The 71179-nt window shown below is 38.7% G+C and overlaps 4 protein-coding genes across 7 annotated transcripts in view; 1 reads left to right on the top strand and 3 right to left on the bottom strand.

Moving 5' to 3' along the window:
• Positions 1–10676, bottom strand: part of OTOP1 (otopetrin 1) — a 13231-nt gene extending 2555 nt beyond the window's left edge. The window contains exons 1-4 of the mRNA XM_051617841.1: positions 10391–10676; positions 6474–6610; positions 3647–3705; positions 1920–2050 (exon numbers count right to left, since the gene is read on the bottom strand). Of these exons, the coding sequence (XP_051473801.1) occupies positions 1920–2050; positions 3647–3705; positions 6474–6610; positions 10391–10676 (613 nt within the window). The remainder of the gene's footprint in view (positions 1–1919; positions 2051–3646; positions 3706–6473; positions 6611–10390) is intronic.
• Positions 10677–16109: 5433 nt separating this feature from the next.
• Positions 16110–20532, bottom strand: TMEM128 (transmembrane protein 128). Its single transcript, XM_051619789.1, has 5 exons — positions 20399–20532; positions 18922–19057; positions 17782–17943; positions 16539–16647; positions 16110–16326 (listed from the first exon to the last, which is right to left on the bottom strand). The coding sequence occupies exons 1-4, from the start codon at positions 20520–20522 to the stop codon at positions 16548–16550; spliced, it is 522 nt and encodes a 173-aa protein (XP_051475749.1). The 5' UTR covers positions 20523–20532; the 3' UTR covers positions 16110–16326; positions 16539–16547.
• Positions 20533–31627: 11095 nt separating this feature from the next.
• Positions 31628–40633, bottom strand: LYAR (Ly1 antibody reactive). Of its 3 annotated transcripts, none has more exons than XM_051619270.1 (9): positions 40561–40633; positions 39816–40004; positions 38761–38875; positions 37427–37534; positions 35932–36015; positions 34614–34950; positions 34239–34343; positions 33279–33364; positions 31628–32967 (listed from the first exon to the last, which is right to left on the bottom strand). In XM_051619270.1, exons 2-9 carry the CDS (start codon positions 39935–39937, stop codon positions 32833–32835), a joined length of 1092 nt encoding a protein of 363 aa, XP_051475230.1. In that variant the 5' UTR covers positions 39938–40004; positions 40561–40633; the 3' UTR covers positions 31628–32832. The 3 variants fall into 3 exon arrangements, with proteins under 3 accessions (XP_051475230.1, XP_051475231.1, XP_051475232.1); XM_051619271.1 differs by having other exon boundaries at positions 40565–40610; XM_051619272.1 differs by lacking the exon at positions 40561–40633 and adding an exon at positions 40361–40436.
• A 58-nt stretch (positions 40634–40691) lies between these two features.
• Positions 40692–57714, top strand: ZBTB49 (zinc finger and BTB domain containing 49). Of its 2 annotated transcripts, none has more exons than XM_051618625.1 (8): positions 40692–41018; positions 41952–42125; positions 44214–45313; positions 50654–50700; positions 54375–54448; positions 55199–55281; positions 55368–55529; positions 56353–57714. In XM_051618625.1, exons 2-8 carry the CDS (start codon positions 41974–41976, stop codon positions 57021–57023), a joined length of 2289 nt encoding a protein of 762 aa, XP_051474585.1. In that variant the 5' UTR covers positions 40692–41018; positions 41952–41973; the 3' UTR covers positions 57024–57714. The 2 variants fall into 2 exon arrangements, with proteins under 2 accessions (XP_051474585.1, XP_051474586.1); XM_051618626.1 differs by lacking the exon at positions 40692–41018 and adding an exon at positions 41065–41100.
• The last annotated feature ends 13465 nt before the right edge of the window (positions 57715–71179 follow it).

Consider the following 71179-nt stretch of genomic DNA (forward strand, 5'->3'; position numbering starts at 1 on the left):
TACTCTTTATATTAGTGCATTTTCTAATACCAAAAACAATTTATTATAAAGTTTATGTCTCAGAAAGAGGTGAAATAATCCACAGATATTTTCACTCAATGCCCCAGGTTAAAAAAAATAATTTAAAAATCAGTTTTCTCCTTTTGAAAGGAACCTATGAAAACATTCTCTCCCTGGTGTGCAATTGCCTGCATTTTAAACCCTTAAGGCATCCCAATGAAGAATTGCTCATATTTCTAAAATAAATATATTTTATGTGTATTTATAACCTTAGCAAATAATTTCAGAAACCAGAAATTCTACAGTGGCAGAAAAAAACCCAACCAAAGCAACCTTAATTTTCACGATGTGTTTATTTATAAATATCTAAACATATGTGCCGAAGAGCACATTTTCAGGTCTTAGATTTGCATCTGAGTGTTTTTGTTTTCTATAATTTTAGAAGAGAAGAGGAGAAAGTTGGTATTGTTTTGTCTCAAGCACACACTTTTGAGAGATAAAAAAAATTGCTTTTGCAGTAGATTGTTTGTTAATTACAAACTTGTCTTGTGGATTCTATGATTCTGTGATCACTACTTCACTCTCCCTTGTTTCAGAAGCTATTTCTGTCTATTCACAATTCTGTAACAAGTCTGGTAGCAGAATAATAGGAAATAATATAAGGAAACTGCTCTATTGAACAAATGGAAATATCAAAAAGAGCCAGTAATATAATGTGATTAGCCTGTTCTCTACTAACACTCCATGATTACAAAATCTCTGGACTATCAACTCAGCCACCCGACTATTGAGGGAAACTGGATAGTTTCCATAGATACATCTAGAAGGTAACACTTGCAAATGGATGTCGAATTGTAGGCATAATTTTAGACACAGTTTAGCTGAAAATACTATTTTACAGATTTTAAAATCAAGTTTTCACTTATATGTGAACTTTGGCAGTAATTATTAAAAATGCCTAAATTTTTTTAATTTATACAGATTAAAACAGGCAAAAAAGGAATTAGTTCAGGCTTTGGCTTTGTAGACCCAAAATCAGGAGGTTTTAGGACATGGGAACTATTGAATTCAGTGGGTGAGAAAACATACATTTACCTCTTCAAAAGCTGTCTGTTTTTCCTCTGTGAACATAATCAAAATTTATCAGCTGTACCAATATACTTTTATGGGAAGAAAATTACTTGTAGCTGCTGAGAATTTTTGTTTTCTTGGTAAAGTTAAGCACTCCTAATTTCACTGTGCTTCAGTGGCATTTGAAAGCAGAAGGCATTCCCAGCAGTTACACTCAATGTTTGCTCACTACAACTTGTATCATCTTAACAATGGAGAAAATTATTCATTATAAAAAAGAATCACCCAGAGCAAAATCCTTGCCTTGTAAAGCAGCTCTAATGGATAGATAACCCCTATCCCTCTGAACCATTCCATTGAATCCCATAGGACCACATGGCATGTGTAACCACTCTCCTGGGAAGTATTTGCAAGATTATTCATGCTTGTTTTGCTATGAGTAACTTACAAAATAGTAAACTCAGTTTGTAACACTGCTATATTCAATTTACTTCTATGATTTACTAATAAAGGGGTTCCTCAGTGATTTTATTCCTCAAATACAATGTGTTTTTTTTAAAATCTGCTTGTTTGAAATTTCTGGAATTTTTATTTCTTCTGGACCTCATCCAAATGGGAGGTGGGTAAAAGAAAATTATGGCCTGACTCACATATATTATAATGATAATGATCATATAATATTTTATTTAGGATCTGAACTGACTACGTATCGGACAACTATCATTTTCCAAGGAATGACAATGTTGACATAGACATTAATGACCCAGCTCCATCCTACAGTGACACAGTATTTTGTATGAGAGCTTTTTAGAGCAGGAATTCCAAAATGTACCAACCCTTTTGCTTACCTATTGTTATGTTCCCAAAACCAAGGGTGATTAGTCTCTCCTTATGTTCATTCAGTTGATGCTTTGACTCTGTTAACACTCCATTTGTCCACAGGAGTAAATTTGTGAACACAGAATGGATAACTCCAAACCTACAAAATAAGACACTTATTGAAGCAATCTGCACAGAGTATGCCTGTGTATCAGTTAAATAAAATGGATTAACTTTCTGTGGGCATGCTACATGGAAATATTAAGTTGTCAGTGCAGGGCAAATAAAATCATAGCCAGTCTCTCTAAAGATGTTCTACAGTGGAGCACAATTCATGTTAGACATCCAAAATTTTACAGAATCATAATGGCTTACTGTATTAAACCACGAATAGCATGCTGTTGTTATCTGATACGCTTTTTTATATGATGGTTGTTATTCTTTGGACTAGACAAGCTTCATGTTAATGACAGATGTTGAACAGTCTGAACATGATTCGTTGTTTTGCAAGCCATATTTCACAGCCTTCTGCAGTGCTCCTTCTTACTCACTATGCCTGGTAAGACAGAGATACTACAAACTTCTCTAACATCTTGTCCATGGATTTTTGTTTCCTGGAGGGAGCTGAAGCCGACAGAGGGCTTTATCCCATTCAGACTACTGGCACAGTCAGTGCAGGTCCCTAAGTGGTTTTGAGACTCCTGGTTTCTGTCAAGCCAGGTGTTTTTCCTCCTGCACCTGAGGCTGGTAATGTTCCTTCACCAAGGAACAGTTCTTCATTACTGCACTGCTCTCACTGATATACTTGCAGTTAGGGATTTTAAAAATTCTGTTTATAAACAGAGCTTATTTCACCAGCTGACACTGCAAAACCTTCTGCCATCTCCTCATTGGCACTAGGCTTACACAAGAGAGCAAACGAAAAGGACAGCCTTCTCCACAAATTACATTTCTGAGCAGATTGCTTTTAATTCCTATACAAACTGGTCAGGTCATTGATAATTTGAAATGAGTATTTGAAGTTACCATGCTTGTTTATTTATGTTCTGTGAACAGAGTAATCTACAGTAATCCATCCTCTCACAAAACCAAAAATACATCAGAACTGGTTCTGCTGCATCAAAGACTAGTCCTTAGTTCTACAAGAAATGTATGTATTCAGCTGTTCCAAGGACACACCAGTTGCACCGTGAGAACCAAGTTCTGGTGTCAGGAATGTGCAGAACCCTTACTGATTTGGGTATATGGGATACCCTGAGGGAGGTTGTACTTCCTGGTGAATTTGCACATCTGCATCTAGTTCCAAAAGGTGCCTTCCATAAAGATCAATACAAAATACCTCAGAGATGACTGCAGGTTGCTGATGCAGATTCTGTTTTAGTAGCTAAATAAAGAAAATAAAATACAGTGCATACTCTTAGGACCCACACATGATGCTTCCTTCCTCTGAAAAAAAATCAGGTGACCCTGCAATATCATACATTGCCCATTTCCCTCTCTTATGATAATAACATACTTATTCTGTGACTGTAGTACATTATAAAATAAAAGCACAATTTAAATTAAAAAAAAAAAAATCGGTTCAGACTAGTGATCATCCTCTCACTTGAGTAAACAGAGCTAGTTTTTTATTTATATTAGCTCAATTAAGAGGAGAATCAAACTCCCTAAGTTTTCAGTGTCCCTCATTCAGTAAAATTGTTGGTGTTAAATCATTGTGCAGACCTACACCAGGTAAGGATCAGATCCACTTTACCTTTCAAGTGTTTTGAAGGACTGGATAATATCCTTTGCATGACACCAAAGAAAGTACACCTAAATGAAAGGAATACAGAGAAATTACACTGATGAGCATGTATGGCACTCAAAATGGAAAGTGCATCTGTAGATGGAAACTCTGATAATTTAAACTGAGGTAGGTCCATCTCCACACGTGAAATCATAGAATCACAGAATCATAGAATGGTTTGGGTTGGAAGGGATCTTAAAGATCATCTAGTTCCAACCCGCCTGCATGGGCAAGGATACCTCCCACTAGACCAGGTTGCTCAAAGCCCTGCCCAGCCTGCCCTTGAACAGTTTCAGGGATGGGGCTTCCACAACTTCCCTGGGCAACATGAAAATACTCACAGAAAATACTTTCTTATAGAAATAAATAAATAACTTATGTTTTCCTCTGATGTTCACCCTGAACCTCTCTGGATTGTTGAACCTAAGATTTCTCATATGCAAAGTCAGTAGCTCAACCGCAGAAAGTCTCAGCATGACTCACTAAAATATATAAAGTGTTCCTATCTGGAGAGGCTTTTATTTCAAAGGAAATAAAGCTACCATTTGGTAGTCAACAAAGCCACCATTTCGTAGCCAATACGATTGCATTGGCAATGATGATGCTAAGTTTGAATAATTTATTAAATACATTAAATTCTAGGGATGGAGAGAGGTAAGTGAAAGGATGCCAGACTTGATTAGTGAAACACACAACGGCCACCCAGGAAGCAAGAGAAAGAGTTGTACTATCAGCCTGAGAGACAACCTCATTAGGAACACATGCACTTGGACTCAAGTACGCTGCAGAAAGCTCAAGCTGGAGAATAAAAGAGGGAGACTGAGTTAGCAAGTAAAAGGGAAAGAAGTATTAAAAGCAGGAATCTCTGTGGGAGGATAATGGAAACCTCAGGATACAGATTGTTGCTGATACAAAAACAGTTCCTAGTGTTGGTAAGCACAATAAGAACAATATCAAGATTCCTCAGGGATGTTAAGGTGAATGTGGGAGTCCTGTTGACTCAGAATAGCTCCTATAATACTGAACTTGACAGTTAGGTGAACTATCAGGAGAGAAACCATTCCAAAGGCTTCTCTTAGAAACCTGTCTGGTTGGTGTCCAGAAATGGTCAGAAAGGTACAAAAAACTCTGGGTTCTTCTTCATCAATGACAGTAACTGGAAGTCCATTTTACCACTGTGTCCATTAGTATAGGCACCCTACACCACAGCTGGTGTTGTCAGAGACATGTAGTATCTGATTTCTGAAAAAGTGAGGAAACTACTGTTGTTTGTGGGTTGCCTGCACCACCCAGCAAGAACATGTTCATTTATCCCTCTAATGAAGTATTTAACAGAAGGTGGTGTGGCCACTGTGAAACCCCAGGTGTAGAGACTGCAAGGTATCACGGAGGTTTCAAGTGAAATCAAATTGAAATTAGCGCCTTAGTCTCCTCTAATGCCATATTCAGTTTCCCACTCCAGGATAGATAAGGTAAAACCTAGCAGCAGATACGACAGCATTCTTCAAAACTTAAAAGACATTAAGTTTTGAAGATCTATTCAAACATTATAGTCAAGAAATTGGGGGAAAATAGGAAGAAAAAAGTCAGTATGGTAAAGAAATAGCATAAAATCCAACTGTTGCTCACACAGTACTCTTTGCCTCAAAGGGACGTCTGCCTGGGAAAAAACATAAAGCATGGCCTTTGCTTGGAAGGGCAGATATGTGTTACTTCATTGCTTGCACAGGTGCAGTATCTATATATTTATTAATGTAACTGCACATATCAGGATGCCTCATTAGAATAAAATACAACAGAATCTGACAAATATTCTGTAGAAAACAAATGATTTGGTTTTTAGATGGCACGTAATTAGGAAGGAATGCTGTCTGCTGTAATTTCAACCTGTGTTTCAAGATCATGAGAAGATTCACCTTAGGAAAGAGGCATCTGGTAAATTACTTTTTAAGTTATTTGATTGTTCAGGTTAACATTCTAGATTTTATTATTTTAAGCTAAGTAGATGATAAGTTCAGCAACATTGGGTGATGTGGAATGTAAGTTAGAAGTCTTGTTCCCTTTGTTCAGTGTTGTTATCCACTGTTTCTTCTACATGCCAGTTCACACTAGCTGGAAACCTTGTAAGCTCAGGGTCACTGAATGCAATGAAATATGCTACACACAGCTCAGCAAGGAAAAAAGGCTTAATTTTGTTTTGTTTTGTTTTTCAGGGCTAAAGCAAAGAAGTTGCAAGACATGGAGAGTGGATATTACAAGCATGTGAAATTAGGATTACTTCAACAAAATCAGCATTTTACTCTCAGAGAAAAATATAGTAGACGTCAAAGTTACTGCTTAAATTTCAATGTTTGTGGGTTTTTTTGTTGCAGAAAGCAGAAAAATGTAGGTTGCTTGAATTCTCATTTATATGCAACTGCAACTGCTAGGCAAATTGTTATTTTCTGTATGAATTATTTAACAATCTTGGAAACTGCATTAAATGACCTGGCTATAACTGAGTACCTTAGTTGAGTGGCTTTTTCTTTCCTTCTCTCCTACAAATCTGCTAATAGGGACTTGGATGAATTCAAGTGATAAATAGTTAGCCACGGAGTATCATCATACTGTATAGACCCAAAGTCTTGCAATAAGCAAGCAGCTGGAATATTTTACTAGGGTCTCTGACTATGTTTGCTCAAAAGTATCCATGATATGCTTATGAACTAAATTAGTGTAAAATTCTCTGATGATGAGAAGATAAAATTTATTTTTTGGTAAGCAATACCATAAAACTGTAAGCAGTGACATTTACCTGTAAGATGGTGTGTACAGCATGTGTAACTGGAAAAATGCCTTCAGTTGGTGATAAACACTTTGAAAAATCAATATAATATCCAATTTTGAAAGAGTCCAGAATTAAAGTAATCACTGCAAATAATGTAATCCCACCTACAAATGAAAAAGATATTAGAAAGCATCAATGTACAGTTATAGTGTCAAGAGACAGTTGGTACCAATATGCTAAAATCAGTTTAGGGAAATAAAAGTCTATCAGTATCTGTGTTCTTGTTTAGGGAAACAGATTTAGATCGATGTTCATGAACAGAATTGCTTCAATGTAATAAGTCCCTCTAATTTGTGTGACTTTGCCCAATATATTACAAAAGCACATCCCCAAACACACCTTGCAAGGTGAGTGCAGAGGAGTGAGTCCGGCAATGGCCAGACCTGGAGACACTCAGCACCTTGCAGATAGCTCCCAGCTCCTTGCAAGTTCAGCCTCTCAAGTAACGGTAGCACTGAAGAGGCCATACAGCACATGAATTAATGCTCTACCCAGCCCCACAACAAACTATACAATTCCAGGGAGCTGAACAATCATGTTACAGTCTCCTGGCCCAAGAGCTCGACAGTGGGAAGTAACACAATCGCTTGGTATGCCTTGCCCGTGGTTCAGGAGGTTACACTCTAACACAGGGACCAAAACTACAGCCGTGTGGTTTGTTCTCCTAGAAAGGAACCAAAGGTTTCATTTCAGTATCTGTTATTTTCACACAAACAGCCCTAATATATTTCTCTAATTATGTATTTCATTTTCTAAATAACTTTCAAAATACGTTTCCCCTTGTTTGGTTGTTTTTTTGTCTTTCAAGAATGTAAAAATTTGTTACAAACTTATTCTGGAAAACTATATGGTAATACAATGTATATTGTTAATTATTGGGTTTGTACCTGTATGATTAAGCACAACCAGCAATAAAATTACTGAACCAAATTTTAAGTCTTCATTTGCTTGTTTTTTGTGTTGTTTTTTTGTGTGTGTGTTTTTTCTTAACAAGGGACTAGTTAACAAGGGGCCTGTTAACTAGAAGAAATAGGAAGAGGGAAGAGCAAGGCATTTCGATTTTAAAGAAATACAAAACAATTGCTATTGAGTGTTGAATTATTAAAAAAAACTCACCAAAACAGATTCTTTTCAAATGGGTCATTAAAACCTGCATATCTTAGGAAATCAAGAATAGGATTTTTGGTATTGCTAAGTGCTGGCTTAATTCTTTCTAGCAACCATCAAGAAGAAGAAAGTCTTAAGGGTGCAGTAGTGAAAATGACACTCTAAATTTAAATATTATTTGGTTTTGAATAACAGAATATTTCATGCAAGCAGGAAAAATGCACAGGTTGAAGTATGCCAAGAGGTTTGTAAGTTGGCTAACTGTCTGCTTCAAAGAGAAGCTGTGCTGCTGGAGAACATGATAAAATAAAGCATTTGTGAAGCCAATTGATCTTCTTTTGAGCTCCCTGTCTCACTCAGCCAAACTTCCAAGTAACAGTCAGAGACCTTCCCATAACAGGAATGTGTATTTGGGGGAATCACATTTGGAGTAAGTCAAGGAAAGGACTTCCTGCACTTCCCCATGATTATTTGGGTGAGGATAAATGTACCTCATTCATGCTAAAGCTCTCCCTGAAACTTTTTCCACATTCACACTTTAAGAGCAGTTCTTGGTCTACCACACAAGTAGGAAGACAGCTGTGCTCCAGGGTTCACACAGTTGCAAATATGTTCAAGGAAATAATTCTTGTGATACGTTTGTCTTTCCAGTAATGTTAACTGTGTGCAAGGACTCAGTTATAGGAGGTTTTGTTAAGTCATTCTTTTTCAGATTCGCCACAGAAAAAGGCTCTAAGTAGCCAGCTACCACCACTTTTACTAAAATACATTCAGAGATTGAAGGGAATAATGAACATATACTAATTTTATAGTGCTTAGTACATGCACATTTTCTCTCATGATTAGAGAAAGAAGTCATTCTTGAAAAGCAGGTGATAAAGCTAGGCAAAATTTGCAGAGAGCTTTCTGTGGAAAGACTTGATGTAAGTTTGTCCTCACTCCTCCTTTTCAGACTTTTAGTCCGTCAGATAAAAGATTTCTATGGCAAAACCACTGACGCAGAGGAGGGCAAGGGGGATCTTGGCAGAGCAATTACCACCTGAGTTTCTCCTTAGCTCAAATAAGGTTGGGTTTTTTACCAACAGAGAATAAAGGACTTGTACAGGCTTGTTGTAAACACAAGAAACTCCTAAGAATAGGAAAGTGTAGGTCTTTCCCAAAGGGCGAATTTGTTGAATTGCAGCCTAGACATCCAAGAGAAGCAGTGGAAGCCGCACCACTTGAGAAGCTAGTACAAAGAGCCATCCTGTGCTAGTAAAAGAAATGGATAAGGTAACCTAGTAGTTCATTCCGGTATCTTATTTCTAAGTTTCTGTGACTCCTTATATCCTGCAGGACAAATGAAATGCTGTGAACACTGTGCCAAAAGAAAAAAGGGCAGGGGGTCCTGCTGTACTTACCCATGTTAAACAGTATTTATTCCATACTTAGGAGGAGAAAGCTACCCTCTAAGTAACAAAAGCAGAGCTTTGTCCAAAATGGGATCAAATTAAGCCTTGCATTAATGAATTTCAGGTTGTAAGCCACATAAGCGAATAAATAAAAAATGCCTGAGAGCTGAATATTGTTTTGGAAAACAACAAATAATCAAAGTAAACAATTGTATAGCTAGTACATGAACTCCATACATTTCAGGAAAGTCTACAGACCATGACTGTATGCTAGACATTAAAAAAAAGGGGGCTTTCCCTGAGCAATTAATACAGCACAATTGTGAATAGCTGCAAAGAAAATAAAAGACTCACAAGCACTAAGATTGAGAACAAACTAAACTTCAACAACACAACCTTACTTCTCAAAATAATCAGGTTTTAGGTGTCTTGGGATTTTAATTTAGATATTTCATTAGCTGTTGTGTTAATTAACTCTCATCTCATTGCAAGCAGGAGAGAAATATTTTATGGAGAAGGTGTCTGATAGCACTACACTAAACGTACTTTCCAATCTATCATTCACAGTGCCGAGACTGGAAAAGAAGTTGGTAAAACTGCGCTTGCCTATTACTCTACACGGTGCTGATGTGGCTTCTTTTTCTTGGGACCCAAAAAGTCACTATGACTCTGTGATGTGCTCCCAAGCCACCTTCTATTATTTCAACAAACCTTTATGTCCTTACTGCAGTGCACACTGGACTCTGCAGATGAAGGCCATCATGTCCCATTACTAGCCTGGCAAACTTGTATACATTCCCTACAAGCTATTGCTAGCTCTAGCTTCCATACTTAGACATTTTATGTACTAATCTACAAACTCATCTGGCCAGGGATTTTGTCCTCTTCTGTCTAACTCCAGATGTTTCTAAGGCATCACTGCACACATATAAATTAGAATCTCTTGACATACATTGGTATATAGAGCACTTTAGTGTCTTTCTGACTGGTACTAGCCTAAAGTAAGTTGCATGGTATTGTCTGAAAAAGGCAATAGTTCTTCCAAGAAGAGTTTCATGACATAAACATCATTGCCTCTTCCATTAGCTATTATTTTCCAAGTGTTGCCAAACCAGCCCGGTAAGGGAAAAAAAAGGCATGGGAGCTTTCAGCACTGTAAATGGGAGGCTGGAAAGTGAGGATGTTTAGCAAACAGCTTTCCCATACAATCTCCTAGTATGTTCAGCTTATGCATATATTTACTTTAGCGTGCACTGCATGTGCGCTAACGAATACCAGGATGCCTCCCGGTAGGGATGGAGAGGGTAACAAAGTGATAGCAGAGACGGATGATGCACGGACGTACCGTGCACTGTTCTACCCTGTGTGCCACCAGCCAGTACTTACACTTCAGCCAGCGGGCTCCAGCGTGCGTGTCCTTGTCCCGGATCAGCCTCCTCTGCATGCAGCTCCTGCAGAGGTACCACAGCATCCACAGCAGCTGGATGAGCATCAGCGTGATGAGGTAGGAGAGCAGGTGGCTCTTGCTGATGCCCACGGCATGCACAGCCCAGGCGAAGGTGAGCAGCAGCCCCGCCAGGAAGAGATTGATGCCGTACTGGCTGCTGAGGATCTCGGCGTTTTTCTGCGGGTAGCTGCCGCCCACCGAGGGGCAACCGGCGGCCTTCTCCATCTCCCGCGCCGCCGGCCAGGTGCTGCAAGCCGGCAGCCCCGGTTTCCCCGGGGAGCCCCGAGGCCGTGGGTTGGCCCGTCCCCCAGCGGCGGCCGGGGGCGGAGCGGGGCCGCCGGCCCTTGCCCAGCCTCCCCGCAGCCGCTGCCCACCGGCCGGGGGTGCCCGGGGCTGCCCCAGGGAAGGGAGGCGGCCAGCGCGGTGCAGGCTGCGGAGGCTTGACGGGGCAGGGGGTCTTGCCTTAGACTGAGCCAAGCGCTGGGGTCGAGACTGGGGTCGAGGGAGGATTCATTCAGGTGAGTCAGGAGGCGGCCACGTCCCCTGGCAGCGCGGCGGGCCAGCCTGCGCGGCTGGCGGTGCTGAGGGACGCGGGGTTCACCTCCGTGCGGAGAGCGAGGTGCGAAGCACAAGGCGAGAAGGAGCAGCGGTGAGCAGAGCTGCCCCGGCAGCTCGTGGCTGGCTGGAAAGCCGAGAAGCGGCCGACATGAGGCAGATGTTCCTGAGGAAACGAGGCCGGGACCGGCGGGCAGCGAAAGCTGGTGATGGGCTGCTTTGCACCTGAGTGGCAATGGCATCACCCGCCACGGCTGCGTGCTCTGGGCTCCACGCTCCACTTTTCTGGCAACTGGCACTTCCATTGGCTGTAAATAACACTTCACTTTTCAGGAATTTTCTAGCCCTTATTTTTTTTAGTACCATTCTGACAACAGAGCATTACAGTGCTCGCTAGCTGGAGTAGCAACTACTGCACTCACAGTACCAAAGACTTCTTATTTATTAATTTTCCCAGTTTTTATACACATTTAAAGTATTGACCTTTTTACTTAAAACCACTTATCTTTAACTGTGACCTATGGTCATAAGACATGAACACATTCAAACGTCAAAATCTGAAGCACCAGTTGGTTGCCTACAGGGGCTGAGAGGAATTTAGCCCAGCGTAAAACTGCGTATTTTAAATAGTATTTTGTTTGCACACAATACAAATTCTTTTAATTATAGGTATCCAAGTACCCAGCCATAGCTTGGAGGCCCAACACTAAGATAGACTGGTCCTTGTTATGGCCAGGCAGGTCTTCCATTTTTACCCTCCATGTATTGTACCACATTGAATATCCAAAACTTTGTTTTTTACAGTGAGTTGCGTATGTCTCACATGAAATGAAGCCACTAGTTAGTTCGGCTACATTAAAAAAAAATGGGGGAAATTAAAAGAGCTTATTTTTTTTTACTCTATTTTGACTGGCAAAACTTACAGAAGTGTTAAGGTTTTTTTGCTTCCAATGCCAGAAACTAGTAAAGAGGGTTTTTCCTTGAGTATCAGATTTCTGAACTTGTATGTAAATTTCTGAGGATTCTTAAAGAACAGGAAAGGAGAACAAAATGGCAGAGAGTGGAATGAATTAATTCTGTGCAATACCCTATTTAGGTAAGCATAAGGAAGTAGTAACTTGTGTCCTTTACTCATTTTGGCCTGTTCTCAAGAAAAAGGTATTTTAAGCCATCTACAAATTTTACGTTTGAAAAATGCAGTAAACTGAAAGCTAGCTCTGTGTCTCTGTCTGGCCCATAACAGGAGGATAAGTGAAAAGCATAACTAGTCAAACAGTTAAGAGCTACATCCAAATCTGTCTGAAGTTCATAGAACTATTCAGGTTGGAAAAGACCCTTGGGATCACCGAGTCCAACCATCATCCCTACTCTACAAAGTTCTCCCCTAAACCAAATCCACCAACACCACATCCAAATAACCCTGAAACACATCCAGGGATGGTGACTCAGCCACCTTCCTGGGCAGCCTATTCCAGTGTCTAACCACTCTTCCTGTGGAAAAAAAAAAAAAATAATTTTTTTTTTTCATGAAAATGCCAAGTCCTTCTTTTCTCTCATGTAACATAGCCTTTGAGGAATAACTAAGGAAGATGCTTTCATTTTACAGAGCTTCTATGGATTACTGTGATAAATAATCTTCACTGTCTGCACTACTTTATTTCAAAATTATTCCAGAGCATCTCTTCTCACCTGTGAAGGAAAGATCTTTGGTGCTGGTACACATTTTCCTCAGGTGGAATTAATGGATACAGAAAATACCTATGGTAGTTTGTATATAGCTAATACATTCAGGCTTTGGTAGAGATAGGGATTTTGACTGACTGGTAATTTTTCTTGGGAAACTATTAAGATACCTCTTTCTATTCTCTTGCTGTAAGTTTTTTATTTGGTGGTAAGTAAATTAACAGAAGTGAGGAGTCCACAGAACTGGAAGTGGCAGCAGCCTTTTGCCAGGTCACTAATGACATCAAACACTGGTTTAAGTTCTTAACCAGATTCACAACTACTTCCTTTTGAGCATGTAACTGGATACTCTAAGTACTACTGAAAGACTCTGCACGACTTATGGACACGGAGCGTATCTACCCGGGATCTTCAGAAAAAGACATCTAAGTAGTCAGAGGGCAAATAGCTCTCCAAATGGTTTTACACCTTCAATAAACCCAGCTGAGATGTCATGAAAGACAAACTCCAAGTCAATACACCATTTAAGATCTCTCCGAAGATCCATCTTCTAGCCAAATAATGGGCTGATAGTACTCAAGACTGTTAAACAATTAGTACTGAATTATAATTGATCACTTTTTTACAAAGTTTAAGATATCCAGAAGAATAAATCTGAAAAAAACATGTAGCAAGTAGTAAATTTAATTCAAGAGTACAAGGCAACTTAAAACACCTAGAGCATTTATATAGTTGACAAACAGTTGTAATTACGATCCCTGAGCAACAATGCATTATAAATATCATAATAAAGTTATTCAAATATATCCATGTATGCAGACATAAAATTGTTAAAATTTGTTAAAATATTAAGACCAGAAGGTAAGTAACTTGTCCTTAAAGATGTGAACTACAACTGGTTTTAGAAAACTTTAATGTTACATTTAAACAAATCAAGCTGTTAACTTGTTCTGCAAGCTACTTTACAGTAGTGCAAAATGTATTTTATTTTCATTTGATTGATCCTTTGTATTGCACACCTATAGAACCTTTTTTCCTTAATGAAACACTAACAGCTTAAGACAATGTCTATCTTTTCATTACTAAACATTTAATGTCTTGTGTATTCAGCAATGGTATGAATTTCAAAGTCAGAATTAAGAAGTCTCCTGAAACACTCCAGACTTCAAGCAACAGTCAAAGATGTACATATTAAGAAGTTTCAATACCCAGCTTTTATACAAGAGTGTATATAAAATGGTCTAGCAACTATATAGTGCCCAGATTTCCAAATATGTATCTCAGCCAAGATGAACAGAAGGCAGTGTTATTTTATTTGCCCATTTAAGTTAATAGCAGCCTCTTTATTGCTGAGGAAGAAAAATGGGAACTTCATTAACAGGCACTGCTAAGAATGAAAAGTTAATTTACAAAGGAGAAACATCCTGAATGGTGAAAAATAGTGCATACATCAAAAGAATTTACTTTGTGCTTTTAATTTCTTGTGTAGTATTAAAATTGTTCATTGTATTGCTGGTTATCCAGAGCTTGATTATCCGTCTTTGGCTGTGGACAAACTGTATCAACATAAGTAGAATCTATTTCACTGATGGCACGGCCAAATTAGCAATGATGTATCATCAGCTTTCTAGACCCTTACCCTGATCCGTACCTTTTTTCAAATTCAAGCAGATCTGAAGTTAAGAGATTAGGTAATAAAATATTTCCCACATGGTAACACACACATTAGAAATTTAATAGATAAAAAAATGTCTCCTGTGCTAACAAGCTGCCCAGGGAAGTGGACGAGTCACCATCCCCAGTGGTATTTAGAAGACATGGAGATGTGGTGCTTAGGGACATGGTTTAGTGATGGACTTGGCAGTGTGCTAGGTTAACTGTTGGTCTTGATGATCTTAAAGGTTTTTTCCAACCAAAATGATTCTGTGGTTCTATTTGATGATCTATGAGTAAGTTTACAAGTACAAACACAGATGCCAGAGGCCAACTCAAATGTAAAGAACATAGTATTAAAAACCCACAACACCTGAATCAATTATTTTCAAACCAACCAACCTGTTTGAGAAGGATTATGTGACCTCTGTAGTCTCCAAATAGGATTTCGGACTGCATAGCTGACTTATTACCCATCTGCTTCATAGTGAAATATGAATAAAAGCTTTACAAAGCAGTGATGAAATGTATGTTATTAAGAGAGGTAAAACCGATCCAACTTTTAATTATTCACAAATCAGTTGCTTTATCCCAACCACTGGCTGACTTATGGTTATGTCCATTTGATTTATAAATCAGGTAGTCCAAGTGATGAGTTATCAGTTGGAACAAACAAGCAGTGTTAGAAATAATAAAAGTACTGGAATGTAAGAAAAGTGATACCCACTTTGCAGTGTAACAGTTACTTGAGTCCTTCACATGAAGTTGAAAGAAAAAAGAAATCCAACCAAAATTCTGTAAGATTGTATATACTGCACAAGCTGTATCTTGTACTAACTCAGAATTGATTAGCTAACGATTTGCCATCACCAAGTAATGATTTGGCCCTAATTATTAATAAATTCTGTATAACAGAATTTACTTGGCTGCTCATATCAGAAACCCAAATGGTTTCATGAGATTCAGCTGTTCAGGGTATCTGTAATTCACTTGTACTTCTTACTGTCTACAAATTAATGCAGAATGGTTGTTTTAGTCTATTACTACAATCGCTTTAGCACACAGAAATGTGTTCATTCCCCATAGTAAAAAGGTTCTGAAGTAAGTATTGTATTTTTCAGAAGTCTATAGGTGTTGTCAGAATATGACCTAAATGAATTACCTCCAAAAAAAATCAGCTTTCTTGATATCTAGAAAAAAGTGAAAAAGTCACAACAGTAGTTTCAAGTTGTATAGGCAAACAAAAGCTGTGTTTCACTGTCCCAGACATTAAATATGTTTTGCCTACAACTCTGGCACTACAAGAGGCTACACTCAAAATTCAGCACTGTCTCATTCTTCTTGCTGCACTCAGAAAAACGCTGGGGGACTTCCTCACTGGAAAGGATTTGTGATGACCAAAACACCAAACAGGCTTCCCCACATTCCCTTGAGAAGTACAGCAAACAAGACCTACAGAAGGAGTCACTTCACTGGCCTGTAATACAGGCATCTTACCCTATTTACCGAGCAGTCTTTAGTGTCTTCCTTAAGGTTTTTCCATTTCACAGGATTTATTTTAATAGTATATCCTAAGAAAAGATGTGAGCACCCCTTTTCAACGTGGCAGTTACTGAGAATGAATATTTCAAGTCAACAAAGTATCTGGGTTTGCCTTTCAAAGCTTGTGTTTTAGGAAGAACAAAGAACTCCTAATATCCAGCAGTTTTCCAGACAGCAGGTTGATCTGGACTGTTCATCAGAGGAAATGAAAACATCACACTTGAAGACAATGATAAGGAAAAGAATTTTAATTTAAAAAAAAAAAAATAGAATAGAGAAGACAATTGCATATGGATGTTACTGTCTTCTCCCCTTTACTATCCAGTCAAGCAACTTCACCAAGAAGTCTTCCAGTCTGGGTAAAAGCTGCAGATATTTGGCCTGTACTCCCCAAAGCCATTCATTCCCACTAATGGTTTCTTTTCACTGTCTAGAATGGAATCTTAGAGAGAAGAGAAAAATTATACTCTTTTCCTTAGGATACTTCCATGTTCTGCTGTTACTTTATATGCCACAAAACGTCAGTACTCTAAAAGTGTACACAAAACATAGAGAAGGAATCCTGAAATGGTCTTACAATCCTTAAATGTCTAACAAAGCAGTTCACGCAACAAGATAAATAATTTTATGTGCTTAAATAATACAATTATTTACCTGAAGAACTTATCCCAGAAGTGACACAAGCATCACAACACCCATGAACTGAATGAAGAGCAACAAAGGTGTCAAAAATGACCAAGCAGGCCACAAGGCAATGTTGAAACTGGGGAAAAAAGCAGGAAGTTTTTTCTAAGTTCAATTGTTATCTTATGGAAATACCAGCCACAAAAAGAAAACACGGCACAAAAAGAAATAAAATTTACTCAGATTGGAAAAATACTCTTTTCTTTACACCCTGAAAGAAAATAAAATGAAAAGATCCCAGCATCTAATTAGTAAATTGCTAGTTTACTTCACTCTCTATGTACTGACAACTCATCTTACAACTTCAGCAACTGCTGCAGATTTTACATGGACCAAGTCCACTCAGTCCCATCAAGGGTAAACATAACCTTTACTTTCAAAACCTCAGTATATGAAGCATCTGAAAATTAACTACTCTTGATTTTTCCATGGGCATATATTGTAACCTTAATATGTACTTCTAGCCAAACAGATTTGAGTTAACTGAAGAGACAGGGGGGAAACCAACTTATTTTACAACTGAATTATAAGGAATAGGGATGTGACTAACCCTAAACTATAGGGAACCTTTATCTCCTTTTTTTTTTTTTTCTCAGCATTGCAACCAATACTGACTGACTTTTTCAGATACAACATCTAAACTTAAAGAGAGAAGCAGCTTTAATGCAGACAGCAAATAAATATATTTGCGCACACACAATTTTTTTCATTCACATGCACATTTGCTTGATTCTGATTCTTATAAACTCATAAATAGAGCAGCTCTTCAAGTACCATTTGCTGACAAGATATAAACCCTTAAAGTTCATAGAACAATAGTCAGAAATACAAATTTTGGTGTATGTTTGCTATTTATAGATTGTTTGATAAGGAAGATCTCTGTATTATAAACTAATCAAGCATAATTTCTTCTCAGCTAGAGAATATACCTTTGTCTTAATTTGTAAACCTCACAAGTAATACACTAACAAAGCTAAGGACTTCAGCTTTCCCATGCATTTTCAAGACAGAAAAGATATGGTACATCTACAAATACTCTTAATATGCAGTTTTGACAGTTGCAGCTCTTGCTTTGTGGATGAATGTTGAAAGTGGAAGAAATTATGCTACATAAAAGAATTAAGAGAAATTATATTTTTTAGACAATGAGCCAAATAACACAGATAGACTTGCACAGGTTTAGCAGAAGTTGGTACACAGTGTTCGAACTTACCAAATTGCTCCTGCAATAAAAGTAGCTGTTGTGATAGGTATCAGTGCTGGATACCGTGCATCATAGTCCAGAATTCCACGATACCACTCAAGATACAGTATGCAGAAAAAGGCAACACAGAAACATGCAGCAAATAAACAACAGCCACAGGCAAACCACCAGCTGTTGGGAGAAACCATGTTAAGTACAGTCATTCTGCAGTTTGCACATTCATCTCCATTCTAGTCTAGAGACAGAAAAGACAATACCTGTTTACTGTACATATCGGCCTAGAGATTCTGTAGGTTTTTATCTTAAATTACTTTTACAAAACAATTTTGACCTTCTGAAGTTGTCTAATATGCACTAACTCAACTGCTAACTACTTAAGTTCAATTTTGCAATGCATAATTCCTGTCATTTTTGAAAATGCAATGCAACAGGCCTTGTCAGTCATATACTATAGTGCCACACCGAAAATACTTTGTCAGTAATTAAATAAAATAGGCTCCACTACAACTGTGATTCTCCCTATAGATGAGAATACTGATTTCTGTGCAACAGAAATGTTGTAGAAAGCTTTAATCAGGCATCAAGTTTAGGAACTCTAAAATTTAGCAGACAAGAAGTGTGAGGATGTTTCTTTATAGCAGCTGAAGAAAACCATAGAGAAATACAGGATTTCAAAATCAGAATCAAGAAAACACAGGATATGTGATTATTCAGGAAGATACACTTTTGAGCCTCTTTGAGGACGTACTTCCAAGAGGACAATGGGAAAGACAACTTGGGAATAAGGTGCACTTCAATAAAATCTTAAGCTTTTCTGAATGTGCCAGTGCTTGGTCAGTCTCACAGTGAAAAAAAATGTTTCCTGATGTTTAGAGGGAACCCCCTGTGTTTCAGTTTGTGCCCAATGCTTCTGGTCCTGTCACTGGGCACCACTGAAAAGAGCCTGGCACTACCCTCCCTTCAGGTATTTGTATGCATTGATAAGCTGCCTCTGAGCCTTCCCTTCTTCAGGCTGAACAGTCCCAGCTCTCTTTATTCCTATTGTAGATCTTGTTTGTCCAAGATTTAAAACACAGTGTTCAAATGTAACAAACTGAATATGACTGTAAGATAGAAACAGAACTTTATTGGTAAGAAAAGGTACCTTACCTATCTGCTGTTTCTTTAACAGTTTTAATAAAATCAAAGTAGTATGTCACAGCAATCGATGCCAAAATCCAGAATGCAGAATGAACATTAAGTCTGGCAAGAGGCTTCCTCTTCTTCTCTACAGCTGTAGACTCTTCTGTAAATAAGAACATAATTGTAGCACTTAAACCAGTCATTAAATGGAGTATGATTATAGTTACATGATGCTTTATTATTTTAATTAATTTAACTTTGAAGATTATTATACTCAATATAATACACTTTCTATTGCATTCTAAAAAGCTCCACACATTTCCTGAGATAAATCAAACCAAGCAAGGTGCCCTCTGATAAAACAATAAAGCAGTAAAACAAAACAATCAGTACATATAGTGTCTGTGTACATTTTTAGGAAATAAACAACCAGCTGGATTTTGTCAGAGTTATTTAACTAGTTAAAAAACTCATGGTGTTATTAAAGCATTTTTATTAACCTAGCATATAGAAAGTCAGATTGGTATTTCCAATTACTAATTTATGTGTATCCTTTTATGCTAATTTTAATAACTGCAAACCTATTTCAGGCATTAATAACTTTCTTGCTCTCAACTGCAGTTAATTCACATGAGATTTTCAACTTAAGTACCAGGAGCTGTCTTGATTCACACTGCATACTTTCAGTAGGTAAACAATTGTCATCATATAGAAAAATACATTTTTTCTCTCACCACCATATATTGTTTGAGAGAATGCAAGACAACAGAGAGAGCAAATTAGAAAGCTCATTTGTGTGCATGACAGTAACCAACTAACAAACTCAGCACTTGTACACACTGGTGCCCTTGATGCTTCATACTTTGAAGGCTATCACTGGAAGTTACGGTGGCCTGAGTACCTCCAGCAGTGTAGTGTATGCCAGCTCCTCCGTGTCATGGAATCATAAAATCACAGAATGGTTTGGGTTGGAAGAAACCTTAAAGATCATCTAGATCCAACTCCCCTGCGTGGGCAGAGACATCTCCCACTAGACCACGTTGCTCAGAGTCCAGGTGAGCGCATTAAAACCTCTGATTAGCAGGCATTTTTATTTTTGATTTCCTAGATTTTTCCGGGTCTACAGAATCTTGGGTCCGGACCATTTAAGCACGTACTCTCTACCAAGAAACCCGCGGCTGCAAGTCTTTACACAGCTCACGCCTCCCTTTTCACATCCAGCTCACTGTTAGGACCAGACACCTGAGGGGGAACGTTGCAGGCTGCAGGCCAGCCGTGTCCCACCGGCTGGACAAGGCGCCCGTTCACTGAGGAGCCCCCTCACTCCTGCCGCGGGCAGGACCCGTCGCCTTCCCCCGCTCCCGCGACGGGGCAGCGCTGCGGCAGCAGGTGCTCGTCACCGCTCCGCGCCCGGGCGTTGTGCTCACACACACAGCCCGCCCAGCAGGGCCTGGCTCCAGGCGGCTGCTTCGCGCCCCGGGCCCGCGTCCCCACCGCCACCCACCGGCCGTCCCGCTTTCCCGGAATGGCGGCTGCGGCAGCAGCGGCGGGTCGCGGGGTTCGACCCTGTGCCGCAAAGGGCGCCTGAGCCTGGGGGCCGGGCCGGCCTCGCTGTCGCCGGCCTCCATCTTGGGCCGTTCCGGCAGTGACGCCAGGGCGGGGCGGGGAGCGCGGCGGCCGTTACGGCCGTTGGCGGGAGGGGCGGCGGGGCGGGCGGGCCGAGGGGGAGCGGCGGCGCCTCCGCGGTGTCTCTAGCGGGTGGTGACCCTCTTAATGGCCCAGTAATTAACCAGCAGTATCATCAGTGACACTCAGCCCCACTGAAAAGAATAAACTGTGATACGCAGCCAAGTGCGGCACTGAGGACTCTTAAGAAAAGCAAGAGAGAGCTGGGTACCTATAAATATTGTGCTCATCCCATTTTGCAAACCAGGTGCTCTTGGGGACAGACGTAAGGAAAATCCGTTTTTGTGACAGAGCAGTGGTTTAGGTGGGACAGGAGTCAAATACAAAGCTCTCCGGGGTTTCAGGGATCGTAGCACTGGATACTGCAACTCGTAACTGGAAATAATAACCATATTTACAAGACAAACTTATCTAGATAAGAGTTAAATAATAAAATAGTAAAATCGATTAAGTTCTACTGCTTAATAGATACGAAGTCACAGCAAACAAAACCTCGAAACTTGAAGCTATTGCTTTCTTGCTTCTTCACGTGGACAAATTAAAAACTACTAAATTTTATTGATAGATTAATGTTAGGTCTGGTCATTATAAGCATACTGTGAATGTAGGTACTGTTATCTTTTGGGTTGCCTTCATTAAGTAACATGGCTTTTTCAGTGGGACCTTTTTTTCTCATAGCAATGCTGTATGATGTTAAGTGGATGATCTGTGTGGTACTTAGAAATCCGGTGCTTTCTTAGATCAAATAATATGTGACAATGTTCCTACTAAGACAAAATACCACTGGCTACAGAACGGAAGTGTCATTCTCATAGATACCCGTTATGGATAGCTTTTCTGTATTATGTAATTAAGTGTGGAATTATTCAATAAAAGCTCAAATGATTATAAGGTAGATTGAAGAATAAAATATTTCAGTATGTGGGTTTTACTTAACAAAATCAAACTTATAGTCATTCTAGCTGTATATAAAGTTCGAAAAAACAAATGCTTGGTACCCTGATTATTCTTTTTGTCTTAGAAGGCAAACTATTTTGCATGAAAACAGTGGGCATGAGAAATGTGTACACTGTTCGCTTAGCATGCATTCTTGGCATATTTTGTGGCATCAACATAAAAGCCTTGCAGGTAGACGCTTCCTCTGTAGTTCCATGTTGAGAAAACTGGAAAAGCAAAAACAATGGCATGTCGGCTGTGGATAAATAATTGTATATTTTATCTGTAAACCTTTAAATGTCAGGCCATCCTAAGGTAAAAACTAACTGGTAGAAACTAAGAAGGGTACAAGTTACACTTGTTCTGACCTGCATTATTTTTAAGCAGTTCTAAACCTGTTGGGTAACTAATGACCTTATCAAAGGCCCTTTGAAGCGAATGAGAAAAAAATGAGATAAGTATTAATAAAATAAAAGATCTTCTGCATATGTAGTCTAATTATACTGTTATAGCAGGTTTCACTCAGTCAGTAGACTTACAACAGTTTAACTGATGTAATGATGAACCCTAAAAGTATGTAAGACTCAGTTTTTTCAATGTATTTTATTTTCACAACTTTTTCTTACTTTTGGTTTGAATTGTAGGTGCTGAAGTTACTGAGAATTTTACTTAATCTGTGCATTCTACAGTAAGAATAGAAATAGCACTGGCTCTTCATTTGTCACATAACCTGATATGTAGATACACTGCGTTGTATAATCTACCTGGAGATGTTATTTTTTCAGCAAAGGGGCTGCTAACAGTAATTTATCAGAAAACAAACAAACAAACAAACAAAAAACCCAAAAAAACTATATTAGCCTAAATATCCTATTGTCTGTTTTATAGATGACTGAGGTTCTAGGGTCAGGGGAAGCATGTTTATTACTGTGCATTGAGTTTTGAGTAGATTCAGCCTAAAAGATACAAGAATGAAAAAAAAAATATGAAAACTTCAGAAAGCTGAACCTTCATTTACATCTGAATTTCATGTGAAGCTTGTCACAGTGAGTAGAAATTGCGTTCCCAGCCTTAGAACGTCTCATAGAATGGCCAACCACATCACAGTCTTTAGTGACTAGAGTGATTAATATTTATTTAGTTTGGTTGACTATTTTGAAGTTAACAGCTCATGGGAGCCCCTGAGCTCTGCTTTCTTAGCAATGAAATAGAGGCTTCTTTGTTTTATTTCCTTTGAGTGAAATAATTACCTCACCCTTCACTTTCATGCTAGTGATTCAAGTAAGAAAGAAAGGAAATCTTCATGTTCTTTCCTTGCAAAACCTATTAATAGGAAATATCTTTGATTTAAACATCACAATTAGAGAAATATGTGTGCTTGAAAAGATTAAGATCTGTTAGAGTTGTTATACTGAAGCCTTCTGTTTACCTACAGAGTAGGTATTGTGCAAAGAGCTGAAATTAGAGCTTCCTTTCCCTGACTCATTATTGACCCTAACCAAGGCTGCTCATGTTCAGCGTTTGTAGAGTTGAGATGTTTTCTGTGGTCTTTTCACAGATGTTCTCTGATTCAGAAGTTATTAATGTGTTAAAGAGTAGATAGCGATCGGAGCTGAACTGAAAGTGTTACAAAATTAACAACATAATTAACAAAGCATCTAAACAATGGGCCTGTTATTGATAATTAGTTCTTGCAAGTTAAAAAATCTCTGAATAAATTTTAGGAAGCATTTTAAAATACAGTGCTTCATCTGATAAATGTATTTAACTGTCTATGAGAGGAATTTGTGAATTTGAATATTCTGTGAAGGAAGGGGTAGAGTTTGCAGCAATTTTTTTTTGTTAAGTGAATTCCTGGTCTCTCAATAAAGTGAATTCTTCCCACATTTTCAGAAAACAACTTCAGCACGTTTGTAAGTTACTTGAATGTTTTTAAAAATTCAGGTTTTGCAGTCTAGTTGGATATTTCAAAATGCATGTTCATGTTGCTTCCTGAGTATTTGCTATTTACTGATTAGTTGTTATCACGATTATTTGCAGGTAATTCTTAATAATACATGCAAGTGTAACTGGAACACGTTGCCCAGGGAAGCTGTGGAAGCCCCCTCCCTGGAGGTGTTCAAGGCCAGGTTGGATGGGGCTTTGAGCAACCTGGTCTAGTGGAAGGTGTCCCTGCCCTTGCAAGAGGGTTGGAGCTAGATGTTCTTCTAGGTCCCTTCAAACCCAAACCATTCTAAAACAAAACAAAACAAACAAACAAAAACAAAAAACACGGTAGCTTTTTCTGTTCCTTGACTGGTTACATAAAAATTTTAGAATTAGACTTCCCAATTAAATTCTCACTTTTAGAAAGTCAAATAATTTTTCTAGTATTCTACCAAATATTTGTAACTTTTTCCCCATTACAAAAGTCAATAGCTAAATTAGGCTAAATGTCCGTTCACAAAAGATCTGATTGGAATATTCTTAATTTCTTATCTAAGTAGGACTAGCTCCTCTCTCCATGTGTTCCCTTTTAACTGAAGTAAGTGGGATACAATGTAGGCATATTCTTAATTTTGAGTAATGGTTGTGCATGTACTCTGTGCTTTCTGTTCATGAACTAAATAATAAAGCGTGTAATAATCTGCTGCTTATCTTCCACTGTTAGGGGTAAAAGGGTTGGATGGGTAGATATTTTCAATCCCTTATTAACTTTTTTCTTGGGCAGAAGCTTTGCATATCCTCTTTTACACTGAGTGAAAAAGTAAATACAAAGCCTAACTCATCCAGGTAAGAAAAAAGCTTTCAAATAGTACTACAGTTCACTTGCTTTCATCTACCGTTCTCTTGATTGTTTTAAATTTGGTACAATGGAAAACATCAGCAAAGGACTTAAAAGCACTTGGTATGAATAACTCAATGCGGATCTGAAAAACAACTAAAGGTTAAAATTCAATCGACTCTGAATGTGGTACATATACAAACAATTGAACTCCAGTTCAATTCTCATGGAAGTATTAGATTACAGAGCAGCCCTGAAATGACCCTTTAGGAAGGAAACAATACATATAATAGCGTGTTTGATACCAAGAATGCCCTATATATAAGCATGCAAGCGTTTGAACTTCAGGAAGGAGAAGAAAGCAGAAAAGATAAAGGCAGTTTAAAAGGTGAAGAAGGCATCTAAGAGAACAGGAAAAGAATGTACCCCATAATGTCATCAGATTTATCTAGCTATATTACTCGTCACCTGGAAAGTTGCCTGCAAATTACAAAAACTTAGCTGGTCCAGAACATTAATCTGAAGAATCAATTTGATGGAAGACTATTTCAACACCTTCAGTTGTCCTGATTAGGTAGCTTCAATGTTTGACTCTTGACTTCTACTATAATCAGAATTAAGAGTATAAAATGAGAAGACTGTTCATTCCAGCTTGGATCTTCCAATGTGTGAACAAAACCCTTGAAATAAATCTGGATATTCCATTCTCCTAGAAGTTGCTTCCTGCTTTCTGTCCTAAATAGTTTACTGAGTTCAGTTTCACTAACTATGCCTACTTTCTTAGGGAATACAGTGGCTCTCAAAATGTTTTCCTAAGACTACAGTTTAATGATACAAAGCACTTGGCAGCAATACTCCAGCTCTAATTGTTCTTGACTACTCAGTCCTCAGTAGTGGTATATAATACCTCTCAGTTTGTGGATTTGATCTGGTTTTAAAAGCCTGCAAAAATGCAGATGTGGGAGGGTGGGGAAGGGAACACTTGGGAATTACTGATTTCCTCACTGAGGAAACAGTCTGTGCAACCAGGCATCTGTAACAATATGACAAAAATTGCAAACAGGATATTTAGGAACATCCTAAAGGTTTTTTGGGTTTGTTTTCTTTTTAACAATGAAGATCACAGATCTAATTCACACAGGGAAGACTGTATCAATTGTGTATCAATTATCCAAGTTTATTGTTCATCAAACATTTGCTCTACAAGAGTATTGCTTTTTTTAGGCATGACATTTTATTTCTGTATTGATAGAGGTTAGCATTTTTTTAGGCTGTGGTAGCATTTAACTAGTGTTTTGGAGGTGGTCTAGTGTCCCCACTGCCTGTGATGTGACTGCAGTAATGAAGCAGGGACAGAGCTTCTTGGGCACATGGACCTCACTGTTACAAAACCTCTCAGCAAGATGATCTAGACAAAAAGGTCCCTGTGCACTGCAGGAGGAGCTGTCTCTTCAAACCCCACACATTCTGTGATTCTAAGATTGGAAAATACAGGTAATTTTCAGAATGCGTTCAACATGAAACATGCCACTGATGTATATAGTGTGGAATTCAGCTGCTGCTGTTTGCCTGGATAAAACTTCTGTGGAGCTTTGAAAAAAAAAATTAGCACAAAAGAAAGCTTTTACATGCTTCGTTCAGGTTATAAGCATATTTTCTTTACCATCATCCTTATGTCCATTATGACTTAAGCATCCTGTAGGGTCGATTTTTCATATATTCTGATCTGGTATTGTAATTGGGTAGAGTTAGAGGGAACTCTGACAGAGGGCTGTACTGTCGGAGAGAGAAAGGAGGAAAGAAAGGTGTTGGCTGGTATGGAAGCTAAGTACCTCACTTTGAAATTTTACCTGTAGAATGGTTGTACAATGCCTGTTACTGTTTCAGCTAATCTGCTTAACATGAACAGGTCTTCAGGAACATAGACTGAGTTAATATTTTTTTCTTCTCATAGAAAACTTTCCCAGTTCTAAGCCATGAAACCACTTAAGTTCTGAAAGTTGATGAAAAAAGTTGAACTTTCAAAGGCAGGTGAGACAGAATCGTAGCTTATCTTGCACACACACAAAAAAAATAAAATAAAAAATTTGCTCTCTTATCGCCTTAATAAGGGTGATGTTACAGCTTTGAAAGTTTCTGCATGAGATCATATATTGGGTCTCTGTGTCCTGTGGTCATCAGCTCTAAGCCACTACTCATGTCAGAGCCTGACTACGTTGTACTGATGCAATCAGATTGTAGTGCCAGGTGGGAGGATTGGTTTTCACTGGGAGAAAAAATGAAGTACTCTAATGCACCAGTACAGTGGAGGCCTGAGCACAACAAATAAGTAGCTGTCCTTTGAAGCTTTTTTCTTTCGGTGATAAAAATCCCTGTTAGATGCTATGCTATATTTTAAAGACAGACACTAGCCTTAAACAATTGACTAATTTACAATACTACTTCCTGCCCACCCCCTGCCACCAAGACACTCAATTTCCAAGACACTCTTGTAAAAAGTAAAATTTTAGTTTTAGCAGTGACAAATATTTTATTATGGAAATATGTTACACTGCTTAGAAGATCAACAAAACAAACATCTTCTGGAACATTTTATAATGCTATGATACTATTATCTGATGCTTTCTTAGCAGTTTATTGACTGTTGACATTAACAATGGCTGCTAAACATAAAATTTGTGGGGGAAAAAAATCTGCTGGTTTTTGGGTTTGGGTTTTTTTTTTTCAATTTGTATTAAAAGCGAAGTGAAGCTTTATATAAGTATTATTTTGCACTGATTTTTCAGTGCCCTGACCCATGTTACAACAAAGAAATTTCTGTGATTTACAATACTGAGTGAATACTGGAAACCTCTAAATTGTTAACATTGATTTTACCTGTTTTCACAGATCAATTTGAAACAGAACAAGTGTAAAATATTACAAATTAAATATTTAATATTATGATTTTTTTCATACTCTAACACTTAAATACCCAGCTTTTGCTAGTAAAATCAGGACTGTATTTACATTCTCATTTATTGAGCTTATCTGTACAAACTACATTATAATACTAGCTTTAATGGTATCAATTCATGCAGCTAAACAATTAAATGCACAAAAATAGAGTTGACACCTGTGCTACCTTATCTTCATTTTTAAAATTACATTATTTTACAGTAGCTTTTCTGCCTCTGCAAAAGTTTGGAGGAGCTTCCTCTCTTTTCCTCAGAATCTAGAGTGGTAGCTGCAAGGTAGTAAAGCCCTTTTCTGAATATTAGTGTTGGTTGATTGCAGATGAGAAAAACAACAAAAGGTGCATGTCAAATCATTCTGCCACTGCAGGGTCAATGTCAATAATACCCCTTTGAAAGAACAGAGAAGTAAAATAGTGGGAAAGGTAATGACACTCTAGAAATACCTTGTCTAAAGAACTCGAAGAGGTGCTGCTGACCTTCAGGGTTGCTGCTGAGACCTTAGATGAAAGATTATGAACTTTCTGGTTCATCATGTGCCTGTTGTCACATGTATTTAAAACATCAATCATGGATCATATCTGTGGGCATCAAACTTGGCAGCAATGGCAACGGCACTGGCTTGCAGTAGTCCATTGCCAGGATAAAATATGCCATCAGCAAACCATTTCAAGTACTGCCAGCTAGATCTTCCTTCTTCAAATGCATGCATGCATGGATGGATGTGTCACATTCCAGAAAGCTGGAAAAGCTTGTCAGATCCCAAAGTACAAAAGTACAGGGAGCAAAGCAGCAGGTGCAACAATACAACTTTATTGAACAAACATGGCATTAAATTTTGGTAGGCATGGAAACCATAGCCTGGGTTAAATCTTAGAAGGATCCTTAACTTCAATTAGAGAGACAGAGGGAGAGAGAGAAAAGAAGTGGGAAGGAAAGGATAGTAAAGCTGAGATAGTTAAGTCATCACCCAAGGATCCAGTGGCATCCTGTTGGTCCAGAAACAGAGGGGTGATGGTCCAATTCTAGGAGGCACTGGGGCCAGTACCTCTCCTTCTTTTATAGAATGTGTTTCTTGCTGCACCACAGCTGTCGACCAGTCATAGTGCATTTCTTGCTACGTCACACTGGTTGACCATTTGTTGTTCTAGTCTAGACGTTCTGCTGGGTGTTGTGTTCTCATTGGTAGGCTTGTTGTCTGAACAGGGGTCTTCCAGGGAGAATTCCCAAAAATCCCAGCAAACAAGACTGACCCAGAGGACCTCCAAACAAAAGCAGAGGAAAGCTGCCTCTCCAGCACATGCACAGACATCTACATGCCCAGGTCTCCTCCTCTAGTCCTTCAGATTGTTTCAAGAAGAAACTTAACACGTGCCATCTGTCACAGGATGTCAGTCCTATCATTTGTTCTTGAAGGTGACAACCCCCAAAGTCATTCAGATTATGATTTGAGAGCTTTTAAGTCAAAGTAATCATCTGACCTAGATCAGATAATAATGCTTAATGAAGATATTAATTAAACTGCATGCAGGTGCTTGGCATGTTTGCATATCATCGCTGTTACTTGTGCCTTGCTGTTCTCTTATACTGTCTGGAATTATTTTTAAACATTCCATGCTCTCTGAATGCTGACAATAAATTGATACTGTTATCCTCTCACATTTGGTAAGTTTTAAGGTAAATCACCTTCCCTCCCACTTAAAAAAAGAAAAAAAAAAAGCATCCAAGGTACGTAACTGCATTGCAAGAGATCCATGGGATTTAAAAAAATACTGAGAAATATGCTGATTAGTCAGTGAACAGAAATTACATAGGTTTTTGTTTTATGAAATATTCTGAATGGTCTGCGAAGGATTATGCCTTCCTCTGAAATCATTACCACTAAACTGGCAGCTTTAAAGAAGAGGGTAACTCCAGTCTGATCAAGAAATCATTAGTTGCAAGCAGTAAATTAAAGCTTAAATCTCTTGTAAGTGGAAAAGCCAATTTCAGTCCTCTGAGTAATCTATTAATTCTAAATAACCTATTAATAGCCTAATGACAAAAACACAGAGGTTTTTGTTGTGTTTTTTTACTGGAGAGCTGCATGTCAATAACACTACTATGCATGGGCTTCAGTAGTGCTTGAAGTCACCTGTTAAAGACTTACCTACCGTACTGCAGTACTTCCAGGAACACTCAGAAAGGAAAATATACCTACAAAGCACATTGCTCCCCCAAATCCTGCTTTCTGCAACAGGCTAGGAAAAGGTAATACTCCTATAGCAATGTACGATGAGGTAATACTACTGTAATTATAACAGGACTCCTGCTAGTGACCATCAATAACAAGGCATTAATTTGCTCCATGTCTGCCAAACTATTAGGAAAAAACACTGGTAGCTGGTACTCTTTTGGCCTTTACACAGGGAAGGAAAGAGTAAGATGCAAAAGTCGCATGTACTGCTACCCCATGTGGGCATTACAAGCACAGCCATGGTACTGCAGAGGGGAAGTTGTGATTTTGAACCATTAAGAATCACAAGTTACTGCAGAAAAATATTCCAAGGTCAAATCTTACTCAGATAGCTTGTCTGCACACCAGTGATCTGATATTCCTGATTTTCAGCTTTGAAGGGATGTGTGGCATTTCTAAACATTTGGTCTGTTGCTTCACTTCAGAGATGCCTGTAGTGATCACTGAAGTAAACCCTGAGCATCAGACACTAGAACTCTGCAATGACACAAACCGATTATCTGCTTATCAATTAGTCTGAATAAAAAGAACTTTTGTGTAACTTCAGAAGTTCTTTTACACTGTGCCATCTGATACACATCAGCTTGTCTGTTTTCACGAGCAGAAACTGTCACATTCCCAAGCCATGAATGGTAACTGGTAACATTCCAAAGCAAGAATTTATTTTTAATTTATTTTTAAATCCATAGCATAAACAATCCAAACTGTCCTTACCAGTTTGAAAAAGGGAAGCAGATGCAGCTGTTAAGTTCATGAGCACATCAAGAAAACAATAGGCCTTTATTGAAAAAAATGTGCAGGTAATGCAGACTGGTAACAGTGGTATGGCCAGTGGTGCCATTACAGAACTCCCTGAGCAGAGAACGCTTCTGCCACCCTCCTCAGAAACCAACCTGAGCTGCAGGTACAACACACTCCTGCAACAAGGCAGCTGGAACCAGCTGGCTGGTGAGAGCACAGGCAGAGCAGTAAGACAATCCTGGCCTAGGGACATGGGGCTGGTATTTGGAAGCATAGGATAGAAAGAGATTTTAAATCCTAGTTTGAGAGCAGGGAGAAGAGGATGGAGGTGCCGAGAATTAGCAGCCACAATGGTAGGAGCTGCTGACTGTGCCCACAACTGCTGCTGTAATCACAAGAACTTAGGCTGGCACCAGCAAAAGTTCAGCAAATGCAATTTCTCTCTATGTCAAAATAGAAGGTGAAAAGTATAAGAAAATGGCATAATTTGCAACCAGTTCTAAACAAAACCAAATAAAACCGGTAACAATTAGTGTAAGAAAACTATTTAGGATCTTATTGTAACAGTATTTGTTGTAAAATCAATGCAGTGAAAAGACTAAAAACTGTTTATGTAACTCCATCCTGGGCTGTATCAAAAGAAGTGTGGCCAGCAGATCGAGAGAGGTGATCCTGCCCCTCTACTCTGCCCTGGTGAGACCTCACCTAGAACACTGCATCCAGTTCTGGTGTCCCCAGCACAAGAAAGATGTGGACCTGTTGGAACGTGTCCAGAGAAGGGCCACGAAAATGATGCAAGGGCTAGAGCAGCTCTTATGAGGACAGGCTGAGGGAGTTGGGGTTGTTCAGTCTGAAAAAGAGAAGGCTCTGGGAGGACCTCACAGTGGCCTTCCAGTACCTGAAGGGGGCCTACAGGAAAGCTGGGGAGGGGCTTTTTACAGAGCTTGCAAACAAGGGGTAACAGTTTTAAGCTGAAAGAGGAGAGGTTTAGGTTAGAGATCAGGCATAAATTCTTCAGTGTAAGGGTTGTGAGACACTGGAACAGGCTGCCCAGAGATGGTGTGGGGGCTCCATCCCTGGAGGTGTTCAAGGGCAGGTTGGATGAGGCTCTGAGCAACCTGTTCTAGTGGAGGGTGTCCCTGTCCATGCAGGAGAGTTGGAACTTGATGATCTTTAAGGTCCCTTCCAACTCAAAACATTCTATAATTTGATATTAATTTCCATTAATTGGAAAACCTGGCTCAAACCAGGACACAGGGACAAGGACTTAATCTTTTGTATGTCCTTCCTTAAATTAAAAACAAAGAAATCTAAGCTTTTAAAGTGTTCAAACAAGTTCTTATGTTCCTCCACGTCTGTAAATAAATTTTGCTCTATTTGTCTCCAAAGCCATTGTCATGAATTGACAACAAACGCTTATTGAAGAGATCTTAAATTTATTAGGTATTTTCATTACAAAATTTATAATAAACAAGTATGTACTCAGAAAAACTGGACCCAGCATATTAAAGAGTATTTTTGTTCATATTTATACTTTTAATACATTTAATATTTCTATAATTTCAGATACTTTAATTATGGAGTTTTAGAAAAGTGTGTCTACTTCAAATCACTATGCAGGTTTCCAAAATACCATGCTATCTACTACAAGAAATTTTCACTGGCTTTCTTGTACTGTTTTTAACAGATTACTTCACAGTAGGAAAGTCCCTATCTAGAAGTATTTTACATTTCATTAAAGCCCTATAAACTTCATGTAACTTTGCCCAGGCAACTCTGTGTCTTACATATGTGTAACATTGCTGGCATGCCTAAATTGTTTTGGTGACTGCAATATAACTGCCTCTTCAATTTTTCTATCATTTGTGGGTTTATTATAAAATCAAAGTGGCAAGATTTATCATATTTAAGGTGGTGTTTAAAAGTAATTTATTTAATCAGTCAATTTCTAGTCCCTGTGACCACTGACATTGAAGGCAGTTGCATTACTAATTAAAACATTCAATAGCTATGCATATACAGGTAACTCAAGTCTTCAGATTTTCACCGAATGTGCAATATTATATACACAAATTTGACAGACTATTATGCATTTTACAACACAAAGTTAACAGATTATTAAAGCCTGCATATATTAACTATAGTGCATGCAGGGCATATCAATCATACCATTCTGAATTTTAGCATAAAAGAACACTTACTCCATGATGGGGTTTTGAATATGAAAATTCTACTTGCTCTTACAATAGTTTCTGCAAAAAGTCACACAGCCCAGGCCCTGATAAACATTCATGCCTATAGATTGTATATAATTATATATACAACACTATATATAATTATATAATAGATAATAAAATTATCCCAGAATTTTATTTAAGAATTTTAATACAGTAGGCTTGTACAAAAAATATACATTTTCCATAAAATCAAAAAATAAAATATCTGAAGATGTTCTGTGATAAATCTAGAAAAGGAGGACAAATACAGTCTTAAAAATTAAATTCTCCTTTCACATACACAATTTAAATGGAGACCACTGTATGATATTTGTACAGCTGACAAAAGCATTTGACTCAGTCTGAAAGATTAAAATACAGAGGTTATGAAAAGTATGCAGACTCTTATTTCAGGAGTTTAACTTTGTCCTTTAAAACTTTAAATTTGGGATTGTTGTTCACTTTCTTGTTAAATATGACTAGAATATCCTCTTCTGATCTGTGTTGCTCACCAGCTACTGCGTAATACTGAGCTATAACCTGCACAAAGACAGAGGAACAATTTTGAGTTAGTGAAGATGATTCCACTTTAAGCAATAATACATTCCTGTTAGGGTATTAGAAGTCGCATGGAATCTATTATGCAATTACTCCTTTGCAGAATGAACACTGCATTTCTTCTGTAGTCCAGTAAGCAATAAAGAACATGTCCTTCAGCTGACATTCTGTCAACTGATATTCTGTTAAATAATGTCAAACTTTTTTTGCTTATGAGAGGATTTTATGAGCTTAAGGACTGCACAAAGAAATTTGAAGATCAAAGGAGAATAAAAAACCATGTTGTACAGTACCTTTTTTCTTAGTTTTTTAATTGAAATTTCATTGTCTGGAGCCTGTTTCAGAACAGCTTTGATGGTTCCCTTCCAGTTGAATTTACCTAGAAAATAATTAGGTGTACAACATCATTAGTAAATGTGGGTATTTCCAGGTGGTCTTCTCTAGTAGCAACCAGCCTTCAGGCTCCTAACTTTGGAACCAGTTCAGCTACGACAGTTCATTGTTATCTTACGGACCCTACAACAGCAGGGTGTCTTGAGCATAAGGTCAGGTAGGCTGTTAGTGAAGATTATGACATGAACCAACATAATACTTGGAACAACCGGGGTCAGGATTGCTTCTTCTTAACTGATGTGCATCAGCTATTAAGCAGCAACTCTTACCTAACATAGGAAAAGTGGGGTAGATCCTGTCTCCTCAACTTTACAGCACAGGTAGTGAATTTCACACAGTACCCAACTTCAGAGGTCATTAATTGGTAGTTTCCAAATAAACAATCTCTGTGTTCAAGAGCAGACATTTCCCAACAGTAACAGTGTGTTGGATGGCAGGCCTATGTTGTTTTATCCAAGCATAAACTAAGGTCAAACACAGCTGAAATCTGATTTATAGTTCACTGAATGAAAATGGGGATATGAGAGATACAAGGAAATGTAAGAGAGATAGTGAAGAGACCTGCTGTGGTGAAACAAACATGCCAAAGTCCTCACTGCCCAGTGCAAGCAAGCACAGCCAAAGGTTGCCAGCACAGCAGAAGCAAAAAGAGAGAAGGAATTCAGCATCAGGTGTTTGCTAAAGAGTAGCACAGGCTACTTGCTCTGGAACAGGTATGTATACTGAACATACAGATGTGTATGTATAGTGAGGCATAATTTATTTCATGGCTGGCTGCAAAAACACCCTTTTATATTCTGCACTAGGTCTTTCACAGAATAGTTTTGCAAATATCTAATAAACTTGCCCTTTAAGAATACCTGTATCTGTTCCCATATGTTCTTCACTGCCATTGGTGTTTTCTGTTTCCAAGTCTTCTGAGGTGTTTTCAGTTTTCTTTCTCTTTGTTGTGACATGAGGTTCCTCTAGAGATGGAATTGAATAAACATATACAAAATAAAGCAACTAGAAGAAAAGTTCTGATGTGATCCAAAGTTTCTGTTCTTGTAACACGAGTTTATATTTGCTAAGAAGTTCAGATTATATAAAAGAACTGTGCAGCTACAGTGTTAAAAAATTATCTTTTATGTGTAACTTACTACTTAAAAAACTATATTTAGGTAATTATTGACCTTTGAGGCATTGAGAAAAAGCATCTTGAAAACAAACAGGAATACAAGGTGTAGGATGGATACCTTCTGCATGTTTATGTTTGCGCTTCTTTACATTTGTTTGCTTTTCTATTTCCCTCTGATGGCCATTCCCATTTATTTCAAATTCATTCTCCAAGCTCTCCTTTCTGTTTTTTGACTTTTTGCTCTTTTTTACTTCTGACTGGTTTTCTAATTTCAAGTCTTTTTTCTCCTTTTTTTGGTTCTTTTGTCTCTCTTCTTTTCGTTCTCTCTTATTCTTTTTCTTCTCAGTTTTGTCATCTGCAATTCCATTTTCTTCTGCCATTGTTTCTTCCCCAGTTTCTGCAGACTGCCCCTCTTGTTTCTGTTGTGGTTTGCCTTGTTCTTTTTCACTTGAAATCTTTTGTTGAAAGAGAGATTATTACAATTTTTACAAGTCTTTTTTGACATTGCAACTATTCTCTACTACATCATTCATGAAGAACACTAATATCCTGAATCCGATTACATTTTTTACATGTGGTGACACCAGTTACCTGACAAATAGCACTAGTGTGGATGATTCTTCTTTTAACTTAACAGCCTAAATGCTAATTACTTTCACATTACAGAAGAAATACTGTCTTACAACACATACAATTTCTGTTTGAAATAATCGTCCATGTCTTTTTTTAACGTATTTGCTAAATGTAATTAAGGGAGAGACAACTTTCATTTACGCAGATAAAAACACAGCATATTACAGCAAGATACAGAACCTATTCCCAAATATACAGCCCTTGATTAACAATCTCAGCTTTGCCATCCAGCTCCCTGTCTTCGGATATGTCTGGGACAACAAACTATTGCTGTATAATGTCAACAATGGCACTGCTGGTTGTTGTAATTGTACTTTTCTCACCTTAATGTATCTGGTTTACTTTTAATATTCCTAGGTGTATTTTATTGTAGAAAACTTAATATATCAATGAACATTTTTATATTTAAATTACACTGTAATTTTAATAATTATACATGAAAGACAATTACTGAAATGTTAATGTGGCTATTTTAAAAGTGTGCAGTAAAAGCCTGGAACCAAAGATAAAGGTATTTGTTCCCTTTCCTTGTGTACTACTAGCATAAACTAAAGTTAAATTAGCCTTCCAATTAATACAAAATGTCAGCTGTGTTCAAGTTTTTAATCACAACCAGCCCAGTATGCACAACTACTTCAGCAATAGTATGTTCCACAAATTAGCAATTTAGTCTAGGAATATTACATTATAGCATAATCCATTGTTACAATGGGAAACAGTATTTCTGCTAACATCTACAAAGGGAGCCTGAAAGGTTTTCCTTTTTTTTACTGCATTCCTATTGTGCCTCTAACTTAACTTACATTTCTGCTTGCTTCAGAGAAAATATTCCACACCTGGTCTTGCAAAGTGCTATCAGAAATTCTCAAACTGTTCTTCATCCAATTCTGTGCAGGAAAGAAACCAACAATAACTGAAACACTGTGTATCTTATATTTTTTTCTTGATTACGACATAGTTTGCTCCTATTTTTATTTTTCATTTAAGAATCTAATAACTTCTTCTGGTTAAGAACTGGTTAGACATTTACTCTGCATTAATCTCTTCAGCCTCCATGCTAAACTGTTCAGCGTAACATCAGCGTACAGTTACGGGGCTGTACCATACCTCTCAATTACCTCACCAATAGTAAGCCAGAGGAGCTAAATATATAGAAAAGATAATTCCAAAGGTTTTGAATCCAGCTGGTTATGTTAATGTCCTAACAAACCTCCTGCAAAAATCAAGGAACTGCTCTTATTTATTTGGTTGGTTTTGTACTGGACAGACAGATGATCATGCTCCTAAACTGACACCTTAGTTTATTACAGAAAAGTAATATTTAAGCAAATATCTCAATGCAAATATTTGAAAGCTGTTTGGGATATTGCAGGAGTTCCTGCTGAGAAACAAAACAAAGCAGTAAACTTCTAATATGCTCACATTACCAGCAACAGATCAACTTTCGAGGACGTGGAATAAGTAAAATCTATTTTAAAGATGTTTGCATTGCAATGAAAATCCCTGGAAAGGAACAATGAATTGCAAAAACTTTTAATCTTCCACTGCAACATATCTTGCCAAAATAAAGAGGCTTCTGGACAGTATCACTTTCCCTGCTTAAAACATTACTTTTGTAGAAAAGTATCCTCATCTTCAGCTTGCTAGCACCCATTTCAGTGCAGCTCTATTAGGTTCTATTTGAATGCTCTGGAAGCAATCATCATCTCTCAGACTTATGATCTGAGACACACAGTGTTCTTAAAAAAAAAAAAAAAAAGCCAGCCTGTCAATAATTCTTTAGTGATACCACATAAAACACTTGGATTTTGCTTTGGTTGTGATGCAAAGTTTAGTGAAACATGCAGTGTGGGAGATTCTGTCAGAATGTTGAGCAAAAGGAAAACTCTCAATACAGTATCTTGCCTTTAGCAGGAAAAAACAAAGTCATAGAAATAAGAATCCTTTAAAAGTATTGAAGAGTATTGGTATTGAAGAGTATTGAAAAGTATTAAGAATTTGGACATTCAATAGACATGGCAAACAAGAAAAAAAAAAAGGTATTAAAAAAAAACAACCCTCCAAAAGGAGATAAAAGTTCAAATGGTGAGTCTCTGGCTTAACAGGTCATGAAAATGGCACACAGACAGTCCTTTAGGCAAGGAGACATTGCCTGTTCGAAACTCAGCTATTATATCTATTTGCCAATGCCCAAATAAGCAATTTGTCCCACATTTGTTAAAGAAGAGCAGCATTTCCTAAGTAAGTCTATTTTCAAGCTCAATACATGGATTTCTACAACCCTCTATTAAAACTTACCTGGAACTTTACTTTTTTTCTTGGAATATTATCAAAGACACGCATTTGCTCCAGAACGTTCCGCACTTTAGGGCTTATGTTTGGCTTCTTCATTACTTCATGAATTCTCTGAATGAAGAAAAACAGAACTAACTCAGCAAAGAAGCATAATGATCAAATGATACAAGCGAGATATGCAAGTCAGAAACACATTGGTCAGGAATCACCCAGTACTCTTGACTGTATAGCTTGCCCAAAAAACCTGTTCAATACACATGGGAAAAACACTAACCTTTTATCATAGATCGTAAGATGGCTGAAAGTTCTCTATATAAATATTTACAGAGTAAGCAGAGGAAAGCAGGCCTGCTCTCTAATGCTTTCTGATGTACAATTTACAACCTGTAATACTGTATCACAGAGGGAATACTTGCAGCATGAAAAAGACCTGCACTGGGAAAAGAAACTGTCAACCAATTAGCTTCTGCAGACTTCTGGAGCTAACTGTGAAAAATCGGGCTAACTTTGAGGCCACAGTTTGACATGCATTTCTTGTGGCAGCAGTATCAGCTTCAACAACCATGAATTCCCATAAAACAGCTCAGGCATATTCCTATGCTACAGGTGCCAGCACAAGAGAACAGATGTTAGGCCAGCGCCTTGTGACAACTACCTGAACAGCACTGCTGCTGGTGGGGGAAAAAAGGCTCTGAGCTTCCACTTATTTAAAGAAGTAGTCACTGGAGAGCCTTCCTGTGCTTCTGAAAATCTGTTTAGTGAAAGGTTTTCTGGATATGTTAAGACTACCAGAAAAGGATGCCCTAAATAAATAAATAAATAAATGCAAAGGAGTAAAGGACACAGAAAACATCATTACGACACAGAATAAATCTGGTTCATCCATATCATGAATAGTGTATGTAGCTCTTGTAACCTCATTTCACAAGGATACAGTAGAACTAGGAAGACTTCAGAGGACCAAGGACATAATTTACATATGAAGAACAACCAAGCAGGATGGGACTTTCCAGACCAGAAGAGAGAGAGAGAGATGGGGAGGGACACCTGACAGAGGTCTACAAAAGCATTTGTAGCATCATGAAGGTGAACAATGATCAATGTTTCTTTGTATGCAAGAGCAAGGGAACATGAAATCAAACTAGCAAGAGAGAGATTCAAAACAAACAAAAGGTGTGGTTCCTACCAGGATAAGCAATAGACCTACCAATGAATTGCCAAAATAAGAGATGTGGATATTGGAAAAAATAGATCTCTGGTTTGACCTGATATAACTTCTCTTTTAACAATTATAAGCCACGGCTATTTATCACATCTTTATATAGTATCAACATTACCTGAATCCACTCCTGTTGTTTAGCATCTCCTTTGTTAGTTTTGGCTTCAAAATCCTTTCCACCGTATTTCTGGTCTTCACTTAGGCACTTCACATGTTCCTTATAATCATCACCCCTGAACACACAAAATTTTTAACTATAGCTCACTTAAGTGTTCCAGCCCTTCAAACCATGCAAGACTCACATAAATCAACAAGCTGAAGTAACAAATGGTACCGTCTATCATTTAAACATGAATACTGTCAACATTTACATGAGTAAAGTTTGACATGCCCGAAGTACATGCATATGTGACTGCTGACATTTCTGCCATGCTACAGCCTTGAGTGAAAATTCCTGACTTGCAAATCAGATCTGAGTCTTTAGCATACTGCTTCTTGTATCAATGACTATAACTTCTGCACATTTGTATGTGCAATGTAGGCTCAGCTCTTAACGCACCTCTGTGTTACTACTGCCACTTACGCATTCTAAAATTAGAAAAGCAGGTGAAAAATGCTTGCAAAAACCTAATTCCTAAATATAGATACACTAATGTGGTGGTGTAATTCTGACCAGTGTGTAAGTGCCCCCTAAAAGGAACAAATAACACAGATCTCGGTCTTTTGTCAGTGCAGTGCTGGAAAGCATAATAATTCTCTGAGGACAATCTAACTTCCTTATGCAAATTAATATATTTATATTTTGAAAGCAGACAGCAGCACTGCCTTCTTCTGAGTTCTGACAAGTAACAACCAAACTCAGAATTGTTTTGTGTTATTGCCAATCTTACTCTCTCTGCAGCAGCAGAACAAGTACCAGTTGATCGGAGCTGAAAGCGGTGTCACTCAGCACCCCGAAAAAAGAAACTGCAACTTTGTTTAACGTGTGGTTTAGTTGTCTTTGTCGTTCAAACTGGGATGATTACGCTTCAAAGTACACAAAAACATGTATAATTTTTAAAAAAAAACATATTAATTACTCAGAAATTAGCAAATTTAATTCTAGCACACCATGGGAAAATCTTGTGACAGCCACTGCAGAGCGAGCAAGGCTACTTCCCACTCTTTACCCACCAGAAATCCTTGCCACAATCCATGCAAGAAAGGCACTGACAGTTTCTGCAGATGTTCACGTGTTTCTCCACCTGTGCTTTCTTCACCGATTCTCCACAGGCACTGCACGTGAACACCACCATCCTGGCCAGCACTCAGCAGCTCCTACAAACTGGGCACAATCTTCTTCCTGCCCACACAAGCACAGCCCTAGAAGAACGAGATCACAGAATGGTCTTGGTTGGAACAGACGTTCAAGCCCATCAAGCCCAACCCAGCCCTACAAGTCCACCACTCCAAGTCCCCGAGGGGCCATCAGCACGGCTCTCCAATTCCTCCCGGGACGGACGGCGCACCCGCCGCCCCGGGCAGCCGGTCCCAGCGCCCGGCCGCCCTTCCCGAGGAACGCCGGGGCTCTTCCCTTAACAGCCGCCCCGCACACCCGCAGCCTGCGAGGGGAGCTGCGCTCGGCGCCCACCACCGGGAGGCCCGGCAGCCGCTTTCCCGGGGCGAACCCCGTCCCGCTGCCACCTCGAGCGCAGGAGACACCAGCAACCCCCGCACACCCCGCAACGACGCGGGTCGCGCCTCCCGCAGCAGCCCGCCCGGGGGGCCCGGCCGGAGGGGCGGGAAGGCCGGTCTGTCTGTCTGTCTGTCTGTCTGTCTGTCTGTCGGTCGGTCGGTCGGTCGGTCGGTCGGGCCGCCCCCCCCGCTTCCCTCCTCCCCCCCCCCCCGCTGCACCCCTCCCCGCGCGCGCCCCCGCCACCTGCCCCGCCGCCTCCAACGGTCGCCCCGCGCGGCACGTGCCGCCCCGCCGCCGCCTCTGCGCCTGCGCGGGCCCCGCCCCGCCGCGGAAGCGGAAGGAGCGGCGGCGGAAGTGGCGGGCGGAGGCGGGTGGTGGGGTCGGGGCTGGAGCTGGAGCTGCGGCTGGAGCCGGGGGGTGGCCGGAGCCGGTGAGCGCTGGGCTGAGAAAGGCCGGCTCCTCGGCCGCTCTCCCCGCCTCTGCCTCCCTTCCCCCCGCCGAGGGCCGTGTGCCCGGCCCGCCCTCAGCCGCGTCCCCCTGGGATCGCGGCTGCTCGGATCCCGCTGCCGGCCCCGTTGCCGCCTGCGGCCTCTCCGGGCTTTCCTGTGTCATGGGGTTCCTCTTGTTCGGGAGCAGCTCGACCTGCCTGCCTTTCCGCTGGGAGACGGGCACCTGATGGCCGGGAGAGTCTGGATTCACAGGTGGTTAAAGTGCTCGCAAGATGCAGTGGTGGGAGATGCCCTTATGTGGCAAGTAGATGTGATTTCTTCATTCTAAAACTTGGTAAAATACCTTGATAATAAATTAAAACACAGGAGGCAGGGAATCACAGAGTAACAGCGTACATTAAAATGTGGGGCCTTGGGTGGCCACGAGAGCTGGGAACAGGGGAAGCTCTTCTGCTTAACCCAAGGTGGTTCTTGTGCTTCATTCATTAATTAGGAGACGAGACGTGCCGATTGTCACAGTAGTTGGAATTTTCCTTTCCTATTTACAAATGTGCAGGGGAAGACTTCCAACTTTCTTCCCAAAAAAAGGAAGTAGAGAATTGAATGTAAATGTATTGTGTGGGAACGTTACTTCTCTTCTCTTCAACCTGTTTGAAAAGTGATTTTTAATAGAGACTTTAGATTGTGTTAAATTTATAAATGCTCATACTAACTTGTCTAATGAATTGCATTCACATGGGAAGTGTGCTTGGCTACAACAGCAATAAGTATGACATAAATAATGTTCCTACAGTGTGTTCCCTTTTCAGTTTAGAGCACGAAGAAACAGGTTTTCCTCTACCAATGCTCTTGATTTTGTAGGAGTGATATGGTTTTGCCTTAGAATCTAATTCTAGTCAAAGTTGTCTAAACTACTTTATTTGTGGTTATGGAGTTCAGTTTGTCAGCAGTGCCATTAGCACATTTTTGCAGAAGCTTTTTAGTGTAAGCAAAACTTCATTAAAATCAATATTTCCTGTGTGTTTTGCTGTTTTTCTACCGGTGAGCAACAGGGCTCACACCACACGTGTAAACTGAGGTCTGCTCCCTTTGGGAGCTAAAACAAGTTGTAAAAATGTTTGTTTCATAGTCTGAATTAATGTTGCAGTTTAAAATTAATCTTAGCACTTTTTTTTTGCATTGCAGGTAATTTAAGTGGCTGCCTAGCATGGACACTGTTGCTAGCCATGGTTGTCATCTTCTCCAGCAGCTACATGAACAGCGCATTCAGGGGCTGCTCTGTGACTGCATGCTGGTGGTAAAAGGTGTCTGCTTCAAAGCACACAAAAATGTGTTAGCTGCTTTCAGTCAGTATTTCAGGTAGGTGACAGAAGTTTCTTCTTTTAAAAAGCTGAACTAAATGCTACGGGTTGAGGTTTTCTTTGAGAAGTGTATATTTTTCTGGTAATTGCATACCAAGTATCTGTTGGAGTGTAAGGGGAGAAGTTAAATTTAACTTTTTGACCAGAGAGAAATCTGTATAAAGTATTTAACCTCAGTAAAAACTGTTACCATCCTAAGTGACATTTTAGTGCACCACCACACTGTTTGAGTTTGGCATTTGCTTGATCCTTGTGTGCTTATGATGCCACGTATGGCAGATTCTGGCATGGACCTGCATTCAGTATTTCAGTATGGAAAGTTAACTCTTTGCAAGGAGCCTAGTAGACTGCGTGAACAAAGATAAGACATATTAATTTTTTCATCTATTATATTATCCATTTCCAGATAATGCAAATTGTTTCATCAGTTATATAGTCAAATAAAATTTGACTTTATAGGTTATTATTGAATCTATTTAGAACAGATTCTCAGAGAGACATCATCTGTGTTTTTATACAGGTGACCCATGAAGCCACATCACTGGTTTCTTTCCCCTCTGTGTAGCCCTCATTGATCCTGCAAATTTTGGGGGATGCTGGATCTCCTAGCTTAGTGTTTTACATGTGTTCTCAGTAAGCTATTAGATCTGGCACTTTTTAGACACCTTGTTTCTTGAAACATCGTGAAGCTTGACTACCAGTTCTTATGCAAGAAAATTATTTGTATCGTGTGACCAAAACAAGAGGTTGTTTTTCTCTTCTAGCATTTTAATCCTGATGATGAAGTGAAATTATGCTCAAAGACTGAGGTTTTTAAAGTAGTTAAAAAGTACTAAGCACTCAACTCTTATTAAATTCAGTAAGTTACTAATTAATTTAGACTCTCAAACCAGATCTGTTCGTTATAGTTCTGGTTTTAATTCAGTTAGTGTGGGCTGGATTTATGAAAGAATTTGGATGTGGGCACTGGCTTCAAAGTGGCATGTAAGTAAGAGGACAGGACAACTTAAGTATCTGAAGCTCTGCATTTCTAAAGTTTAAGTCTAGACTCTCATTCACTTAAGATTCAGAACTCACTGGTACTGTGCTCACGTTTAAACAAAACTCAATTCGAGAATTAACCCATGGAGAGGAATCTTCAAACTCAGGGCATTGCCTAGTGCATGAAAATAGCTACACAGGAATGACCTGACCCCACATCATTTCCTGTGAGAGTATCAGGTTAGAGACTGGGGTTTTAATGGAGGGGTGTGAAATTCCTGACTGAAGCAGAGTGTGAACCCTGTTAGTCTAGGGCTGGTTCTGCGTATGAAGAACTACAGCTCTGGTGCTAAGAATACGTTACAAAATAGTAAGAAGTCTTAGAAATTCATACACTTTAAGGATTCAATGGCAACTCAGCGGGCATACTGCTGTTTTAGGTTTATGTACCTGTACTCTTCATTATTCTTTTACTTGGTTCTCATTCAGTACTGGTAAAAAAGATGATTTTTGCATATGAGAGATTATAGATTGAAAATAATGCCATGCTCTTGTTTGCTGTTACCATCCTCTCATCTACTTGCTGAGAAAGAACTAATAAGAAAAAATAAATAAGTTTTATGAACAAGCTCAGTTGCCAGAAGAGAATACTTTGGCTGACTTTGAGGTTGTCTTCTGCTTTTTACTAGAAAATTTCTCATGTGCTGTTTTATTTGCCGTGATGGAAAGAGAAACACTTTTCTGAGTCAACCAACTTTTGCACATAGTCCGTAAATACACTACTGCACCTAATATGTAGGGAGCATTGGATAGGAAACCACAAGCAGAGGATGTTATTTCAAACATTAAAAAATATATAATTTGAGTCATATAGATCATTTGCTTTGATTTATACTTTGAGTGTACTAGTGTAGGACTAATATATAAGACAAGTAGTGTAATAGTTCTGAGACAATTGTCTGCCAAAACACAGCAATCTAGCTGAGACCATATAGTGTAAATTGCCGTTTCATACCAGGCAGTCTGTTTGAGGTGTAGTGTGTTGGGTTTTTTATAAAATAGTCTGTCAATTATTTGTGTTTGAATATCTGCCTTATTTTATCAGGACCCTTTTCCAGAATTCTTCAGGCCAGAAGAATGATGTCTTTCACTTGGACATTAAGAATGTAGGTGGAATAGGACAGATCTTGGATTTCATGTACACCTCTCACCTGGATCTTAGCCAGGACAATGTACAAGCTATGTTGGATATTGCTCAGTGTCTCCAAGTGCAAAATGTGCTGAACATCTGCCACACCTTTTTAAAATCTTCCACAGCAGCAGAGCAGCCAGCCAGCATGCCTTGTAATAGCGTCTTTTCGCTGCAGGATCCCTTGGCTGCAGACACTGGCTGTGCCAGTGACAGCTATGGACCAGGCCTGTTGCAGGAATGCTCTTCTGACACACAAGCTAGTAAGGTCTTGGCAGACCACCATCCTCATGCATCGCAGTCTGTTCATCTTCACGCACCCTCAGGGGATGTACAGAAACAACCACAAGCCTTGGATGGCAGCTGTGCAGAGCTTCCCTTTAAACAGCCAAATTACTATTATAAACTGCGCAACTTTTACAGCAAGCAGTTCTATAAGCAAAATGCTTGCACTCCTCATGAGAGAGTAGCAGAACAACCCTTTTCTTACAGCACGCCTGCAGAAATAAACACGGTAGAGAATAATTCTTGTACTGTCAATCACTCTGAGTGTATTCTGGAAACTTCTGATCATTTACCATCCAACTTTCTTGTTCAGCCCATGAATGAAGCTGCTCCAGAGCAGGATGCAGAAGGCACACTGATGCCCACCAAACAGATGCAGCTGAAAAAGGCAATACACCTCAAAAAGTTAAACTTTCTAAGATCTCAGAAATCTGCAGAGCAGCCACCTGAGCCTAAGAGAGATGACAGTAGAATAACAGGAGTAATTGATTCTGTAAATGAAAGTACTGTGGACATTACAAATGTTAGAGTTACTGAAGAAAAAGAAGCTGAAGATTTAGTGAATTCTGAGAATTTTGATCAAACTCTGGAAACAGAAAGATCTCAAGGTCATTTGGAACAAGAGGGGCAATCACAGACTCTTCAGTCACAGAAGCAATATACTTGTGAATTATGTGGGAAGGCTTTCAAACATCCAAGCAATTTGGAGCTCCACAAAAGGTCTCATACAGGTACAGTTATGAATAACTTGGTCTGCAGACCAAGTATTTCAGTTAAAGACGATTGATTCAGAGATGCTGGTTAAGGGTCTACTTTCAAAAGGTTGTGGTTTCCTTTTTTTAAAAAATGAGAAATCATACTGTAAGACTGAGTTTAGCTATGATTTGTAGTAAAGATTTCTCCTTCATGTTGCTTTTTTAGGGTTCTTTTCCAAAGAACAGTGTGTGATATTTCAATGAAAATTTTATTTTTGTCTGGCATTTACAAGAGGCATTTCTAATCAGTTTGTCAGATTGCACAGAGTCCAAGTCAGGTTAACAATGAAAAGTGCAGATGGATAGAAGACAGTGCAAGTGTTCTAAGTGACCTCAGTTCTCCCTGATCATATATTAATTGTAAGATACAAGTGATAAGGGCTTAGTGGTAATTTTTTTTAACCTGTAGAAATAAGCTTTATAATTAGTTTTACTTTCCTAGTGTGAACAACTTTCATTGCATTTACCTAGACAGTAATATGTTTGCAGACAAGGAGGCTACAAAGTGAATGGGAATTTTGGATTTATTTCCTCTGTTTTAAAAACTCACGGGTAATGCCACTTTCAAATCTAGGATAGATTTATTTCTAAGTTGTTGGGGTTTTTTTATTCCAGTGAAAAACAAGATCTAGTCTAACTTTGAGTTAACTAGTCTGTCTGTTCAATTTAACCAGCATGTTCTATTATATTTTTACAACTTTAGATATGTTTTTAAAAGGGTTTTTAAGAATTGCTTTAGCTAGTTGAGTAATACCATTGATTCCAAGTCCTTGAGGTGGTATAATTCCTGATTAAGCTGTTGAATATTATTTACCTTTCTTTTTTCGGTGTATTAAATATACAACTGCATCTCTCTCAGTCTTGTCAAATAAGCATCACTTTCCAAATGAGCACATGTGTAGCAGACATTAATTTATTTTGTTAACTGATCCTTAGTATTAAGAATTGATTTTTCCATATTATTAGTAGAAAAATCTTTCCAGAACCTGAAAATATGAACATTTTGCTTCCTGAAGTTTTCACTTGTTATCATCATCGAGTACTTCTATATATGTACATTACTAATACTATTTAAGTTTGGTCTCCTGTGGGAGAGTTGTGTTTCTGTTACCCAGATCATGTCTTTGCCTAGTATTTTTTAAAATCTATTACTTGATTTGAGCTGACAGCATAAGGTACATTTTAATGTCTTAGAAATTTCAGGAAAATAGGTGATTGTATGGAAGATAGAGCATGTAGAGAAGTCCCAGCTGAGGGAGAGACTGAAGTTGGTTATGGGAGTTTGTGCTAGAGTATCTGTGTGAAGGCAAGACTCCAACTATGAGAAACCTGTTAGAATTTACCCCTCCTTAGACATCTCAGTCACTGGGAGAAATTTGGATTTTAGGAGCTCTGGTGCCCATTAAACTACTTGTTTTTTTAAGAGTGTGTTGCCCAAGTGATAGACTTAATTATTTTATGTTTCTGAATCTGCTAAATCATTAAAAACATAAGGGTCAAAGTTTAGTATGCCTCTTCTAATGTATTGTAACTTAATGCTCAAGGGAGTATGCTGGGTACTGGGCTTTATAGAAGAAAGATAATATAGATAGCCCCTCATACAAGTGTTTTACAAATTATTTTTTCTTAGACACAGGTAACCAGCAAATGCTTACAAGTGTAAAAAATGGAAAAAGAGGAAAAGGGTTGCAGTATCTTTGCAGGGTTATTATGTGTGTTGCAATTAATTTGTTCTTATTTGAGGTCTGTGTATTTACATTTGCTTCCATTCCACTTAAGCTCTGGCAGATGCTGTTTCACAGTCCACAACACTGCCTGATATGATCTAGCTTGCCACATTGTGTAAGAAAAGTGATCCTAGACTTGGTCTTGTGGTTGTTGCTGTCCTTCTCTACTAGTCTTAGTATACATTGGATTCAGGAATTTCATGCTGATTTTCATGCACTATATTTTTCTGGTAGCTTTAAAAAAAAATCCAGACTTGAATGCCACTTAATGTGGCATTAGTGTTCTTCTATAGATGTGCTAAACTGACAAATTTAACAAATAATAAGCACATCAAAGAAGGCTAGAAAAGCTGAGGCAAGTATATGACTAGGTAGGCCTGTTTCCTTGTCTGTCGTTTTTATTCATGTTCATTTTGTTTTAGAAATCCAGCTAGTGCATAAAGAGTACTTGGAAAATAGCAGTGGATAGTGAGTAGGATGTTATTATAGGAAGGATCTGTAGCTGAAGCTACAGGACACATCTGTATCATAATACTAAGTATACTGATAAGTAATGTAAGTGTATGCTAAAAGCCATTTTCATTCACCTGCCATTTCAGAAAGCATAGCAAATTGCTAGCTAATAAATTCCATTTTAAAGCATTCATTTTCTAGAGCTGATCAGAAGGGTTAGCAAGCATTTAAGTAATACAGTGCTTACTGAAAGTCCCACACATCTGGCTTGACTGAGGAGATGAAGGAAGCAAGTCACTAAAATGAACCTTTCACACTGACAGTTTTAATCCGCAAATGACAGCTCTTTCACCACAAGTCTTTGGTGGCCTGGTTGTCAAGAAAGAGCACGTGAAATTCTCTGTCCCTGAATATTAGGAACTACCAAAGAATGTACAGGTTAACATGGTTGCATTGATGACTTGTCTGTGGTGTGAAGAACAGGTATACTGTGTTCAACACAAGTCATTTTGTTAGGCTGTCTAGCTCTTGTAATTGTATTGCTAGCAGATATTTAAACAAATCTCTAAACAGCTTATTGCACTGATTTTGATTGATTTTGACTTGACTGAATGTTATCATTATTCTTCATTAGATTGGCCTGTCTGAAAAAAAGGAAGCAAGTATACCTCTCTTATACAGGCCTTACTTGTCTAGGAGCATCCAGTATTTTGGTTTGTTGTGGTTTTTTTAATGTTTTAAGGAAACATTGCAAAACAACCCAACCCTGTGGAAAGAACTCTTGGCAGGATACAATGCAACAGGAGCAGTGTTACGCTGTCATGTAATACACCATTGCTCTTCACCCTTTTCATTCTGAGCTTTGCATAAGCAAGTTGCCAACCTTCGTGCCTTAGTGCGTCCTGCTCCTCACCTTTGTGATCTCTACAAGAGCAGTGCTCCTGCCTTCATGCCTTTCTCCTCTGGAGCTGGTACACCACTGTTTTGATCCCACTACTGTGTTCGTCATCTCTTCTTGCAGAATGTTGAACAAGAAGGATGTAACAAAAGATAGAAAATGCAAGACAGTCCAAGAGTGCAAAAGTAAAATCCGCTGGATTTTTGTTTAAGCATTGTCTTAATTGTAGTTCAGTTACTGCTTTTCCCAACATTTTCTCTATTGCTGTTGATCCAGCAGTGGTATTTGAGAATATTAGTATTCTTGGATAACGTTTTTGGTTTGGAATTTAATGACAGTCATAGAATCGTATAATAGTGTAGATTAGAAAGGACCTCTGGAAGTCATCTAGTCCAATTCTCTGATCAAGGCAGGTCAAAATAGATTTAATTGGTTTCCTTGTGACCTTGTGTGGTCCAATTTTGGATATGTCCAAGGACAAAGATTCCACAACCTCCTCAGGCAACCAGCTCCAGTGTTTGACCACCCTCATGGGGTAAAATATTTTCTTAGATCTAATTGGAATTTCTCATTATCTAAGTTTTGTCTCCTTTTGTTCTGTCACTGTACTTTTCAAGAACAACCTGGTTGCATCTGTCTTCCCATGACATGTAGACAGCAGTAAGATTTCCTGTTTGTCCTCTCTTCTTGAGGCACCAGATATAGTCTCACCAGTAATAGGTAGAGAAGAATCATCTTCAGCTTGCTAGTTTCACTCTTAATTACACTCTGGAAGCAATTAGCCTCACTTTACTCATCTCGAGTAATTTAGTATTTCTGCTAGAATTCCTTTTCAGAATAGGCTACTTGATATGCCTGGTGGTTTGGAGTTTTATGCAGGTGCAGAATTCTTCTCCAGAAACTAATTTGCTGTTTCTTTTCAATCAAAGCTTTTTTTTAAAAAAAAATATTTATCATGCAAAAAAAAAAAAATCCTTCTTGTACATCAGTACAGCTGTAATAAGGCTGCGTGTAGCCTGCAACAAAAGTTTTGAGAAATTTGAGCTTTCAATTCCCTCCCTCTCACTATAGTTATTTCAGGGTGGATTTCTGTTCAGGTAATAGTCTTTGTGTCAATAGTGACTTATTTTTTGGTGTAGGTAATTTCTGCAGAAATTGCTACTAGTGGTTTTTATCTTCCATTTCAAATTACCTTGATGCTATTACAGTTGTTGGAAGCCTTCCCAGTTGCCACAGATCCAGCAATCTGTGGAACCCTGTTGGTTTCATTTATATTTGCATTGTGAATACCAGAATTTTTAGTGTTCTGCAAATTTCATGAGTTACTCATGAAAATATCATTAGAAGTCTGACTGTCATGGGATTCAGAGGCATTTAAACTTTATTATTGTTTTAGAAGTTCTGGAAGATTAAGAGATTTTTATCAACAGTGTGAAAACTAGGAAACCAAGAACTATGCAGGGAAAAAAATTACCTTTATGAAATACTGTAGAGGAGAAAAAGTGATTAGGAAAAAGTATTTGTCTCAAATTGACAGCTGGAGAGTTGAAGCATTGTGCAGTTATATTCTATATTGAGAGTCAAGTTATTTTGAAAAGCTGAAGGGGACTGCACTAGGTTTTTACTAAAGCTGCTCATATGTTTTTGGAGAACAATACCTGGTTTATATGTATAAATTGAGAATTTTGGAGCAAAATATTTGGGTTAATTATCAGATACTTCTATATAGGATGACAATTTGAGGGCAAATATCTGTTTGCTGGAATTGAATGGTTGCATGCTGATCAGAGATGGATGGTACACATTGAACAGAGAAAGGAGAATCCTGAATTAGCTACCTTGTATTCCTTATTTTTAAGAGTGGGCCTTTGTGTGTATAAGTGGATAACTGGTGCACTTCCTGCTGTTGTTCAACCCTGTGGTCTAGTTTGTTCTTCCTGGAGGTATGGTACCCCTGTCATTTGAAAAAAAAATAAAAAATTAAAAAAACAAACCTAAACAATCCAATTTATATAAAACCTCTTTTATCTACTTGTTTTGAAAGATAAATAAGTCTGCCTCACAAGCTTAATGGTGAATGCTGTACTTCCCTCTTTTATTTCCCCTTATTTATGTGGGTAAGTGTCCTTTTGGGAATATTTTTACTCTTACATGTTTTAGAAGGAAGCATACAAAATAAAACATTTGTATTTTATTGCACCTATTAGAAGTTCTATGTTCTGTTTCTTCTCCTTTTAGGTGAGAAACCTTTTGAATGTAACATTTGTGGGAAACACTTCTCACAGGTGGGAATATTTTATATTATGGTACTTAAACTTGAAATGCGACTGTGTGTTGATTCTAAAAATGTGTTATATATTTTACCTTAAAATGAATATTTCACTATAAAGAGGCACAACTGTTTGAAACAGGACATTGATTCTCAGGCTGTGCTTTTGCCTTATGCTTAGGGATGAGGTGTGAATAGCATTTTTACAGTGTCTGAAAAAAAAAATACAGGTTAGAATTTTCTACAATGATGCATTCACTATACAGTTTCATCTTCCTAAATGGCATAAATTATTAAGCTTTTTTTTTTGTCTGTTTTCTTTTATGAAGAACAACACAGCCTGTCTGAAGTGACAAAACTCAACTATGATTTAAAAAAAAAAAACAAACTACCCTCTATGTGAAATTCTCTACTTAAATACAGGCCCTAAGCCTCAGGTGTCTTAATTTGCCTACCAATGCTTGCTTACTGATCTGGGTACAACAATACAATAATTCATTCGTATTTCTACAAATCTGATGCCTAGTTGTCTCACATTTCCAAAATGTCTATTTCTTTTCTGTTCTCTTAGTTGGAATATGTACACCTAAGTACAGAAGACAATAGACAGGTGCATAATCATATACTTAGATTAAATAATAATTCTTGTTGAATAACTTTGATCTTTCTTATGGTTTAAGAATGAGAATTATGTGGTCTTTGCCCACCCACCAGTGCTTGCTCTTCTCTTGCTCCAGTTTTGTAGTCCACCAGTGGGACTTCAGTGACCGATGACTGATGCAGTTGCATTCTCCACTCTTACTAGATATGAATATAACACTACATCCAGTGAGCATTACTATTTCGTCATGCATGTCAAGCCATTTGAGCAAAACTGGGTTTGCTTATTAAGCAATCAAAAAGTGCATTCTCATTAATTTTGATGGCTGATGTTCTAATTATTAAAAGGAAAAGTGAGTATTTCCAAACTCCACTAAAAGTTTGTGTCCTGGCTTGAGCCAGGACAGAACAAATGCCATTACTTTTAGCAAATTGAGTGGTATTGTGTACCAGTATTGTGGGGGAAGAGGGAATAAAAAACTTTAACACAGAGTGTATGGCAGACATGACAGACTCCTCAAGCAACATTCCTCTTTTAACTAAAAACAAACAAACAGAAACCCCAACAAAACTGGAGATTTCTGCCTTTTAGTTAGACACTCCTAAACACCTCCCGTCGTCTCCCCATTACCTCACTTGCCTGCAGGTATAGGTAGATACATAATGATGAACAATACCTACATGTCCAGAACATGTCCTATAGCATTCAGCTTGTGTGTGTGCTGCAGTTCTTTCGTCATAAAAGGGAACTGGCAAACTTCTGAGGGGACTTGCTTTTGAATCCTGCAAATAAGTAAGACTCCACCTACCAGAACATAAGATGCAAGAATAATTAGTATCTACTTTTTGCTTAAAATACCATCTCTGATCTTGTTCTTGAACTTTTCAATCTGCAGGCACAGGCATAGTAACACTTTTCTTATAAGCCTTCATTTTTCTGTGCTTTTGAGACTGTTCTGTTGTTGTGCCTGGTAGTATGTCTGCTTCTGCTGAATGTAACTGATGTTCCATGTTATGGAATGTGAAACAGCAAATGCAGAAAGTAGGGAAAATAGACATAGGAACTCATGGTCTGGAAAAAAAAATACCATAAATTTCTTTAATTGTTGGAGAAAAATATTCCTTTTGTACTTCCAAGCCTGCATCTTCCCTTACTAGCAGCACACACACAGCCTGTTGCAATGCGGTCCTGTTCTGGCTGGTAGTCCAGAATGTGATGTTTTACCATGTTTTACCTTCTGACTACCTCCTTTTTTGGGGGAAAATACACATTAGTTCCTTCACTTTAAAAGTATGCCAGTTACAAATGGACTAAGTGCAGAATATCTCTCTAGTCTCCACAGTTATAAGGAGTAGTTTGCAACCAGTAAGAGGAGTCTTCTGAGTGCTGTTTATTTTCTGTCGCTGAAATGTTAGCAAAAGTCCTCTCATGCTTTTGTATTGGGATGGCATATTATGCCTTAACCAAGGGTGTATGCCACCTTAAAAGCTTAGGAAGAGTACAAGGTACCGATGTTTTTACGATTTTTGGTCTTGGCACAGTTAGTAACAAGCTTTTGCTCTCATTAGGGTTAAGCTACATAGGCTTGTAATAAAGAAATGGATCTGCTTTGCTACTCTTGGTAAAATGTTGTTATTCTGGACTAGAATTGCCTGCATGGGAACTGTTTCAGAGTAATTTTTGTACTTCAAATTCTCTCCGTCTTTATCCAGAAAAACTTTCAAATGCCTATGATATAGTTTGTTTTGTTGCATGAATAGAGGTAAAGGTCTTTTGCATGTTTCTCTCAAATGCACCTCCTGGATAAAATTCTGTGTCTTTGCAAAGCACAGATTGCTCCATGGAGAAGTCAGTTCATTATCTTCTTCAAAATTAGGTACCTAATGTCTGTCTGAATGCATTTCAGTATTATAAAGTTTGGCCTGAGAGAACAGTGGTTCAGCCACGCTGTTGTCTGAAAAACTTTGTAGGGGTTAAAGAAAACTTTCTCTGGGTTCAAACAGTAATCCATTTAATATTGTCCTTTGTGACTGTGTGTGCTGCAGTACTTTAGTTCTGGTATGTTATAAGCTCTGATAACAGTGATTGAGCATCACGAGTAATTCAGTATCTAAAGGAGTTGGAAGAAATTACTGACTGGTCATATTTTTGTCCTTCTGTGACTAAGGAGGACATGATAATCTCTGCATCCCCAGTTTTCTTTCCTGATTTAAAAGACTTAGTGTTCCTGTAGTTTACTTAGATAAAACCAGGCAGCTACTCATCAAAGAGAATGGAAGGGTTAAAACCTGGTATGGAAGTATGCACAATGTATGGAGCAGCTGCAGCTCTATTATCCAGGCTATCTAGTACTTTGAGAACTGGACTCTCAGTGGGTTAGTTATTCAAAAGCAGCAGTGGCTTAAAAAAAAAAAAAAAAAAGTAGTTGGAATGAATACAATTATTTTTGTCTAGTTATTATGTGGTTTGCCTGCTAGACTAGCATGATTTTTATAGGATTGGAAGAGGAAAAATATATAATAAATATTAATTACCATTTATCCCATTTGTTTATTTCTGTACTTCCTGTCCTGTTTTCCTTTGATATGAGTAATTAATAGGTTGGAGCACTTGGATCTGAGTATTTTAGGGACTGATAAATGTTTACCCTTGATTTTTAACCTCCTGGTAGGTGAAGTCAGGCATCCTGATGTAATAGTATTTTATTTGTAGGATAGTGAAAATTAGACTATAATGTGAACCATATTACTAGGAAGTTTTGTGCTTTACTGCAATCTAGATAGTGTAATTTTCATTTATAATTGAATCTGTTTTCAATGATAGGTCTTTCTTTTTCCTTAGCATTTGATTGCAGCCTTCTTTTTTATCTTTGTTTCCTGCTCTTGACAATGTGTCATAAGCAATTTGATCTTAAGTACATAGTGTCTGCCTTTACTAGATATGAATGCTTGAATTTATAACATGCTTTGTAGTCTTCACTGCCTTAGAATTAGGAGTAAAAAGCTGGTCTCTGTAGTTCCCATCATTGTCTTTTTATCTGTATACAGCAGGTTGCCTGAATTTAAATGTTTAAACTCCTGTCCCTTCAGGCAGGTAATCTCCAGACACATTTACGTCGACATTCTGGTGAAAAGCCATACATTTGTGAAATCTGTGGGAAAAGGTGAGAAGAATTGTTCATTTTAGTAAATTTAACATGATAAAACTTGTTCATGTTTTCTCTAATCTTCATGATGAAGTGCCAAGAGCTAAAGCATCATGCAACTTGCTTTTGTGTAAAAGACAATGGGTTTAAATGTTTCCTGATTGTATTAAAATACATAGAAGTCTGCAAGTGTCTTGTTGCAAATCTCAGTAATAAGATAAACATGTTACTACATACACAGTGTGGTCGTACTTAATTTTTTGTATATTGGTATCTTTAGGTAAGGAAATACTGTTGCATGTATTTTGAACAGCATGAGTCACAATAAATCATGCAGTTTTGTACCTTTCCCTAGGTTTTTTTTCATTATTTTGTCATATAATTTTCGTAACACTTTATAGAAATTATGAAATATGAGGAACTTGATGAATGTAAGCAAAGCATTACGTATTTCTGTCTTCTGCTAACAGGTGATAGAAAATACACTCATTTAGGATTAGCATTTGTATTTAAACTAAGTTAAATGCAGAATAAATTAGTAGCAGTAATGATGAAAGGGTTTTTGGTTTTTTCTTTTGCAAATTTAATTGGCCATTCCCAGCTTCAAAATGTTTTTCTTACATGCATCCATTTAGGCATGTTTTAGATTTTAATCTTTGTTCAGAGCATCAGGCATTTGTTACAGCTGATTTCCACAGACTACTCAGTTTAGGAGGATAAGGGGCTTATAAATTATTATGGTGATTGTGTTTCCATGTTCTGTTACAGATTTGCTGCTTCTGGTGATGTTCAACGCCACATTATTATTCATTCTGGAGAAAAGCCTCATCTGTGTGATATCTGTGGCCGAGGTATGCAAGATCCCAAGTTTCTGCCTCTGAGTTTCTTTTGATTAAAACGTGTAATTTTAATCTTGGCATGTCTCATATTTTTCTAGGATTCAGTAACTTTAGTAATTTGAAGGAGCACAAAAAGACCCATACTGCAGATAAAGTCTTCACCTGTGATGAATGTGGGAAGTCATTCAACATGCAGCGAAAATTAGTAAAACACAGAATCAGGCATACTGGAGAGAGACCATACAGCTGTTCAGCCTGTGGTAAGATTTCCTGTGCACAGCTTTTTTTATGTCTTTGCTTTTAAATGATAAGTAAAAGTTCCTATTTCAACAGAATAACAATTAACCAAAATTAATTAAAATTGAAATACCATGTTGTGAAGGTTTTTTCACAAAATCTTCTGTCTTGCATTTAGTGTATTAAACTCCTTTAGCTGTTGTAAATAAGCCCAAAACTGAATTTCAGATGAAGAATAGAGAGTGGAAATAAGAGGAATCAACATTAGATGTGTATGTGTACTGTGTACAGACAAACTGTGGAGTATCTTATTGTATGCTAATATTTACAGGAATAAAAAAAATCACAGTTTTGGTACATTCTCTGGCTAGAATACAAGTAATGGACAGCTGCATTATGTTAGCTCAAAGTTAACCAAAACATTAACTTTGTTAGCACTTTAAGAATAGTTCCTTGGTAATGAACAAACCATTGCTTTCCGTGATGCAGTTCTCACTGGAAAATGTATTTAGGTGTTTATCAGCACACTGTTTTTCCAGACAGACAATTTATATTGATTCTTTTTACATTTTTTCCTCCATGGAGATGAATACAAACTGAGAGCACCTCCACCTTTCCTGTCTCTGGAGAGAAAAACTAAAGCACTGGGAAACACAAGTTAGAAAATCAGCTCAAGAAGAAGAAACAGGTCATTGAATTATAAAAATAGATGGGACTCATTCTAGAGAAACAAAGTACCATGACTGGCACATACCATAGCTTATCACTTGATATTTTCTATAATTAAAGCAGATTTATGCACTTCTGTTAAGAACACAATCATAATCTATTACTTTTGCTTTGTAGGGAAATGTTTTGCAGGCTCTGGTGACCTGCGTAGACATGTGAGGACTCACACAGGAGAAAAACCCTATACCTGTGAAACTTGCAACAAATGCTTCACTCGCTCTGCGGTCCTGCGGCGGCACAAGAAAATGCATTGCAAAGCTGCTGATGAAGGCCCCAACACACTAGATGAATTTACTCAAGGGATTGAAAGTTCTGACCTTGACAGATCGCAGAGTTCTGACTCTTTTGGCCAAGAAATGTCTGTTACATTGTTACCAGTGTCTGTTAAATTTCCCATTCGTCCAACTGCAGATTCAACTGAATTTGAAAGTTCTGCGGATTCTTACTGTAAGTTGCGATCAATGATTCAACACCCTGACTCAGCAAACCAACAGAAACTGAATGTGGATTCTGCTAAACTCCCAAAAGCTCAAACACAGCAAACTCCTCCCCCACCATATGCTTATGCAGATGTAGAAGCGTCTTCTGCAGAAGAACCCTTGCAGTCTGATAATATCCCCATGATTCGCTCCTCTATGGTTAGCTTGGACAGTCACTGTAACGATCCACTAGGCAGTCGAACATCATCTGCTGCATACAAGAGTAATGAAGGACCGTTTTTCTCCAGCATGACCCTCTGGGGTTTAGCTATGAAGACCTTGCAGAATGAAAGTGAGTTGGAACAATGAGGGTTCAGGTGACTGATCAAAACTTTTTAAAGGCATTTCATGCTCAAGTGATTGCCATTGCACTGCAGCATAGAGAGATCACAGCTAGTTTTAAGACGTCTAGCTTGGTTACTGGTAGAAATGAAGACACACGTGCCCAGAAGCCGGTGTAGGCTCCCTTTACACTGCTTCTCAGCAAGGTTCAAATCTAGTTTTGGAGACTGTTTTTGTTCTGTGTCTGCACTGTGTAGCTCACATGTTGCCATGATTTACTAAAATTTGCTGTTTGCTAAATTACTATTTAACTTGGTATTTTTTATCTGATAATGGAGGGAAGGATGGCCTGATGCCTGATTTCATGATATGGGTGTAATTCCAAGTATGGGTCATGAGAGTTGTGTGAGGACTTAGATATAACATGAGGAAAATACTTAACAAATCCCTAGTGAACTTGAGTTTCGGTAGTGGCTTCCTTACCGGTAGGATCATTGGTTTACATGACTTGAGTATTGTGATATTAAATTTATATGTTAAATACTGGACAATATTTGTGATAGTGTGAAGTAACTGTATATCTAGAAATTTTATTTTTTTACAATAAAAGCTTTTTTTTAGTATTTTATAAACTATTTTGCACAGTAGATTATTTGTACAATGAAGACAAAGATCAGGAAATGCAAATAAAAGGAAGTTGTTTCATATTACACCTTAATTCCTCAATGTGTTTCATCTCTTTATGAAAGATTTTTGGTAATTTATTTCCATCTGTTCCAGGTATCTTTACAGTGCTAATGAAGATACCACAAGAAGAGTTACACTATAAAATAAGTGCAATCCATAAATGTGTAGATTGTCTTGCATCTCAGTGAATTGGTGTAAAACATTGGCTAATTAATGGAATGAATAGACTGTTACAGGATAGAAACTTTGCTTAGAGGCCTTTTTCTGCTTTGCTGCTTTGAATGGTTTCATTCATTTTCAATATAGATCTGTTGCTGCATTTCAAACTGCTTGCTACAGTCACATGAGTTTTACTGGTCCATCTTTTTCCACCCCATCAAAAAGTTTTAGCAGTGTGTTGTCAAGCCTTATGCTAAAACATTCCTTCAGTATTGTAGTTTCTGAAATGAAATACCCTTGTACTAACCTGAATTTCCTTCACAGTCTGCAAAGTTTGTTTGAAGTACATACTTCTTATTTCCTATATGGCACAGCAGCAGATTTCAGTGTTCTGCAACAGCTAACAAGGTCTGGTATCACTGCTGTTTTAATAATGCTGCAGTTCCTCTGCTGAAAAAATCACATTTACGTAAAGCTGATAGCTGGAACTGTCTAGTCATTAATATGTAATGTCACATTTTCCTGGTATTATAAAATACATGGACACTTGTATCCCACTAAAGCACAAAGATTCAAATCTATTATGATTGTCTGGTTCTTGAGTTTTGCTAGAACAGGAATGTAGACCACCGGTCACTTACAGACCACTGCTTGCATTCTGTGGAAGGTTAGAGCCTGGAAAATACAGTATTTTTTGATATTTTTAAAGTGCTCTCCAAATCCACCCCTCTCCCCCAAATTCACAAGGAGCTGATCAGTTTCTTACTGTGTTGACAGCATGCACTACATTTTATGCATTACAATTATGTCTTCCTTTCCCTTAGTAGGGCCCTGTACCTCCTTGTTCTTAACTGCTGTCAACCTGAGTTGAAATGAGAAATGTAATATTGCTGGCCAGAGCACAGCACTTCTTAAAACAAAAGGGACAGAACACTCTGCAGTATATGTAAGTCTTGAAAGATACACATTTCTCTCAATTGTCATTTAATCTTATGAAAGACTTCTTTTAACTACAGTAACAGACCAAATTTTAAAAAAATCCATATGCACTGGAGAACAAATTGGGAATTGTTTTGACCCTTTTCTTGTAGTGCACATGTACTAGGAAACTGTAAAACATCTGTATTTATCCAGCCAGTGAAGTCAAAACAAAGAAGCTTTTGCAGTGCCTAATTTTAAAAATAGCACGTAGACCAATAGAACAGAGTCCCGCATAGGATTAAGCAAGGAGCACTTTGTATATTTGAACCTTTAGCTCTTCTCTCATTTGTTTTCTTCTACACTATTTGCTGGTGAATGCTGCAGACCTTTGTGGAAGTCGTCCACATGCTGTTCAACAATCCGTGTCTTATGGCTCTGTCCCTGACCACTTGTGCTCATGCTCTCTGCTTTCCTTGCTCTCGTGCCTAAGGCAAAATGTGGGTATCTAACAGGATCAAGCTCTGTAGCTTTCCCCTTGTCAGAAACTATTATTAGATTGACTTATCCCAAGAGAAAATAGAAATTTGATTCTATGTCTACAAGGATTCAGTTGCTTGGAAAGGGCAAATCTGCAGTTTGTGAGCCTCCTGACTTCTTAGTTGCCTTTGGTTCTGTAATGATTTTGGTTTCTCTGCTGTATTTTGGTGGAGTCAGTACAGGATAGATCTATAACAGTGTTGCAATGTTTTTGCTCTTCTAACAGAGTATTGTGTGCTTTGTTTTGGAGCAGTGTTATTGCTCAACACTCTCTTAAAGTGAAAATGGCATCCTGGGATGCTTGTAAGCATGTAGATTGGATTGCTGGGTATCAAGTGCTTTGTGCCAAGAGGGCAGCCGTGTTGCACAAAAGATAATTTCTCTTACTTGACAGTATTTTTTTCTGTGAGAGTGTTTCACACCAAAACCCTGGAGGTTTTCAGACCTGCTACCAGATAGTGCATACTTTTTGCAGTTTGGGGAGTTTGATAAAAAACCATGTTGCATCTATGTGGCATCTCTGAGAAGGAAGTAGAGAAAACATTGTCAGGAGGAAGCAGTCCATCTGAGTTTGTGCAGCTAGAACCAGGAAAAGCAGGAGTTGCAGCACTGGGCAGGAGCATTAAGAACTGTTATTTCTAGCTGGTTTGAATAAAAAGCTGAGCAAGAGAGGAAATTCAAACAATGAGTAGATTGAGTCAGGTGGAAGAGAATTAATTTTTATGTATGGAATAAGATGTTTTGGATTAAGGAGTCCCATCCCTGAGGTCACTTTGCAGTATTAATATCACTGCCTGTCTGCAAGATGTTTTGTGTTTCCAAAATCAAACATAGTATGTTATGTCAATTTAGTACTGTACAGTGTTTTTCTCAGTGAGACCTCTGTAGGAAATTACCTTGAAAGAGGATCTTTTTCTGTATCCTAATAATTTCCTATGCCAACCTGTAGGTTTGTAATGAGGAGGATGCCTGAGGGAATAGCAAATATGATCTGATAGTCCTAATACTGCCACAAAGCTGGCACAGTTGTAGAACAACAGCTTTTTTTTTTTTTTTTTCTCAAATGACTTTGAAGAACAGGTGAAAACCGTGACACAGTATCTCACAAGCAGCAGACACCCAGCCAGGGCTGTTGCTCATAAATATCCATAGCCAGCATGCTGAGGGGTATGAATAAGCATCAGTCAGTTGGCTAGTAGCAGGCACTGCTTAAGTGTCATTATCATCCATGTAAATGGCATGCTGTTAAAAAAAAGTCTTTTGGAAAGAGGATGTTAACTTGGTGTAATAAAATCAAAGGACTGCTGATTGTTATTTATTGGAATAACTGTCCTGCAGCTCAGAGCTGCTGTTCAGCTCATCTTGCAAACTGAAGTCAGTTTTGTTTCTAGAAGATGCAGGTGACCGCTCAGGGCTTAGTTTGATTTTGTTCAGTGCGGAGATACCTCAGTCATTTGACTCCTGCACAATATAAGAACAAAAAAAAAATAGTACTGTTTAAACTTTTGAAAGCATTACTGTGTTTTTTGGATATATAAAAAATTAACCAGCCATTGTTCTGTGGGTATGTTTTCTGTGTGTACATAGGAAGATGATACCTCTTATAGTTAAGTCTAATACCTTCCCATTAAAAAAAAATCTTGTGCTTGAGACTTACAATCTAGTTTAGTTAGTACTGGAAATTAGTTGTATAAGGAAGGAGAACTTCACTAGAAAGGACTTCGTATTTGTTTACTACCTCTGAGAATTTATCTGCGTTCTCTTGTACTCTTTTTAAAACTGGCCCATGAGAAGTTTTACAGTTTCTTGAATTCAGAGATTAGGGTTTAGAACAGAGCACTGGTGCTTTGTTTCCATGGCTTCTTCAGCAAATCCAAATAGGCTTAAACTCCTGTTGATAATTTTATAGGGAAGTAATTGCTACACATGAAGTCTTCCCAAAACATCTAAGTGGCATATACAAGAGCAGGCCAAATTTAAGACAAAATCAGTGTGAAGCAAGTGGAACTGGCCCCATAGGCCATTTGCTTCTGGAATCCACTTTTTTTATTCCTTTCATTGTCTTTCCCACTGTGGGTAGCTCCATTCATACGTGGACAGCTGCATTCAATTCTTGCTGCTCACTTCATGCCACTTACCCACCCCTCATAATCCAGACCAGAGGTTAATGTATTCAAGCTCAGTGAGGAAAAATGTTAAGGCATATAGCTAAAAACAGTGCCCATAATTGTAAAACTATAAAAATCTGTAGTCTGCATGTTCTGTGATGTGTGCTGGGATTTTGGGTATTTAGCTTTCTTGCTAAAGAACTTGTTTGAGAAGTAATGTGTGTAACAAACACGACAAGAAACATAAATGGCTCTGTTTATATAGAAGACTTAATAGAAAGCAAGCAAACATGAGCTTTATAGGCAGATTTGAAGGAGGAAAATGTGATGGCTTGGGAAATGCATTCTGATGACGACTGAAGGGCCCTAGATGCAGCTATTTTGTAATTCAGTATGCTAATGAGTTCAAAGTGACCTGTGCTGCAAATAGATTTCTTTGTATTTGTACACAGAGGCTTGTGCTTTCTGGTCCACAGTCTTATTCATTAATCCTTACTGACATCTATTATTGAATTTGTCGTCTCTAAACAGTTGGTTTCCACCTCTGTTATTAAATCTCCATCCCAGCAAACAGAAAAATAGATACCTTTAAAACACAGCCTAGTGAAGACACAAGCTTGTGACTCAGACATTCTTTTCTATGAAGACAGTACCCATACTGTTTAAATTTTTTTTTTTTTTTTTTTTTTTTTGGTAGTTGATATTCACATGTGTGTTCAGATCTGACGAGTTTTGTTCTCTTGGTGAGGGAATTTTTCCTGGAAGGTTACAAAAGCCCATTAATACAACAGCACAATGCAGGGCTGAGGAGCGTGCATGCATGAACTACAAGTCTGCCAGCTTTTTGTGAAGCTCTGCAGGAGGCAGTATACGGAAATAAAGCCTTTTAGGCCCTTCTAATGTAGTTCTGACCTTCCACTCTATATTAAACAGATGACTGGAACCAGAAAGATAGGTCATTGTGATTGCAGTTAATATTTGTAAGGACCAAAGCAGCTCTCAGCCTTTGAGGTAGAAGGGAATCATCTTAAGTGTGAAAATGTATCATCACAAGAATGGAGAGGATCAAAGGAAGGCCAGCTGGTGCTCGGACATCTTTTCATAACCTTTATTACAATGCTAGAATACACTAACCTCAATGGGAAGTCCATTCAGTTCATGTATTTCAAATAGATAATCTGTATTCTGGTGAAACAAAGCAAGCTAAAAAAAGCCCCTTCTGAAAAGGGGGTGGTCGGCACAAATTTGCCTATGATTTAATCATGTTGGCTTTCTAAAATCAGCTTAGCTTTTTCAGTGCAAATATATGAATGTATGACATGCTTATTTTGGAAGTGGCTGAAAAACTGTGAATTTAGATACAGAAAGTTCTAGCTGATTTTACTGTCTTCTACTTCAGAATTAAAGGCCCTCAGCATTTTCACTTGCCATGCAGAAAAAGTAAGGCACAGTATTTCAGAGAAAAAACTACAGAACAAGCATAAGCATTAAATCATCCAGGAGGCATGTAAATGTGGAGTCATGAAAAGGCCAAGCTTAAGGCTTGACCAGTTTTGACAGACACTGAAATTTAAGCATGGGCTTCCAGGGAACATCCTATCACTATAAGTATATATTAAATGAGTAATAGCAAAGCATAGACTCAAGATTGCTGTTTAAAGGAAGGCTGTTACAGCAGAGTCCTGTGTCCACAGACTGAGGACTGTGCTACCAGATCTGTGCTAAATAGACAGGGAAAAGCAGTGGGACTGTAGGTATAGACCAGAAGTGAGCATTTCTACTATGGTATTTTTTAGATGCGGAATGCCAGAGTTCTCTAGAACATCAAAGTTCAAACTCAAGTGTGAAATGGTTTATCCATTACTTTCAGGTTTGGATTTCATTCTTCAGAATTTGTCCCATGGATCCAGAATGGGTAAAGTATCCCTTCTGCTTGTTGAGCAGGGACTTACATCCAACCAACTTTATTAAATGCTTTGTCTAAAGATTGACACCTCCATAAGGACCATGTAACTTATGACGGGAATGTCAGCAGCCAGTCTCTCCATGTTGCAAAACACCACATGGACAAAAGAATATTGCCTTTTCCAGGAGGTGATGGCAGACAGTCATCACTTCAGCTGAGTAACGATTGCAGCCTGTGAAACGCATCTGAGGGGCACTGAAGTTTGACAGCTCCAGGAGATCCAACAACTTTGTTTCAATTCAAAAGTCATTATAATAATTCCTTAATGCTAAAGCTAAGAAGAAAAGGTATTTAATTTCTTTTTTTTCCAGTAATTTGCATGTCAAATCTCTCTCTCACACACTCTTTCCCTCTCTCCTGTCGGTGATGTCTCTCTCAGCAGCTGTCTAGTCATGAATCACTCTTGTCATCTGAAGCATATTTTTAACACTTCTGGACGTGCTCTAAAAGCAAATGCTGTTAAACAAGCAGTGTGCACTGTTTTTCCATATACTCTCTTCACTCTCTTCACAACGTTTCATAATCATGATTTTAAACGCTGGGTCACAGGGGAATCGGGTACTGGAAAATACAACCTTTTGTACTTGTAAGAGTATCATAATATTACATCAAGTTTTCACATAATGCAGATCTGTCTGACTTGCAGAAGACTTGAAGTTGCCCAAAGCTTGAGAGTTTCACTTCATTAAGATTCATATGAATGTTGCCTTTGGGTTTCACTCATTGTAGTCTGCACCCTTTTGAACTCAAAATTCAGTTTGAGTTTAGGAACTGTGCATATAAAGAGAAAATCACTGTCAAAGCTTAGTTCAGCTGCTGATATGGTAAAGCAGTTTAGAACCCTAGTGTGACTAAATAATTAATCTAGCATATAAAATGATGTTGTGTAATGTATTTCTGATAAGGAGTGCTCTCATTTGTGGACTGCAATGTGATCAGCATCCTGAGCCCTCTGCCCTACATATATGATTTTGTCTTTGCTAGTAACCTGGTTGTAGTGCAGTTATCAGAGAATTTTCCCTTCAAAAAGTTTTGTTTTAAACAAGGAAACTTTATCAACGAGCATTAACATTGCCACTTTTCATCAGCTTAATTTACAAGATTAAACCTACCATCAAACGGGGTTAGCCCTTGCTGTTGCACCAGAAGCCTGCCCTACTGTAAGTGCCCAGAAATCAGAAGACAAAAAGCATTTACAAGTATTTGTAGCCATTATCTGTATGTTACGTTCGCGACGCTTTAGGCTATACCCACAGGATTTTTGTGTGCGTGGTTTGTGTCCTTCCTCTGTCCCTTACTCCTCCGTGAATGTGAAGTCCAGCAGTACATGTGCTCCTGTACATCCCCCGGGCCGAGAGTCTGCGCGGCGCCGCTGGCCGTGTTGGAGCCCTCGCCCACCGGGGGGCAGTGGAAGCCCGGGTTGCCGGGCTGGTTGCCGGGCTGGTTGCCGGGGCTGGTGCCGGGGCTGGTGCTTTCTCACGGCACGCCCTGGGTAATCAGGCCGTGGCTTGCTCAGTACTGATAAACTTCATTCCTATATGTTAGGAAGCGATAACCAGTTAACCGGTTAGCTATCTACATCTTTAACAAGCTGTGAGGAAGTAATTTCTCAGCTCAGGCGTGCCTTCTGAAGAGCGCTGGAGACAGCACGGCACAGCAGCCCGCTCCCGCCGTGCTCCAGGCTTGCGGAGGTTGTGGCGGGCGATACAAACGCCGGGAGCCCCACCGCGTGCTCTGCCGCCCTGTGCTCGGTCAGCGTGTTCCTACCTCGTGCCTTGATGGTGTACAGCTGTTCCTCTTGCCGCAGATTGTTACACAAAGTAAGCCAGCTCCCTTGCACTCACACAGCGGTTCCTTGGGAATTGCTCCAACCCCATGGCAAGGCTTTGGGGACCTCTTGTCATCTCCTGATACTGTTACCTAAAGAAACCCTTCATTACTTCTCTCACTTAACCTGAAAGGGTGCTCAGCACACCAAGTAGTTCTAACACTACTCTATTTTGAGTCTACCAGTAACCACCTTTTCCCACCCTTCAGCTGTATGATGTCCACCTGCCAATTCACCTGCTGACTTAGGAAGTCGTTCCCTGCTGCTTCCCCCTGCAGAATGAATGTTTTGGATTCTTCTGGCAAGAATCTGGACTGTTGCACAGCAGCTTGTATTCAAACTGAAATGGCAGGGATCAGAGAAACCAGTCACAGCCTAGACAGTGCAAAGCTGTCTGGTGTCATAATACTTAAACTATAACAGTTTAGAAACTGCAAGATTGAAATTGCTTAGCTGTAGCCTCCCAAAAACAGGAAATGAGATTAAAAAATCAAGGAAAAAAGAACCCTGAAAATGGTTCCTTTAAAAGTAAGAAAATATCTTCTAAAAAAATGTACAAAACCTAAAATCTAACAGTAAAGTTGAAAGTATGGATTTTGGTACTTACATGTAATTTCCAGTGATCTCTTGATGTGGACTTGCAATGTTTGGCTTTCTGATTTTGGCTGTACAGCTTAATAATAGATGCAGATCAAAGACTACCATTGGTTTTAAACCTACTTACAGGTCTGGCAGCAATAAAGGCATCCGTGAAGCGTTATGAGTCAATAGCATGACTTTGTCAGTACTTGAGCTTAACAACCCAACCACATTTCATTGCTTTGCCATTTGTGTTTGTACCATTTGGTACTGCCACGTTGTTACTACCTGTGTCGCTGCCAGGAAAACAGCAGATTGCCTCGACTGAAACAGGGTGTGCACCTCCCTCTTGCTTCCACAGGGATGTTGCTTCTATAGCGTTTTCAGCTTTGTTCAGTAGTATTTTTCCAAGTGAATCATAACTAAATGTAAATGTGTTTATTTATGTGTTTCTTGGAAGTCTTTCAAGTACTGAGCTCTACCAGAACTGATTGTTAATTGCCTTACTAATAGGCAGCTTTGTGAGAGATCTGTTAAAATACTGTCCCTCAAAAATGTTCTAAAACAACTCAAATCAATTATTTTGTAGAAAACAATTAATTACTTTTCAAATATTTTAATATTTTTGGTACTAGTACTACCTGGGTAACAGGGTTTTCATTGAGAAATCTAAATGTTATGTACATTGAACAAGGATGTTAAGGATACTCAGGCTCTTTGTTAGATTTGTCAAAAAGACACCCTCCTTTACCTACCCATATACAGTTAGACATATGTAGAAATATCTTTAAAAGCTGGCCTTCAATTTTCAGCAGAGCTGGACACTGCTTTTGTTTAGAGTTTCTGTATACAATGTATGATGGGTTGGTTAGACTACTGGAGGAACACATGAGCCATAATTGCTATCCGTTTGTAGTAAATATAATTATTTATGCTGGATGCAAGTGTAAATTTCCCTAAATAACAGGAAGAATTAGTTTGATTGGGATGAGAAGTCTTTATACAAATGGAAGTGCCATTGCACTATGATGTTCTGTGGGTGTGATGATTTGGGTTTTAAAAAGAAAAACATCATGTCCCAAACTGAAATACTCGTAGTCTGAACAAAAATGTTGTGAACAGGCTTAAGCTTTCTCTGAAATTGCATGAGTTACTATGCTGATCCTCTAGAAAAATGTCTTGAGTATGAAAGTAATCAAAAGCCTCAACAAATTAAGATCACAAGGTTTCCCCAAGAGCAAATACTAGAGATGTAGACTTACTGAAGCTCAATATGATCTAGTTTAAGAAAAAATGTCTGTACAGATTAAAAGTTATTTCCCTGCAATGGGGAGAAGGCAACAAGTCTCTGCTGCTGCTACTTCTAGAATGTTTTATACTATCCACAGCTGCACAGTAAGACTAGACGGGCAGAACAGGCAGGATAGCTCTTGGGTGGCTGAAGTCCTCCTTTAGTAGAACTGATACTTCCTTGTCTTTTCCAAGTATTTTCATATGCTGCTTTCTTTTTTGACTTTCTGCTAGTCGACATCTACATACAATAACTGGAGACAGGAAATAAAGGAAAAGGTAATGGGAAATTACAAAAATATCCACCTGCTCCTCTCTGTGCACAGGGAGCTGTTGCTTTATGATCTCATGAGTATCTGCAAATTTTAGGGTTTTTTTGTTGTTTTTTTTTGTTTGTTTGTTTGTTTGTTTTTTGTGAAGAGCCAGTTGGATCAAGTTCAGCTGAGCACAGTGCAGTGAGGCAGTTGGGAAGGTATTAAAATATATGACTTTGGACTTCTTTATAGGGATAAGAATTTGGAGATTGTCACTGAACTACCACTGTGAATTAACTTGGCCATCCCAATCTTGAAAAATTGCCCTTTTCTCTCAAGCCTCAGGCCTGATTTGCTTTTCTTTTGGAACTTAGCTATGTCTAGAATGGGAAATGGAACAGGGAATTGTTTGGTCATCTTTGTCCAGCACTTTGAAGACATGAAGCATTTTTGGAAGCTGCTTGGTGCTGTTGCTTATATTCTCCTCAGGCAAAGGAATCTAACATTTGCTCTCCACAGCCTGCCCTTAGCAGAGCATTCAGGGTGCTCTTGCTCCTCTTCTGTTCCCACAAAGCCACTGAATGTCTTTATTGCCAGTTCTGATTGAAGACACTGATTCAAGAACCTGATTTATGGAGAGTTCTGAATGTGTTTGGCAGATTTCCTCAGCTGTCGTGCTTCAGCACACAGAGGGAACCCAATCTTTCTGGAATAGTTCCTTGCTGGTAGGTTTTGTGTTTTCCACTGTGTTTTCATTTTTAATAATTCATTTTCAGATGTATACAATGTTTACAGATTTGATTGATTTAGAATTAATAAGTACTGGGTTTAGATTTCTTAGCATTCAGGGTGCTAACTGCTCTGACTTGCAGTTTTCTGAAGTAACATGATTCAAATACAGTGGTGACAATGTCGCGTATTTTACAGAATATAAATAGGGGTTTTTAAGTTGTTAGATCTCTTGCTGTGAAGTACCAGTAATCCTGTGCTGGTCATTATCTGTGCTCTCAGAATGTAGCTGGTCATAGTTTTAATTTTTCAGCTAGTAGAGCAGGAATTATTCCTGTAGCAACAAGGCCCTTGTAGCAGGGTGCTCCATCTCTCAATATGCCTGCCTCCGTTCTTCTTTTTTATTCAACTGCTTTTTGTCTCTCAGTTTTGCAGGCCCAGGCCTGAAGTGAAAGATTCCCATGAGAATGGAAGTTTGCCTAGCAAACTCTGAGCTGGTAACAACCTTGAAAGGTATAAACAGAGGGCCAAGTTGATGTTCATAACACCAACTGCTCTCCAGTGTTGAAGAACACGGAGTTCAACCCAGCCACAACCAGGCCCGAAACAGAGATCCAGTAATAACAAACAGATAAACAACAGAGTTTGCTTGGTGAGAACAAGGCTCTCATGTTTTTTTCCACTGTTTTCCTTTTATTCACCAATAAGAGATGTCGGAGGTAAGGCTAATGGTTAAATGACAGCAGTCAATCCACTTTATTCTATAAAAGCTTGGCCCCATCTTTGACTGGGGGGATTTCCATACACTTTCCCTAGGAAGCTGCTGGACTTTCTCCCTCTGCTGGGACACGTGCTGTCGTGAGCCAGTGCCAGGAGGGCTATCGGCTGTCAGGATGATTTCGCCAGAGAGACTGATTCTCAAGAATGATGATCCACCTAAGGACACCCAGCTGTGGCCTGGCAAGGGTGAGAAATATTGCTCTTTCAAGTCTTTATTAGCAAGCTTAACGTTAAGTAATCTTCATTATTAAGTTTAAGATTGTAGAATCCTTTAAAGGCCTAGTATGACATTTGATAATAAGTAAGATGCCGGCATTTTAGTGGTTAAACTTTGTTGTTTGATTTAATTATAAGTAGTAAAATTCACTGCTAATATACCCTTTGCATCCAAGCTGCACTTCTGTTCTTATCTCCCAATTTCCGTATCCTTTTGCTGTACTTGTGCCTCTCGTCCAGAATAATTAAAACCCCCAGCATTATATGCAGTAAATCTTGATTACTGCATGGATCACCCATCCCATCCGGGACAGTCCTGCAGGATTAGTACTATTTATTTGAAGTTACAACTGATAGTGCTTGCTACATCTTTTTGTCATCGCTTTTCAAAGCATCTTCTCTTGCAGGGATTGTCAGTTTAAAGCAACGCAAAATGGGTTACCAGGATAGGAAATACTCTGCTCCTTTAAAGTCTTGATAAAGCTCCAGTCTTACAAATGAGTGTGATACACAGTGCACATGGGCTGTGAATGAGCTTTTGGTTTTACAGTTCTTAATAACAGGCAAGATTTGCACATGTAAAACCCTTTCCACCCAGAATACTTAAAAATTAATATTATATGTTAATAGCAATAAATGTTTACCCTTTTGATGTTAGTTAATTAGTTCTACAGTTTTACTTCATTCATTGAGTTACACTATTTTGCATGGGGATGGTTCAAAGCTGTGCCAGGGAAGGTCCAGAACGGAAGCATTTCTCCACCAAGAGAGGCCAGGACCAAGGGAGCAGTTCTATCTCACAGGGTGGCAGAGTGGGAGAAAACCATCCACGGGCCAAGTCACCTTCTCTCCCATGTGCACACTGAATTCCTTTGGGTGGCCCGCCTATGGTCACAGGCAGATAGAACAAAGACACATTCTCAGGTCCCCACCACCTCACCATGAGAAAATGAACACAGAAAGGGACTTCAGGGCATGCTCCCACTTACTGATGTCCCCTCCATCTTTTTGCCTCAAGAAGGCTTCAACAGGAGGTGCACCAGATGGACGGTTCTGCCCATGCTGAACTGACAGGAACATGGCACCTGTGTCAGTCTTGGTACTTATGCAGCAAAGCTAAAGAAAGCTTTTGAGGTGTCTGGGGCTCAAGGCACACACTTCTGCACTACCACCCACATTTCTGGGAGCCATGATCCACAGCAGAGTGCTCTAGCACAGTGTGGATCTTGAATAGCTAGATCACTTCCCTTGGCTTTCTTGAAGCTTTTATGTTTCCCTCCTAAAGACCAAGATACCCCAAAATCACTTGCTGCTTTTGGCAATTTCAGTCAGTGGGTATTGAAGTGAAAGTGAATTTTTCTCAGAATTCTATCACAAGTACAAATAGGAAAAAAACAAAACAAACAACGTAGACACAAAGACACAGAGCTTTGAATTTGTACATCAGAAAATGCCCAACTGCTTTTTTTTTTAAATCTGGACGAGTTCTATCGGCAAACTTAAATACAGTAAGATCAATGCTATATGTAAAAACTTAAATGGCAGCTTTTGAAAAATTGCCCCATTAACCTGATGAGTTTCTAATTACAGTAAGGTGTAAAAGCTTTTCCTCCCCTCCCCCCCGCTATGTAGGATTTTGTCCTAACAGTTTTTTTAAAGCTACCCTGCTGTTAACATAATTTAACTGCAATGTCTGAGTATCATTTGTCCTATATTGCTTTTCCTTTCTCTTAGGAGTTACGTAACAACATGATTTCTAATGAGTTTTCCTAAATATAAACTGTGATATATTATGCACCTCCTTTGGCTCCAAACCAATTAATTTGAAATGGTTCAAGGCCAAAGAGAAGTCTAGGATTGCTTCCTTGTATTCTGCTGAAAGCTTTGTTTATGCACTTTTTGTTTTAAATGTTCAGTGGTTAAGTCGATCTTGTGCTGACATTGATCTTATCATCTGAATTCATGTAATACTCTGAATCAATAGAGGACCATTTGGGTATCAGCATGACCTTGTATTACTTAGATGCAGTTTAAAATCCATTTGTATAATAGCAAAAATGTTACTGTGCTTTCCTGAATCCGGTAACTTTAGCCATTTAAATCATAAGCTGGATTAACCTGGGAAGAGA

The sequence above is a fragment of the Apus apus genome, chromosome 4, assembly GCF_020740795.1.
Source record: "Apus apus isolate bApuApu2 chromosome 4, bApuApu2.pri.cur, whole genome shotgun sequence".
In the NCBI taxonomy this organism is placed as follows: Eukaryota; Metazoa; Chordata; class Aves; order Apodiformes; family Apodidae; genus Apus; species Apus apus.

Bases quoted from the DNA above. Each gene is read 5' to 3' on its own strand.
- TMEM128 (XM_051619789.1), bottom strand. From the start codon at position 20,522: ATGGAGGCCGGCGACAGCGAGGCCGGCCCGGCCCCCAGGCTCAGGCGC. The intron at 19,058-20,398 runs GTGGGTGGCGGT...TCTTATTTACAG, and splicing joins CCGGGAAAGCGGGACGGCCG to AAGAGTCTACAGCTGTAGAG. The intron at 17,944-18,921 runs GTAAGGTACCTT...TTCTCCCAACAG, and splicing joins GTTAAAGAAACAGCAGATAG to CTGGTGGTTTGCCTGTGGCT.
- LYAR (XM_051619270.1), bottom strand. From the start codon at position 39,937: ATGGTGGTGTTCACGTGCAGTGCCTGTGGAGAATCGGTGAAGAAAGCA. The intron at 38,876-39,815 runs GTGGGTAAAGAG...TTGTGTGTTCAG, and splicing joins GATTGTGGCAAGGATTTCTG to GGGTGATGATTATAAGGAAC. The intron at 34,344-34,613 runs GTATCCATCCTA...TTCCATCTCTAG, and splicing joins CAAACATAAACATGCAGAAG to AGGAACCTCATGTCACAACA.
- ZBTB49 (XM_051618625.1), top strand. From the start codon at position 41,974: ATGGACACTGTTGCTAGCCATGGTTGTCATCTTCTCCAGCAGCTACAT. The intron at 45,314-50,653 runs GTACAGTTATGA...TTCTCCTTTTAG, and splicing joins CCACAAAAGGTCTCATACAG to GTGAGAAACCTTTTGAATGT. The intron at 55,282-55,367 runs GTATGCAAGATC...ATATTTTTCTAG, and splicing joins GTGTGATATCTGTGGCCGAG to GATTCAGTAACTTTAGTAAT.